The 72089-nt window shown below is 36.8% G+C and overlaps 1 protein-coding gene across 1 annotated transcript; it reads left to right on the top strand.

Moving 5' to 3' along the window:
• Positions 1-43802: 43802 nt before the first annotated feature.
• LOC128132300 (conserved oligomeric Golgi complex subunit 3-like) lies at positions 43803-44493 on the top strand. Its single transcript, XM_052768817.1, has 5 exons — positions 43803-43835; positions 43886-43918; positions 44012-44158; positions 44269-44385; positions 44476-44493. The coding sequence occupies exons 1-5, from the start codon at positions 43803-43805 to the stop codon at positions 44491-44493; spliced, it is 348 nt and encodes a 115-aa protein (XP_052624777.1).
• The last annotated feature ends 27596 nt before the right edge of the window (positions 44494-72089 follow it).

Genomic DNA, 72089 nt, shown 5'->3' with positions numbered 1-72089 from the left:
CGTATGTGCATAATGATTATACCATGAGTTCACAACCCAAGCCTAATGACCGAGGGTGCCCTCTTCTATGTCTATCGCTAACATAGGGAAATATGGTAAAATGTTCTCAAGCGAATCGTGTGAGTGAGGAGTTGTCTACCTCTTAATAGCGCTATCTATAATAGCCATAGGCTCAAATGAGTTAATGAGTTGTGTGAACTGATTCTAGGGACTTAAACGCGATAAGGCCTCATAAATTAACAATAGCATACACATACACAGCAACATATAACAACCAAGTTTGATACAAGTCAAATTAAATACAACGAACATAAATTGTTTAGGACATGCTTTTCCACCCCAAAACATAAAAATCGAAAATAAGGGGAGTCATGAATACTCACAATACATTGAGATGATGCAAATTATGCCTTGATCTAAGTTCCACTTGTACCACTACCGATTCCTACAATAATGGTATTCGCTAGTGAGTCTCTAATCGAAATCTAACACTAGTATACATACTACTACAATAAAATTATGCCAATATTGTGTCAAACTTTAATATTGATAAGTTACAAACATTTTTCTATGGAAATTAAATTTCAAAGAATCAATTGTTATATAACAATTTAATTGGAAAATTCTCTTTATTGAAATGTTAATATTTAACATTTTAATAGGTGTTCCAATAATTAAATATTCAAAAACTAAATCAATTTAGTTCTAAACTTTCCCAAACTTTTCATTTCAGTTTTAATTGAAGTCAAAGACCTTAAGATAAATTTACTTGAATTTTTGATTTGTCTAACTATTTTTCACCATTTAATTCCTTCTATAGTCATAAAATCATGGAAAAATAGTAAATTATCATGAAAAATTATTATAATTTTTCTGATTTTTGTGTATTTATTCTAAACAAATAGAAATAAATAGATAACAATTTCAAAAATTCACCAAACTTCTTTTACAAGTGTTATTACACATACGGAAGCCGGGAAAAATATAAAAATGAATTTCTAAACTGTTTAACCCAATTTTATGATTTTTATGCATTTAAGTGTATTAAATGTTGGGAAAATAGAAGAAAAATAGCATACAGAATAGAAAAACCATCAACACTTTTATGTGGCATCCTAATATATTATAAGAGTTTTTGGTAAATTGTCATAAATTTTGGATGAGTAAAACTATTTTTCCGGTTTTTAATCCTTTATAAACATAAAAATAATGGACAAATAGATACACATTTTGAAAATTTCCCAAAATATTTTTCTGAGTCTTAAAAATAAGTTAGAAGCTGTGAAAAATATGAAATAAGATTTTCACATTCTCTAAAGTGGTTTTATGATTTATTGGAGCTAAATAAAAAGAAAATTAACAACCATAGTAAACAGTAACAAAAATCGATGAAACTTCATGCGAGATGTTTATTAACTTAAAGAGTCATCCACAAATATTTCCATAATTTATTTACAAGTGTAAGTATTTTATATGCTTTAACACTCTATTTTTTTTTTATTTTCATGTAAAAATAAAGAAAATATATGTTGAGCTGATAATTTCCAGAATGTATCTTCATACAATTTAATATCAATGAAAAATCATTTTCTTATTTTTGATGTCAAAAAACATGCGTAAATGCTCAATAAATTATAGAGAAAACTTGATACTTGTGATTTTGGTAAAGATTATTGATGTTACTTATAGAATTTTTGCAACATGTTCGAAAGACTTTTGAATCAAGATTTTTTTGTACCTGCTCAAATTTATTTTTACTAGATTTTTAGTGAAGAATAAGACCTTTGAACATGCAATACAAAACTTGTATTCACAAAAAGGTGCTATTTGAGCAACAATTTTGTAAAAATTGCTAAAAATCGAAATATTGGAATTTTCCAGTGAGGTCAGATGGGTTTTAAAGCTAGCTCACAATACTATATTTCAGAAAAAGAATCACAAATTTTGGTTAAGAAATGAGTGAGATATGACAGTTTAAATTCAGGTAAATAAATCTAGCAGATTGCATGCATGATGATTGGTTAGAAAATTGAGTTTTCATCATTTTTTTGAGTAAATCTTTTGAAATATTTTAAAGATATCATGATAAACTTATATTCTATTCATGTTTCCAGAGATCAAAAGATTAAAACTTATCAAAAGGTATACATGCATTTATGAACAAAATTTTGTTTCTAAAAAACTCTTAACTTGAGTTTGACACTAAGATCATGAACATGCAACCTTCTTTATCATACATTCATGGTGTTAAAACATATCCATGATGTTATAAAAACAATTTTAACAAAAAGAAAACAAGTTTGAAGAAGATGAAGAAGGAGAAGAAGGAGAAAGTATAAGAAAATAGAAAAACTTGAATGAAAAGTGAAGTAGAATGAAAGAAAATTCAGGATTACCTTCAAGATTACTTCACATGATGAATATTTAGAGTTTAAGGTGTGTTATTGGAGCCATTTTTCTTTAAAAATTGGTGGTAAGGGTGAGGGGAAGAGAGAAAATGTGACGGTGATGAAGAGTGTGAGAGAAAATAAGGAGGTGAAGTGTGGAGAGGTGAGAAATGATTCAAATTTTGGGGAAGAGAGATAATGGGAGAGAGAGGACGAATTTTAGGGGGGAAGAGGCTACCTCTCTCTTGTTTCTTTTATAAAAATTCAAATCTTTTATAAAAATATCCAACTTTTTATAAAATGTGCACCTTAACCTAGTTTTTATGCATAAAACTCTTGATTTTTCACTTATAAATCAATGGTAAATGTTAATAACTAAATCTTTATTTTTCATTGATTGTATTTCATAATAATTATTATGATAAGATAATATTATAAGGTTCATAATTATTTCTATAGGATTTTTAAGGTTAAATTTTATAAATATGAGTTTTTAGGGCTTTTAGGGCTTTTAGGGTTTTTCGGATTTTGCTAAACTTTAGATATCAAGGTAAATTGAATCTTTGAGACTTCAAATTATTTTTGTGTTTCCTAACTCTTATTCAAGTTAGAAATAATGTTTGTAATTTATTTTTATTGGTTTATTGGCATTCTATGTAGTGATTCCGAGATCTAAACGAAATTGAGTAATTAAGTATACTAGTCCTAGTCTTCAACTTTGACTTAAGTTTCTATGAGACTTTTACCTGATTTCTACTACTAGGTGAAGTTCATGATGTGTGTATATGATTCAAGAAAAGGTGTTAGAGTCAAAGAGCGACCCGAATATGGATAGTCACGATAGTTAAGTAGTTGTAGAATTCACATATCAATGTGAAATCTAAATACACTATACATTGTTTCTAATTGTTTCCATGTTTCTATTAGATTATAACTTAGCTTCTAGTTACTAAGTCTAGTATGTGTCGTGCCTATACGTGCAACTAAGTTTATAAATTTTAGAACCGACTTGAATTTTGACGGTTGTCACACTCATGGCTACCAAAATCGGCATCTAAGTTTATAAATTTTAGAACCCTCTCTCAAGTCTTCCATTGTTGGTGGTGTTGTGTAAAGCATTTGAGGCATCACACTTGGGGTGCTAGGCTCTTAAAGGTCCAAGGAATCAAGCTACAAGAAAAGGTACATCATTCAACTAGATTTTTGTATTCTATATACTCCATAATATGATAATTAGGATGATGCCTTGGAAAATTGATAGTTTGCACATATAATAGAAAAAACATAGATCCAAAGTATCTAGGGTTGCATGTACACCATAGGAGTGTTAGAATTCTCAAAACCCTTTAGATCATTGTTTGCTTAGATCTCTTCTTTAGGGAGTTTGTGGCCATTTCCATCTTCCGTTTTGAGCTTTTGAGTTGTTTGAGCATGCCATGAAGTTGAAACTTCAGATCTAGGCAGTATGAGGTCCCTTGGGCCTAAGGATTCAAGATTTATTAAGCTATTGCCAAAGTTTTATGCATTAAGCCCTCCATAGAGCTTTATTTTGGCACTTTGAGCCCTAGGTGTCATGCATGGATGTAAAGCTTGCAGCTTTATGTGGTAGTTCAGCCTTGGGAGGCTAGATATAGAGTTTGGGGCTTTAGTTCTGCTTAAAATTGTCTGAAAGAGAAATGAACTTAAGGGACTCGACGAGTGGATGAGCCAACTCGATGGGACAGTTATGGTTCTCCCCTGTAGTCTGGACGCGTGCAAAATCGACGGTTGATGAGACGACTCGACGAGTTGAGTTTGAGTTTTCCCGATTTTATGAGAAAAGGAGGAACTCGACGAGTCGCATAGGTGCACTCGATGATTTGGGTCAACATGGATTGTTGACTCGAGTGTTGACTTCCGTTGACTTTTAGGGTTTGGTCAAGTGATAGATATGGAGACCATGGAGGGGTAAAACGGTCTTTCACACTTTCCGGGTGTTAGAAAAGGGATTAGCCTAACATCTTTAATTTGATTATTATAAAGTGTTAATTAGAGATGATTGTGATGTGTAGGCAGAGTCTAGACTGATCGTTGAGTGCAGACATATTTGCTTTGCTTACGAGGTGAATCTTCTCACTATACTTTCGTGAGTGGTAATATTGTCTGACCGGAGGGTCTTATATGCTTATACTGAGTGATGTGATATCATGCATCTGTCTTAGTGATTTATTTTGTATATTATTCTATGCTTTATTGGTTAGGACCGGATGGTCCAACCCAGGTTATGAGACCGGAGGGACCTCACTGAGACACATGGACCGGAGGGTCCTTATCGATACATAGCCATGAGAGGATAATTATTTATGTGTCGTATTTTGGGGAACTCACTAAGCTCCATGCTTACCATGTTGTGTGATATGTGTTTCAGGTACTTCTTAGGATGGCATGAAGGTGCTGACTTAGTTGTACACACACCAGTTAGAGATCATGATTTTGAGGATTCTTGGATTTTATCAAACATTGTTGACTTGTGTTTTGAAAAATTATACATTTTGTGATTTTGGGAAATTTGATATTGAGTTTATGTGATTTTAAAAATGAAAATTTTATTTGAAAAATTTACGGTGTTACAAGTTGGTATCAAAGCCTTGGTTTGAGGGATTCGGATGTGCCCTCGGGTATGTCTGGACTCAAATTGAGAATTTGAGAAAATTTTATAAAAAGAAATGATTTTTCTAAAACGGGCAAGAGTTTAAAGCGAAAACGAGATGGAGTAGTGTGTACAATCAACTAGAGCCCGAGCGGTGATTTCCCAAAACACCATTACTTTTTAAAATTATGAGATATTAGAGCTGCATGTTAGAGAATAGACTAGGTAATTCAGGAATTTAGAGCTAGATTTGCCTGATTCATGATGTCTTAGCCTAGGGGATGCTATTGATTGGTATTATCTGCTATTTGCTCGATGTATGTGCTGAGTAGGAGTACCTAGCAGGAATAGTTTAGAGAGAGATTTGAGTAGAAGAGTAATCTAGGAGAGATACCTAGATGTGCATTTGAGGAACCTACTGAGAGAGTAGTTAGATACTCACGAGAGGTGGGATTGCTTGAGTTCGGTGATGGCTTTTGAGTTATGGATAGAGCAAGTGGAGTTGTATGCTAGAGTGGTTTTATGTGTTGGTGGAGGTTATTTGATGCCGAATGTTGCTTACTCATGAATGATGGGAGTCGACTACTAAGTGAATATGATGATATTCAGGAGGTAGATAGCTGGCATCATGGAGAGTTCTTCAGCAGATGATGGCAGAGAAGTGTGAGAACCTAGGAGAGCCTAGGGAGTAATTTTTAGCCATTGAGTGCGCTATTTAGAGGTGAGCATTCGATGGGGAGCGAGCATGTGTAATGGGGTTGGTTGATCGAGAAGGTTGAGCAGCTACTTAGGAAATATGGGACAATTTGTAGGTAAAGTATGGGTAGATGTGGAAGGAAGTATGGGCCCGTACTACTGAAAGCATAGGACCCATAATCGAAACATGGAGAATTCGATAGGTTCTAAGTAGCAGATTGAGGGGGAGATAACATGATTCAGGTACCGTGATGCATATCAGAGAGTGCTTCCGTCTTTACTAGTTATCCCATTGAGGTTGCTCAGACTGCGAGTGGATATGATAGTTTATGGGGCCAGAGGGCCATGTCGGTCGAGCTTCAACGGAGTGTAACTTGTGAGGAAAATTGAGTTTAGATCCTGAGGGGTCTGACTGGCGAGCTGCCAGTTGGAGTCGCATGACTCAAGGATAAGTGAAGATAATGCCTTGTGGAGGATTGCGGTATGGGTTGAGTGATCAGATGATGGTTGAAATGTCACTTTTTGTGATGAGAATTACACTATTTCCGCTTCCCGTGTGGAGCGAAGGAGATAACGAGCTTCCAGTTTCATAGTTTGGAGGTAAACCCTGTAGGGTAGCATATAGTTGTGAAATTTTCAGCAGAGTATTTGTGGTATGTATCTTGTGAGGTAATTCCTATACCGTGAGAGAGAGTCATCAAAGGGGACTGAAATGGATGAGGCAAGGATATGCCTCAATTGAGTATAGTAAGGCATATATTAGCAGCCGTTCTAGGTAATCAAGAGGAGTATATCGGGGTGATGGCCCTCGTTATCTATTTTGTATAACGACTGTGAGAGTGAGGTCACTTGCTTCAATGATAATTCATGCGGTAGAAGGTTGGTAGAGGAATCGGAGATGAGGTGGGTATGCTAGTTCGTTATTTTCAGGATGAGAGTCGTAATTAATTCAGTACATTCTTGATGTCCGGTGGTGTGTCGGTATGAGATTTTGGGTGACTTAGAGGCAGTCGCATTGGGAAGATTCCGAGGTTTTCATCTGAGATACGGGATACTTGGAGTTATTTAGCCATTATCTGGGAGGACATCAAGTGTTGCGTATACATTCCACAAATCGAGAATGGTACATCTGGTGAGCCAATCTGATGTGTGGTCTGTTGGTACGAAAATGGATGTTGGTTCGAACCCTAAGTGGGGGAGAACTGGGTAATATGTGGGGGGATCCTCAATCTGACGTGGTACATAAGTTTGGGTTATGGGGAATCGGCTGTCCGAATATTTGAGGCCAGGGTCATGTGGTAGTTAAGTTAACGCACAGAGTGAGATGATGCATGCTACATATGCTCAGGAGAGAATGAGTGTCTTCACGACAGGTGGCCATTGTACAGGAATCCGATTATGGCCCGTGTTTCATTGGGTGTGACAATATTTGAGTTTTGAGACGGTTGGGTCGCTAAGATCAAGATTTGATTGCTGAGAGATAGATAGTTTGACGTATAGATTGTTATCAGTACTTTGGGAAGGGCAGCAGTTGATTTGTCAATCAACTTCAGAGTCGGTATGAGTAGTTCTGCATGGGGCTTTGGATTGTTGTCAACGTGTTCTTAGTCATTGACGATTCCTCTGTGCTTTAAATTCTGAGTTGGAGTACTTTAAAGTTTCGAGTTGTGTGAGTGGAAGATCAGTGGTCATGACAAGACATCATGAGATTTTGTGATGGTGTATCGAGGGATCCGAGTATGATGCCCTAAATTGTTTGATTACTACGTCACTTGGGTTGTCAAACGGCAATTGGAACATCAAGGGACTATATTTCTAAATGTGAGATCATTAGTTAATTGTAGCCAAACAGGGATTGTCCAAGGGTGTACATTGTACTGAGGGAAAGTGCCTAATCTACAAGAATTTTCATCAATATTAGTTGTGCACAATTTAGGTAGGTGTGTGCACCCATCTATGTTGGACCACGGGGCATGAGTTAGTGAACTTAGTATGGTGAGGATTGGATGAGGAGCTTATGGAGTGATAAGAGAGTGAGTGGATCTGGGTGGTAGTAACCACTTAGAACGGTTAGGTAAAAACCATGGGATGAGCCCATGGCGAGTGAGAAAGTGTTATAAGACTACAGAGAGCCGTAGCATACACAAGACAGTGAGAAAGAGTATCGTATGACAGCATCGATGCGTAGCATACACGAGTAAGTAAGATATTATTGTAAGACTATAGAGAACCATAGCATACACGCGTCAGTAAGAGAGTATTGTAAGACTACGGAGAGCCATAGCATACACGAGTTAGTGATGGGAGAGTATCGTATGACTGCAGGGAGCTATAGCATACATCAGGCAGTAAGAGAGAGCATCATATGATTGTGGGGAGCCGTAGCATACACGAGTCAGTAAGAGAGAGTATCGTAATACTACTGGGAGCCATAGCATTTATAAGTCAGTGAGGGAGAGTATCGTATGACTGCGAGGAGCCGTATCATACACGAGGCAGTGAGAGAGTATCATATGACTATGGGGAACCGTAACATTCGCGAGCCCATAAGAGAGAGTATCATAATACTGCGGGGAGTCGTAGCATTCACGAGTCAGTGAGAGGGTATCGTAAGACAATGGAGAGCCGTAGCATTTACCAGTCGGTAATAGAGAGAGTATCGTGGGACTACGGGGAGCCGTAGCACTCAGTAGTCAATGAGAGAGTGTCATAAGATTGTGGGGAGCCGTAGCACTCATCAGTCAGTGAGAGAGTGTTGTAAGACTGCGGGGAGCTGTAGTATTCACTAGCCAGAGTGTAATGCAAAGAGGTTCTTAAGCCTAGGTAGCCTTGCTAATTGAGTTTGTGGGAACCTGGTGGCCGGACCATGGGCAAGAATGGGGTCCCAGTGATGGTCGGGAACCATTATATTTTGAGTTAGGGAGGGGTATCACAAATCGGAAGGATCGAGGGGTAATGCATGCGTAGATTCGTGGAACATGGGTCATAAATTGAGTATCAGATTGGATACAAATGGTTCTAATTATGTATCGGACCAAACTCTGGTGTTTGAGTTTGGCTCTATCTGTGTGGAGGACAAGTAGGTTGGGATTCAAATTTTTTAGATGGATTTCATTCTGAGTGGGAATGTGTCCCATCTGATGTATTTGGACTTGTTTGAATCGGTTCGTTGGTTTGAGGAGGACCACGACATGCATGAATTAGCAAGTAGTAAATGACCGAGGTTGGAGGTGAGGTGCGACTTCAAATCGGTTGTAATAATCGCTTGTGGTAAAGCGAACTTCATGATTTTGTAGTTCAAGTGTGATTGATTGAGACAACTCGGTTTTATAGAACGATAGTGAAGTCATATGGCCGGATGTGCTAGGGTAGCCTTGAAGGTTCAACTTTTAGGTCAGGAGCTGAACTGGTACTCAGAGAGGGAAGGAACATTTGAAGGGAAGCTGAGGCTTGTGGTTATGGATATCAGAGGATATTTCTGACAGGGCATGGTCATTCTTCTTGTCTGATGGCAGAGTATTGAGATTCAGTCTTCAGATTGATTCTGATTACAGTGTCGGTGGTTGGTCCTTGGTGAGATGTGACCCCTTCGTTCCTTTTGAGTTACGGTCTAGATTGATCAGTTTGTCTGACATGAGTGATCAGCAGCCAATTATGGAGAGGGACTTGTCCCCATAAGTCGCAATGAAGATAATCAGAGTTGGAAGTGTTTTATTGGTCCGTGATTCAATGAGCGATTGACATGGTGATATTCCGCATGGCGGTTTGTCGGGGAGACAGACCACTACAATTTCCGAGTTCGGGAGGGTCAAAGCTGATACCGCCACGACAAAAGGGGTCCTTCCTTTTTCGGGATGAGGGTACCTGTTTGGTTTCAGATGTCATGGGAGAGGAGATCGTTGTTTGATACGAGACTTTCTGGTTGTGCTTCTCGGATTGTTGTTCCAACCTACATGTCGGTAAAGTGTGATTTCAAGGGCGAAATCTAATTTAAGTGGGGAAGAATTGTAACACCCCGATTTCCTGGATGCGGAACTTGAGAATTTTATTCACAATATAGGACCTACTCGACCAGTTGGTGTGTCCCAACGCGTCATGTGGGAGTTGAGAGGGCCACGTGATTTTTAGAGTCTACTCGACGAGTAGGAGCTGAGTGTGAAAACCCTAATTTCCATGGTTTGTGTCCTATTTAAAGGACCTTAAGCCTTCATTTCCGCCTCCATTATCACTTTAACACCCTGAGAGAAACCCTAAACGAGCTAGTATCATTTGAGAGATAGAGAGAGAGAGAGAGAGAGAGAGAGAGACTAAAAGTGTGGGATTTGGTGCATTCTTGGAAGGAGATAGAAGAGCATAAGGCTGGGAACAAGAAGAAGACTCTCGATCCGGTGTTCTTTCAGTGCTAGCTGCTTTTTGGAGGTAAAAAGCTATCACCTTGATCATTGTCTAGTTAGATCTCTTATTTAGGGAGTTTGTGGCCATTTCTGTCTTCATTTTTTAGCTTTTTAGTTGTTTTAGCATGCCATGAAGTTGAAACTTCATATATGGGCAGTTTGAGGTCCCTTGGGCCTAAAGATTCAAGCTATTGGCAATGTTTTATGCATTAAGCCCTCTATAGAGGTTTGTTTTTTTCACTTTGAGCCCTAGGTGCCATGTATGGACGTAAAGCTTGCACGTTTACGTGGTAGTACAACCTTGGGAGGCTAGATCTAGAGTTTAGAGCTTTAGTTCTACTTAAAATCGTCTGAATGAGAAATAGACTTAAGGGAATCGACGAGTCGGTTAGGGTTTTCCCTTGTAGTCTGGACGCATGCAAACTCAACGAGTTGATGAGACGACTTGGCGAGTTGAGTTGGAGTTTTCCCGATTTTCTGAGAACAGGAGGAACTAGATGAGTTGCATAGGTGCACTCGACGAGTTGGGTCAACATGGACAGTTGACTCGAGTGTTGACTTTTCTTTACTTTTAAGGTTTGGTCAAGTGATAGATATCGAGACCATGAAGGGGTAAAATGGTCTTTCACCCTTTAAGGGAGTTAGAAAAGGGATTAGCCTAACATATTTAGTCTTATTATTATAAATTTTTAATTAGAGATGATTGTGATGTGTAGGCGGAGTCTAGACTGATCGTTGAGTGCGAGACACCTTTGCTTTTCTAACGAGCTGAGTCTTCTCACTATACTTGCCTGAGTGGTAATACTGTGTGACCGAAGGGTATTATATGCTTATACTGAGTTATAATATCATGTATTTTTCTTAGTGATTTATGCTATATATTATTCTGTGCTTTATAGGTTAGGACCGGAGGTTCCAACCCGATTTGTGAGACCGGAGGGTCCTAACTGAGACACATGGACCGGAGGGTCCTTCTCGAGACATAGCCATGAGAGGCTAATTATTTGTGTGTGTTATTTTGGGGAACTCACTAAGCTTCATGCTTACCATGTTTTGTGATATGTGTTTCAGGTACTTCTCAGGATCACGAGAAGGCGCCGACTTGATTGTACACACACCAGTTAGAGATCATGTTTTTGAGGATTCTGGGATTTTATCAAACATTGTTGAGTTGTGTTTTGATAAATTATACATTTTGTGGTTTTGGTAAATGTGATATTGAGTTTATGTGATTTTAAAAATTAAAAATTTACGGTGTTATCGATTTGGTCAACAATAAAAACTATGGGCTGATTTCTGACAACTTTATCAATGGAGGGATTGTTTTGATCCTCTAGCAAAGATGAGGGACTCATCTGGACAAAGTGATAGATACAGTGGGAGTCCTCATCTTCATCAGATCAGAGGAAAAGTAAAACGAATAGAGCAGCAAATTGGGTGGCACTGGTGGTGGAGTGGAGTTTTGTGATGGTTATGTAATCACGAGGAGGGGAGGTAGAGGTGAGGCAGTCGCTTGCGACAGTGGAAGTGAAGGGAAAGGTCTTCGATGCTCGTCTAATTAAGAAAGGAGAATAAATAATAGGAGATGACAGCAAGTGGGGGATTTCATGGAATTTCTCAACAGATCGCAGAGACGGACGCCGACAGAAGGCTTTCGTCGGTGTTCTTCTTTCTTTTTTTGTTCTAATCGGAAGCAATACGAGAGGGAAGAGAACAGTGGAGAAGATCGGGGCACACAACAAGTAGAGGGTGTTTGGTTGTTGTTTATGTTCAATGGACAAATGCAAGGGAGAAGGGGTTGTGAACGTTGATATGAGGAGGTGGCGGGGTGTAACACCATGATTTTTGGCATGTATGCTTTCTCCCCTTCATTTATCAAGTTTTGTATTTTGGACCTTTAAGCTGGTACGAGGGGCGTACCACTTGTTACGCTTAACATACTAGGTAGTGTGGACCACGACAAGCGAGTGCATACATTGGGCATATGCTATGGTACAATGGGCGTACACGTAGCTTTTAGAAACCCTTATGTAGGGTGTTGCACCCTATATATTCATCCTTAACCTTTTATGGTTGACCTCATCTTTTGTCCCTCAACCTCCAGAAAATCCTTATCGTTCCCTTAGCATCCATTTGGCATCTTTGAGCTTTTGAAGTGAAATTTGTGCGTTTTGGGTCCATATTTGAAGAACCAATAAGAGAGTGAAGTTTATAGCTTGGTGGGAGATTTAAGATCCAGAACTCTCCATCACATTGCAAGCTTCTCAAGGTATAAAGTTCAAACCTTGACTTGTCAATGTCAAGTTTCCTTTATGGGTTGATTTGGTTCACTTTTCCCCCTTTCTTTCATGGATTTATGGTCTGGGTCAACTGTTGGATTAGGTGTCTAAGCCCATAACTATAATTGATATACACTTGACCCGAGAGTAACATGCTCCATTTGGGATGCATTCACCCGAACAATCTGATAGGATGGACATTTAAGAAAGAGGCAATTTATGATTTATTAATATATTATAAGTATAATATCTTAATTGAGAAATCATATTATTTAATTAGTATTGATCAAGAATTAATTTGGAATTGATTTAGTGATCAAAAGAGACTAACTAAATTAACGGGGACTAATTATGTAAATTAGTGATACATATGGTTTGGGCTATTGATCCATGATGGGCTAAGTTTATGTGAGAGTCCATGAAGAGTTATTCCACATCAGTTATGGATCATAAGACTAAGTGTAAGAATTAGGGTTACATATGACTCTTGGAATTCTAACACTATATATGAAACCCCTTAGACCCCAAAATCGGATACACTAGCTATATAGCAAGAGTATACTCGATTTTAGGGTGCTCCTAACCTCTCTCTCAAGTCCTCAAATTGTTGGTGGTGTTTTTTGAAGCATTTGAGGAATCACATTTGAGGTGTTAGGCTCATAAAGGCCATATTCAACAAGCTACAACAAGAGGTAGTCTTCTAACTAGTTTTTATGATTCATATATCAAGTTGTATGCTAGATATGCTTCATGCTTTGGAAAAATGTAATTTTCATGTTTAACTAGAGAAAACTTAGATCCAAAGCATTAGGGTTGTATGTGCACCATAGGGATGCTGTAGTGCTCAAAACTCATCAATGGTATCAGAGCCTACAGTAGTTTTTTGTTATATTGATGCATTGTTGTCTTTCAAAGCTGAAAACGTCACATTTCTGGCCTCTGACTGATGAACTTAACGAGTCCAATGATCTAACTCGACGAGTTCACCCACAAATTGGCAACTCGACGAGTCCAGTTCATGCACTCGACGAGTAGAACCTTCTGCTTGTAGATTTTCGAGCCTTTTGGCAAAAATTGGATTAGGATCATTACCACAAACTGTTTTGTATCATAAAATTCGATTTTTTATATGGTAGTGATTATCCTCATCCAATTAAAGGACAATTATCAAATCTTAAGATAATAAGTTGATTATTTGTATTATTTGATTTGAATTTCCTTACTTTGTGAGTTACATTATATCAACTTGGTAAAATAAATTATATGATAATTGAATAAGTTATAATTGATCTAAATGGTTCTAGAAGTGAGTTTCATAACTTGTCCTCAAGTTTTGAAATATGAAAATTCTCATTCATGAACATTAAACTCATAAGTTATGGAAACCAAAAGTTTTGAAGAGTTACAAAACTTTCCATCAAGTTTTGGAATTTTTAAAGTCTCACTTATGAAACATTTAATTCCAAACATTAGAATTTTAAAAGTTTAAAATTCGACCCTTATACTATAATAATATTAAAAGTTAATACATATATATATATATATATATATATATATATATATGTATAAGACAAGTCAGTCTTACCGTTAGTAAGCCTCATTCACGAAGTCGGTCTATAAGGAGGGGTATAAGGAAATTGCCTATAAAATGGCGATTGAATGGGTGTCCACTCTCACCCATCGCTTCCTTGACTGGTGGAGGGTCGTTGGCCGAACGGGTAGGATAGGACATTAATTCTCATTAAAAGTATAATGATAATTATAAAGTAACTAAATGTTTTTTATAAAATTCTCAATCTTAGTTACTTGAGAAAAATGTGAAAATGATGTTGTTCGATGAAATTGCACTTTGCACTTTGCCAAGTCATTAGTGGAGTGTTTGTAGTTAAGCGACACGCTAACTTGGACTAAAAAGGATGGCAAAGGGTAGTTTGATGTTTTTCATAGATCAATGCGTGTGTGGTTAACCGGCACATTGATTAGGTGATAAATGACATCGAGAGTACCAAGTATATTTGCATGGTTATTCACACCTTGTTTATGATCCTCGGTATCCCAGTCACAAACTTGAAGGGCATAATCGAGATTTAAACATGCCATTGAAAAGTTCAATGAATCTCAAAAGAATCTAGGAATTTCAGTTCATTTAAAAGTTAACAATAAATTTCGTTTTTCATGGTGGTAATTGGTTAATGGTCATTTACCTACCTTCAAATATTTTGCAATTGGATTACAACATCCCTCTTCCGAATTGTAAAATATTGTGTTGGGTCCTAGCCTTAATATTTCATTTGCATGTTATGTTAAGGATTCTTATCTAATCTAAACTTTGTCTTTCTTTTTCAGATGTCTTCCAACACCACTTCTGGCTCAAACCCTTCTAGCTCTTTCTCCCTCATGAGCTTGTGAGGGAGGTTCATCTTTGATGGTTTGAATTTCAATGATTGGATTCAGAACAACAGGATGGTCACACGCTACGAGGAAAAAGAATATTTCCTCGATAAAGAGCATCAGGAGATTGATGAAGCAACTGCTACTCCTGAAGAAGTTGTTGAATATAGGACTCATGAGAAGGATACCACGAAGGTGTCATGTATCATGTTAGGCACTATGACAACTGAACTTCAAAAGTCCTATAAGGACTATTACCCTTTCGAGATGCACAAAGACTTGATGGAAAGATACCATCAAAGTGCTAGACAGGAAAGGTATGAAATCATTGCCTCATGGATTGCAACAAAAATGAAGGATGGAGAGTCCATCACGACCCACTTGCTGAAATTTAATGTTAAGTTCGATGAAGAGTTGGCCATTGATATTATCCTACACTTTTTACCTACTTATTATGATCAGTTTCATATGCATTATCATATGAAAAAGAAGAAGGTCACTCTAAGCAAGCTTCAAGGCCTTCTAAGAACTGCTGAAAGTAGTTTAAAAGGCAAATCTGTTGTATCTACTCCTACTGCTACTGCCCCTGTTTTGGCAATGGACAAGGGAAACGGAAGAAGAGGAAGGCTACTGCTAAGAACCACAAGGGAAATTTCCATGATGGATCCTTTTCTAGTGGAACCAAAGGTGGTTCTACTACTCCCTCTACCAACCAAAAGGAAGCAGGGTATTTCCACTATCATGACAAAGGGCACTGGAAGCGAAGCTGCCCCAAATACTTGCAAGACATCAATGATGGGAAGATAAAGCCCACCCATGCAGATATTTACACTATTATGTCTAATAACTCATCACATGATAATTCTTGGGTCCTTAATACAGGTTGTCGTTCTCACATTTGTTTTTATTTGTAGGGACTAAAAAGAAGTGGGGATGTGGAGTACAAGAAGATAAACTTAATCATAGGGAATAGGAAGTGTCGCATGTCAGCAAGATTGGAGTTTATTATTTATTGCTCAGTAGTGGGTTAGAATTAGATTTCAATAATTGTTGCTACTCGTCCGATATGGTGAGAAACATTATTTCCTTTCATGGTTTGTATAAACAAGGTTTTAGATTTTCATTTGATAATGAAATTGGTTCTATTAATGCTTTTTTTATAATGGTATATTTTATTTTAAAGCATTGCCTTGTAAAGGTATATACAAAACTGTGATGGTTGCAGACAACTTATGAAATAGTGTATTGCACATCGATTCGTCAAAAGGTTTGGACAAGGCATGCTTATGGCATTGTCGTCTTGGACATGTCAACAAGAAGCGCATAGCCCAACTCCAAAAGGATGGAGTCTTGGATTCATTCAACTTAAAGTCAGATGAAACTTACAAATCTTGTTTACTGAGAAAGATGACCAAGTCACCCTTCACTGGTACTTGTGAAAGGGGTGAGCGCCTGTTGGATCTAATACACACCGATGTGTGTGGACCCTTCAGATCCGCCACAAGGGATGCTAACCGCTTTTATGTGACTTTTACTGATGATTACAGCAGATATGGCTATATCTAATTACTCAAGAATAAGTCAGAAACCTTTGAAAAGTTAAAGGAGTTTAAACAAAAAGTGGAGAATCAGATGGGCAGGAAGATAAAGATGCTCCAATCCGATCGAGGTGCTGAGTATCTTAGTATCGAGTTCCACGATTGTCTTAAGGAATGTGGAACTGTTTAACATTTCACGCCACCTAGGACACCACAGCTTAATGGTGTGGCTGAGAGGCACAATCGAACCTATTTAGACATGGTTCATTCCTTGATGAGTTGAGCTTGATTACCTATCTAATTCTGGGGGTATGCCTCAGAGACTTCCACATATATCCTTAATCTAGTCCCAACTAAGAAGGTTGCCAAAACACCTCATGAGATGTGGACAGGAAGGTTCCCTCGTTAGCATATATCAAGGTTTGGGGTCTCGAGGCTTTCGTAAGAAGAGAGACTCACGGAAAGCTCGAACCTCATAGTGAGCGATGTATTTTCATCGGCTACCCATAGAAGTCCTTTGGATATCTCTTCTATAGACCGAGTGAAAATGTTGTCTTCGTTGCGAGGAAAGCGGTTTTCTACGAAAGAGAACTCATGCCAAGAGGATAGTGGGAGACAAATTGACCTTGAAGAGCTTCAAGAGTTAAGTGATGAAGGAATCTCAAACACTAGCGGTCAACCCGAGGAGGAAACTCCTGTTGAACCAATTGACGAGTCCGTACCTCTGAGACGTTCCAGTTGAGTGAGTGTTCCACCGGTATTATATGGTTTTCATATAACAGCTGAAGGTGATACGTTTATCAGTGATAGTACATTGATAAATTTGGATGAACCTAATAACTACAAGGAAGCCATGGCAGGCCCTGAGTCTACAACATGGAAATAGGCTATGGACAACGAGATTCAGTCCATGTATGACAATCAAGTTTAGAACTTGGTTAACAATGTACCAGGTCGTAAGACAGTCGGGTGCAAATGGATCTTGAAGAAGACGACCGACATGGATGGCAAAGTACATAGATATAAGGCGTGACTGGTTGTGAAGGGCTTTACTCAAACTCATGGAGTTGACTATGATGAGACCTTCTCACCTGTAACACCGAAAATTTTCAAAAAAAAAATTCATTTAAAATCACATAATTCTCATAACATATTTCACAAAAATCTTATTTATTAAATTTACAATTAGCAGCTCCATAATTGTTTGGTTAATATCCAGGATCCTCAAAAACATAACTCTTTCCCGCGATCCTGAGAAAACCTAAAACACATAAAACAAAACACGGTAAGCACGAAGCTTAGTGACTTCCCCAAAATACCACACACATAGTTCATTAGCCACTCGAGGCTATATCACTGTAAGACCCTCCGGTCCATGTGTCTCAGTGGGACCCTCCAGCCCCATGGTTCGTTGGACCCACTGATACGGTGTGTAAAGCTCCGCATAGCATAAATCACAAAGATATAATGCACAACATGATTCACAAAACATAAGGCAGGATAACACGATACTCAATGTAAGCACATAAGACCCTCCGGTCACACATAAGCACCACTCTTGGTAAATTATAGTCAGAAGACTCACCTTGCAAGCAGCAATCAATTATCCTTGAACTCGAATCTCGAACTAGCCATTGCCTAACACATAGGGTAAATATCTCTAATTAATAATCAATTCTCGACTCTAAGTAACAAATGCTATTCTACTCTCTCCAACTCTCGAATTGGGTAAAAGACCATTTTACCCCTCCATGGTCTCCAATATTCATGTTGACCAAACCCTAAAGTCAACAGTCCATGTTTGACCCGACTCGTCCAATGCACTCTTGCGACTCGTCGAGTCCCCTCGTTTCCTCAGAAATCTCAAGAAAGTCGAGTTGAACTCATCGAGTTGACCCCCAACTTGCCGAGATATCCCACAATCAAACCCATCGGGACAAACCCTTTCGATCAGATTCATCATTCAGAAGATTTAAGGCATATCTATCACTCCAAACACTAGATCTACCATCCTAAGGGTCGATTTGTTGGATTAGTGTCTAAGTCGATAACTATTTTGGTATGTACTTAACCGATGGTGCATGGTCCTTTTGGGTTGCCTTCACCAAAGCAACTTGATAGGATGAATTATGGAGAGAGAGGATTAATTATGATTTATTAATATATTATGAGAATAATATATTAAAGGAGAATTCATATTGTTTAATTAATATTAGTCAATAATTAATTAAGAATTAACTTTGTGGCTAAAACATATTAATTAAACTTAAGGGACTAGAACTGTCAACTATGTGATAGTTTAATATTGGGCTAATGAACTCCATAGAGGATGGAGTGGACGAATTCTATGGGGAAACCCATCAGAAATCGTCCAAGGCCTCTAAGGAGGGAGTCCATGGGCTGCTTAGGGCCTAAGCAGTCGAATTAGGGTTTCCTTGTTAGCTAACCCTAATAGCCTCACTATTTGAGGACCCCTAGGGCACCAAAAACGTGGCCAACTGATTCCTTAGGGTTTGTACATGTTTTTGGGTGCCTCTTCTCTTCGCATTCTTCATCCTCTTGCTCTCGGTGTTTGTGAGCCATTAGAGGAGTGACACTTGTGACTCTAAGCTTTCTAAAGCCATTACAAGGAGGATTTGAGATTGTTATTGCTACATAACAATCAAGGTAAGATCTATACCCCATTCTTGTCTTAATATTGATTATCACATGTTAGATCTAGGGTTTAAAGTCTTGGATGAATTGCATGTACAATAGAGAAACCTAGATCCAAGCATTAGGTTTGCATGAGCACATAGGATGTTCTTATGGCTAAAACCCATCAGTGGTATCAGAGCCATGATTGGTTTCTATTGTATTGATGCCTTGTTTATTTTTTCAAGCCTTAAAATCATTTTTTTGTCCCTGACTGATGAACTCGGCGAGTTCGAGCGTCAGTTAGAGCAGACTTCGGGATTTCTTGCTGTTTTGCTTGAGGATACTTGCCTTAATTGCTTTGGGTCATTAATATCCGAATTTTATCATATATTTGAGTATATCCTTGACCAAACAAAAGATAATTACCATTTGATTGAATGATAATTTCCTTATATGATAATAATTGATTATTTGAATTAAATTGGCAAATTGTCTTGCAAGTAATATTGACTATGTCAAATTTTGATAATCATTAAATTAATTGTTTAAATTAAATTATTTGCTATTTGATACTTTGTGTTTAGAAAAGTTTCAAAACTTGCCCTCAAGTTTTTTGGAATTTAAATTTTTGATTAAAAAGGTTTGATTTGAAATATTTAAATTCTAAACCCTAATGATTTGAAATGTTTCAAAAGTTGCCCTGCCCTGAAGTTTTGGAATTTAAATTTTAATTAAAAAAGTTTAATTTTAAAAAAAAATGTTAAATTCTAAAACCCTAAGTTTTGAAAATGTTTAAATTGCACCCTTATGGTTTTATTAAATTAATTAAATGTATAATTAAAAGAGAGTTTATAAATCCATAGTGATATGGTTTACATTTAATTAAATTAAAAGTATAATTTATTAAATTAGATCAACTAGTATTTTAAAAGTGTAAAATTCACCCTTATACTATATATAACATTAAAAATCTAATATTATATATAACTTAAACTGCTAGTCTTACCGTTAGTAGGCCTCATTCACGAAGTTGATCTATAAGGGGGGTATAAGGTTATGGCCTATAAAATGGCCGTTTAATGGGTGTCCACTCTCACCCACCGCTTCCTTGATTGTTGGAGGGTCGTTTGTCGAACGAGTAGGATAGGGCAAACCCTTTCCATTAAAAGTATAATGAAGTATAAAGTAACTAGATGTTTTATACAAAATTCCCACTTTTAGTTACTTTTGGCAAAAGTGAATTTGATGCAATTCCATGAAATTACACTTTGTACCTTGCGAAGACGTTAGTGGAGCGTGTGTGGTTAACCGGCACACTAAATGGTTCTAAGCAAAGGTAGCAAAGGGTGACTTAATGTTTGTTATAGTTCGGTGGAGCGTGTGTGCTTAACCGGCACATCGAAAAGGTGACTATAACATTGGGGGCACCATGTAAGTTTGCATGGTTATTCACACCCTGTTTTGTGATCCTCGGCATCCCAGTCACAAATCGAGGGGCATATCGAGATTTAAACATGCCATTGAAAAGTTCAATGAATCTCAAAGGATCTAGGAGTTTTTCAATACATTTAAAACTTAATCTCTTTTTCCTTTTTCATGGGGGAAAATTAGTGAATCGTCATTCACTTACCTTCAAATGTTCTGCAATTTGGGTTACGACATCCCTCTCCCAAGTTGTGGAATATTGTGTTGGTTCCTAGCTTAATATCTCTTTTGGGTGATTTATTAAGGACTCAATCAATCAACTAACTTGAATTTTCTCCCGTTTTGTAGATGTCAAAGTATGACAACTATGGTCTTCCCAAATCCCGTGGAACAAGCTTTCCACATGAAGATGATATTCCACGATTCAATCGAGGAACACAAGATCATGTTTCACTTCCTCCATCTCCTCCTATTGTTCTCTCTAACCCACAAGTTCAAAGGCTTGAAAAGTTCAAGCTCACTCAAGCCCTTTTCGCAAGTAGACATGATGAAGGAAAGTCAGTGTGTGCACACGTCTTAGAGATGAAGTCACACATTGATAGGTTAAGAATGTTGGGATCCGTTGTCTATGAGGAGCTGACTGTTGACTGGGTTCTTCAGTCGCTTCCTGACTCATATAGTGCGTTCGTAAGAGGGTACTATATGATGAACCATGACATGACCCTCATCGATCTCACCTATATGTTTATTGTTGCTGAATCAGCAATGATTTGGCGGACTGGAAAAGCAAGGTTGATTGGTGGATCTGCCTTCCAGACCTCTATGGATATAGGCAATGGCAACGAAAGGCATGCCATGGTCGAAAAGTTTGATCATAAGAGAAATGCAAAGTGTGAAGTAGTTTCGTGTGCTGTTCCAAAAGATTCAATTTGCTTTTATTGCCAAGAGAAGGGGCATTGGAGACGAAGTTGCCCAGCATACCTGAGAGATCAATAGATGGGAGAGTCAAGACGTTTAGCTCTACTTCAGGTAAAATCCACTATCTAACTCCATTAAGTTCCTATTCATTGATTCTTAATACATAATGTGATAAGATTACATTAGAATGTTTTGCAGGATCAGTGAAAAAAGAGGAAGCTTGATGGAAGAGCAAGATGAGTTTGATCACGAAGAAATGGATCATGATCGCATGGATTCAAAGATCAGATTTTGAGCTTAGAAAGTTATGATAGAGTTGTTAGGAATATTTGGTTACATAGTTTTTCAGTTGATTTTGCATTGTAAGGACATGTTTTTCGCTGCTTTTATGAATAAAATAAATTTTTTGATTTATCTTATTTACATATATCCTTGCAATGAAATCGTTGTGAAAAATTGATGTTGATGTATTTCTATAAATGGATGTGATTCTTAGTTATGTTATTTATGGTAGTGTTAAAATTTTCTAACTAAGGAAAGATTCCCATCACCCAAGTTTTAATTGGACAGAAACTTGGAATCATATGATTTGAATCATGTGATGTATGCAAAATCTTGGTACTTAGGAGATTAAGACTAATTCCTTGATCACACAAGTATGTGAGTCAAGTGAAGGACTAAAGGAATAGAACACAATGTTGTGCACTAGTCAAGTCCACCAAAAATAACAATAAGACTATTCGTCATAATTACTAAAAGTCTAGTAAATGTGGTTATACTTACAAGATTAAGTGTAATTCTGAATCATTGAAAAAGTTTCAATGAATAGTAGAACGAATAAGAAGAATCAATGAAGGCAGAAAGATAAAAGTTTCTCCAATCTAAGAAGAAGGGAGAGTACTTTTGTATCAGATTTTATGATTGTCTTAATGATTAAGAACCATATCACAATTGATCCTCTAAGGAGATCTTAGTGCACTAGTATGGCTAAGAAGAGGAATCAGAAATTGTTGAAATGATTAAATAAAAAAGGATGAGTCATACTTCGTTCCAAACTCAAGTCTTAGAATCGTACTCCAATATTGTGAATTGAGTGACACACATTCATCAAATGTGAAGTAGAAAATTGTTTTCCTACTCTTACACATTTGAATTTAGTATGTTGTGATGTCTTGAAGAAGCCAAAGACCAACTAAGACCAAATGTGTGTAATGTTTTGTGTTGACATAGACACACACTAACTCTTGGATATTTGTTGATCAAGACATGTTCTTGATAAGATAATCTAATATGTCAAGAGGTCAGTGGGAGTCTGAAGATCTTGAAAGGATTCAAGAATTAATCAAGAGTAAACACTAGCGCACGACTTGAGCTTTGTAACCTATCGTGTTGACAAAATTCTATTTCTGTGTCATTCCAGTTGAGTGGTTATGCATATGAGTTCTATGAGTTCTCAATAGACTGCATAAGGCAAACACCTTGTTAAATGAAAGTACATTGACTGGCATAGGTGATGTGCTAGATAACTTGAAAGCAATGGTGGGACCCTTGATGGCAAGAAATTAAGAATGGACAAGTTCTATCCATAAGAGGTTGAATTTGCCACAAACATTATCTTTTGATTATGGTAATGGCAAATTCACATGGATAGGAACACATACACCATAAAATCTAAGTGTTATAAGGTTTCTCTCCTTCATGAAAATGATTGTGAGGAAACGCTTTCACTAAGAGAGAGTCTAAGGAGATAGCAACTATGTAAATTGCATTCTCGAATTCGATTATGATTACGGCATCCCTTTTTCATAGTTCGAATTGTGAGATTTGGCAATAAGTTCTAAATTAGTTTAGACACACATATAAGTTATCTAAGGAAAGGTGTATGATTTTGAGAAGCTTAGATACAGGCTTATCGAAGCATATCGTATTAGAAACAATCAACTTTGGAAGTCAATAAGTATTGATTCCTAGAAGTTTAGCTGGTTCCTAAATACGCGTCAAAGCTAGTGGGAGCATAAGGGTTATGTTGGAATGAATATAATCGTCATGTTAGTGGGAGCCTGATTATTGTTTAAGTATTGCAAGTTGGAAATATTAATTATAGAAAAACAAAAGTTTCACTTTGCAAGGTTGCAAGGGTTGAAGAAATGTTTTTGCTATAATTAAGGGAGAGAATATTATGCTTCATTTCAAATCTAAAGGCTTAGATTGTGGAATTTTAATAAATTTAGTCAAGGATACATAGTGTGTTCTCATATTTCAATTATGATTATGGCATCCCTCTTCATAGTTCGAATTATGAGAACGTGACACATAAAATATTATGGCAGAAGATTGATGAAGTATCATATCTTTATGTAAGACATTATGCATCGTTTCCCATACGCTTCGGGTATAGGATCGATTGCAAATGCTATAATATTTGACCAATCTAAAATTTTCCAAATGTCTAGCGCATTAAGAGCGAAAAAGGACTAGAATCGGTTTTGACTAAAATAATTAAACAACTATCAAAGGACGATCCAAAGCTCGCTGAAGATTGGTTGCTTGTGAGTAGTTGGAAGTATGGTATTGGATGGAGCATATCGACAATATTATGAATAGATAAGATTCTATTAAGAATGAGTTGTCATATGGCAAATATGGAAACCTTTCCATATTGGGAGTTGGATATTGAGAATCTATGTCTAGATTAGAAATTTTTATGCAAGAAGGATGTTCAAAGGAATGTACTTTGAGTGAGAGACATCATATCTATAGAATTGTTTCTGATAGAGATTGGCGAAGTCTTGATGATTTTGAGCTATGACTTTACGAAAGGATCATTGCATAAAATGTTAGAATCTAGCATATTCTATAAGTGGGAAGAATTTGATATTCTTATACTTATAATAAGGATTGGGAGTTGTGAAATGAGTATGATTGGAAATGTGTTCATTTGATCTATTTCACGAAGTAAGGACCATAAGTAAACATTGTGTGCATGCTAAGTGCATGGGACAATTGTAGTAATAATTCAAGTAAGAAGTTGATTACCCGAAACAACAAATAAGGAGTAATCAATATGGTGTTTAAATAAAATGTTTTATTTATACCCAAAGTTTGGGGCCATATGGGATTAGTATTATTTTTGTGTTTCACTTTGCATGTTTTGACTTCCAGAATAATTAAATTATTTCAGAATAATCAAATTATTCGAATGGTCCGCAGTCGTTCATATGTTGGAAGTAGATATGAATGAAGACTGTCATGAATTGGTTTGTAGATTGTCTAAAGTGTAGTAGACATAGCAAAGGCTTGCTACAACATTCGTGAGTGCTTATGAATATGATTTTGAGCATTGGATTAAACCCACGCTCACAAGAATCACTTCATGGATTTTATCACGAGTAATTGTGAGTCGATAATATTGTATATTCTTGAAACCGAAATGTGTGAGTTGTTATTTGCTGGTCGGTTACACATTGATGATAAGTAAATGCACCAGTAACTTAGTGTTATAAAACTTATTGTTGTGTGTGATTCGATAAGTGAATACAACCAAGCATTGAGTCGAAGTTTATACATTCCTTTTATCCAAAGTGGGATAAAAGTGATATATGTGGGCCCCTCAATGATTTAGTGATGACACCTAAGCACTTGGCCAAGCCGAGACTAAGTTGATGTGTTCACTTGTAGTCTGTTGTCAGTCATCATAAATCGGAAATCGAGAAACAACACATAGACTGAGAGAATGATTTAAATCCATGTCTCAGTCTATACGATATCTAGAATGGAGGAATATATCATCCCTTATCTAAAGGACACGCTTCTGATAAGATCAGAGTTGACAGCGGCTTTTGAAAGCTACGAATGCGGATCAGGATCTGAAGTCATATGCATAATAGTTATTAGACATATCCAAGTGGGTGACTATTGGATTAGTGTCTAAGTCCATAACTATTTTGGTATGTACTTGACCAATGGTCCATGGTCCTTTTGGGTTGCCTTCACCAAAGCAACTTGATAGGATGAATTATGGAGAGAGAGGATTAATTATGATTTATTACTATATTATGAGAATAATATATTAAAGGAGAAATCATATTGTTTAATTAATATTAGTCAATAATTAATTAAGAATTAATTTTGTGGCTAAAAGATATTAATTAAACTTAAGGGACTAGAACTGTCAATTGTGTGATAGTTGAATATTGGGCTAATGGACTCCATAGAGGATGGAGTGGACGAGTTCTATGGGGAAACCCATTAGAAATCGTCCAAGGCTTCTAAGGAGGGAGTCCATGGGCTTCTTAGGGCCTAAGCAGTCAAATTAGGGTTTCCTTGTTAGATAACCCTAATAGCCTCACTATCTAAGGACCCCTAGGGCACCAAAAACGTGGCCAACTGATTCCTTAGGGTTTGTACACGTTTTTGGGTTCCTCTTCTCTTCTCATTCTTCATCCTCTTGCTCTCGGTGTATGTGAGCCCTTAGAGGAGTGACACTTGTGACTCTAAGCTTTCTAAAGCCATTATAAGGAGGATTTGAGATTGTTATTACTACATAACAATCAAGGTAAGATCTAAACCCCATTCTTGTGTTTATATTGATTATCACATGTTAGATCTAGGGTTTAAAGTCTTGGATGAATTGCATATACAATAGAGAAACCTAGATCCAAGCATTAGGGTCTGCATGAGCACAAAGGATGTTCTTATGGCTAAAACCCATCACGATTGTCGCGTAAAGGTGCAAGTTTTACGTTCGAACATGGCATATAAGGCTCATAATGCCAATACATGCTCCAACAAGGCACCAAAACACAATAATTCTTTAAGTGACTGAATAAAGCTTGAGCCTTTTGACCCTCTGGACCTCACAAGGACCAGATCTGAAGTCTAGACCTAGAAAGGGACTTCATGTACTCATATCTTAACCAAAAAGGTGATAAAAAGCCCTATTCATTAAAACATCAGATCTAGTCACCACAAGGAGAAAAGTGGGATCTTTTTACCTTCTCCAGAAGCTCTTGGACGAAATAGCACTGATCCATTGGCCCCTTCTTGTTCCTCAATGACTCCTTCTCTCCTCTTCAAAAGAAATGTACCAAAAGACCCTAAAATTAGCTCCTTTCACACTCTCTAGCTCAAAAGGATGTTAGGGTTTACTCTTAGTGAAGGTGAGCCGCAAATAAGGCTATAAGTTCCCTTATATAAGCCCAAACCCCCGGGATATTAGGGTTTCTCTGCCCAGCACTGTCACACCCCAAAACCGGAACGGCGGAAACGTTCTGGGGTGGATGACGTCATGTCAAGTATCACAACACATGCATTATAGTAATCAAAGTACAACAACTATTGTATTAATAGTAATAGTTTTACATGGTTTACATAACAATACAACACAGTAATACAGGTAATAATATAAGAGCAGCTTGGCACAAAACCGTCTTCAATAGAAGCTCCTAGAATGTACCTGTCTAAAGCTGACCTGAGAATACAAGTTATTTGAAAAGCGAGTATCAACATTTTTACAAATGTTGGTGAGTTCATAAGTATTTAGTGTCATTTTATCCAAATAACTTTAATAAAAGTGGTAGTTTTAGAGTGTCCATTATGTTAGTGTCTTTTCCAGAAAATCCTATATTTTCTTTAATAAAAGCAGTCTTCTACCAAGACTGGACGGAGTTATGTGGTAAAAAGTAGTTTTCACTTAGTCGCTATCACTATCAAAATACAGAATTTGATTATTAAAGAAAGTAGGAGAAATCATGAAAAATAACATATGCCTCAGCAGTAAAGACTGCTGACTAAGGCAAGAGGAATCATAGACTCCAGGAGAGTATCGAAGAAATGACACGCCTGGATCAGTCTAACAAAGGGAGACACAGACCCCAGACGGTACCAAATGAAAGGTACGGCTAGCAAGGTCTAAAAACAGAGACTACAGACCCTAGACAGTATCAAATGAAAGACACAGCTAGTAAGGTCTAAAACAAGGAATACAAACCCCACACAGTATCAAATGAAAGATACAGCTAGCAAGGTCTAAAAACAGTGTGACTCTGAGAGTGGGTTTTCAGCATACAGTGTAAAATATAGTGTGAAATACCGTTACCTTAAGGCCATGAATTATAAGGTAACCTGGGATACTCGTAACCATACTAACTGACACTAAAGTACCTGACGCCCTGCAAGCGTCTATAAAATGTGACATTTGTCACCCCTTGGCTTGGTAGGCCATGGAGTGTAGCTAGCAGTCAAGGTGCGGGAGTGTCAATCCCGTATAGATTTATACACACAATGTCCGCTCTCCCTACAGGAGACTCTAGTTACCAACTAGACGACGGAGAAGGCCGTGTCTCGAAGATGCATCCCAAATAGTGGGTAGTGGGTTTCCAATATAAGTGCTGAACTAGAGGTAGAGACTCATAACTGAACTGACTAGAGTAAACCTATATGGCTATGCTCGTATACATAATATATAACTAACGAATCAAACGACCTTCGGACGGATATCCGATCCCACCAGATCACATCTCAACGAAGAAAAGGAAATAGGGCGAACAAACCTTCCTAAGTCCTTCAACCATTATTTATATGCATCTATACAAGCACAGGCATACATCTAACTACGTTTGAGTGTGTAACAAGGGGAAACATATCGTGAAGTATAAGCAAATCGTGATGTATAACCGAATCGTGAAGTATAAGCGTACAGTGTGGAATAACCGAATCGTGAAGTATAAGTGTACCATATATAAGTGTATCACAAAGTGGAAGTGACAACAAGTGAAGTAAGAGCGTCTAACAGGTATAAGCGACTACAAATATAAGCAAAATAGAGGCGATAACAAGTATAAACGCATCACGAAGTGAAAGCGTTATCAAGTAGGAGTTTCAAAACATGGAAGAAAACCTTTGATGAAAACCTTGGAAAAACCTTTATTCTTAAGAGAATCACAACTTGGTATTCTTTGGTAAAATCAGTTTGAAAACCTTTAGAAATTCTTTGGAAACCTTTCATAAACCAGTTTAAAATGAACTTTGATAAAACAGTATAAGTAAGAGTTTTGAACAAGGGAAAAACATTTTAGAAAACCATTTATAGTATCCTACTTGGTAAAAAAGTTTACAGTGTGGTAAATCCTTGTGCATGCGGGTTATCAATCACATGTGATTGATATGATAACTGGCATGTTTAACTTGTATTCCCCCCTATAAAACATGTAAAAACATTTAAAAGGTTCATTTAGGGGTATGAACTCACCTGGTGTAAGTGGATCCGACGAAGGTGACGGTTGGGTGCTCGGTGTCAAGTAAAGACTTGGACACACTTAGTGACCTATTTAACATATGATAACATATGTTCACATACAATTAGTACATTTAATACTAATTAAACAAGTATACGCACTCTAAGGAGTGGAAAACACTTTGGTTAAGTGTTTGGGGTGTCCCGAGTAACATTTAAGGGTGTGAATGGATTAGGAATGGAGTTTACTCTCCAAGAGTAAACTCTCCATATGGTGTTTATGGCCCTGGGACAACTCCCCATGAGTTCACAGCCGTAAACTCATGGTGAGGGGTTTCTAGGATGTTTAAACGCTTTATCTTGATAGTGGAATTTTGCTATGTCCAAATCTAAAAGGTATGAATGGATTTAAGGCTTTTAAAGGGACTAAATGGGAGTTTACGGCCTATAAACCACCCTTATGGGAGTTCACGGCCGTGAACTCCTACCCTCTTGATTTTATTGAAGTTTTAGCCCTTGATTCAATTCTAGTGATTTATAATGAAGGTATAAGGCCATTTGGGGAATTTAAACCACCATTTGACATGGTTTGGAGGTGTTTACGGCCTAGGCATGTGCTTGGGCCGTAAACTCCTTTTTACCCCTCATTTCTTAATGTTTAATTACTCCAAACCCAAAATAACAAGTCCCTATTTTATGTCTTAAGCCTAAGGGTGGTTTGGGAGTGTTTGGAACTTGATTTTACAAGTTTAGAGGATGTTTACGGCCTAAGCATGTGCTTGGGCCGTAAACCCTCTTTTATGTCCCAAAATTGATTGTTTTATGGTTCAAACACTCCTAGGCTAAATCCCCAATTGGTTTCTAAGCTTCAAGGGACAAATTTGGGTCATTTTGGCCTCTTTTTAGGGGTTTACGACCTAACGAGGTTCTTAGGCCGTAAACTCCTCTTCGACAGCTTATATGGTCGAATTTTGAGCTATAATCACAAGCCATGATGTTTAGAACAGGTTAGGGTAAGGAGACTTACATTTTGGAGGCAGAAATTCGCGGTTTTGAGTCAAAAACGAGCTTTATGAGAGAGAGTATAGAGAGAGTGTGTAAAAGGGGTGGAATGAAGTTCATTCCCCCTTATATATGGGTTGGTGTTAGAGCTCAGTGGAATTCTACCCGATACTTCCGTTACACGGGGCTTTTGGTCGCACCCGATTTAGTGGTCGTAATAAAATTTAACTTTTTCCAAATTAATATGGAAATGTAAAGTAAGTGTCTTTATTTCTTTTATCACGACGTTAACGACATATAATATAAATAAATAAAACATTTATTTATTTGGCGACCTCTAATTAACGGAACTTTTATAAAATGGAATATTCTGTTAACGGTAACGGGGTAATGTAACGGAATAAACTTTGGGTTGTCACAAGCACCTACTTGGCGAGTCAGCTCTCTGACTCATCGAATCCATTCATTAAATCCACACTGGCAACTCATACCTATTCGGCGATTCGGACTCACGACTCGTCGATTCACTCTATAAGTCTCAACGTTAAACACACATTAAAGTATCCGAAAGTCCGGATGTTACAATTCTCCCCCACTTGACTTGGATTTCGCCCACAAAATCGCTTCTCAACGTCATATAGATCGAACCCAACAAACCGAAAAGTACCACAGAAAGGATCTCATACCACACAACTAACTTCCTCCATAGACACCTGGAACCCAGCAGGAACTCCCAAACCCGGAAGAGGACATACCCTTCTGCCGCTATGATACCCCTTCTGACTCACCAGAATCTGAAAACTCTAGTGACCTGTCTCACTGCCTGTCCGCCATCTGAAGCTATCATCATGTTATTCACTCCTCGAATAACGAACCCTGAAAACTCATTGTCCCTCTGATTCAATCGTAGCGACTGATTGAAACAAATCAAAGCCTAAATACTCGCCACCGATCACTCGTACCAAACGTATTAAGCGCTCCATATCATACTCCAAGGAGCGAAAGGCTCACATTAAATCAGAGACCCATCCACTGTACTACAATAGAAATCCCATTTAAACAAAGAACTCTCAACACCCTACCCTCAAACACAAGAAAATGATCGTGCTTGCTTAGAGGCTTCCTCTAAAATCTAACAATCATAAGCCTCAGCTCCCTCCTATATATCCCTTTCAACACTGAGCACCCATTCAACTCTCGACCCCACAGTTGAACCTCCAAAGGTTACCCATAGCATGCCCCAAAATGTATCACTGACTTCCTTCTCACAACAACTATCTCGGCCCATTGTGACACACAAGTCACGAGTTCGCTTTACCCCAAGCAAATACTACAATCCCAACTGAAATCATCTAACACCCGACCTCTGTCGTCTACTACTCATTAGTTCCATGCATCTCACGGTCTTTCCCATAAAAACGAAATGACCCACTCAAGTCTAAGACATCATATGACACACAAAACCCTCAAAATGAAACCCATCTTTGAATCTGAAATCTCATTCGCCTACTCAATATACCACCAAAGCCAAACTCAAACTCGAGAGTCTAGTACGACACTGAATTGAAACCACTCATCCCAATGAAGCACTCAAATCATGACCAGTGACCCGCGACCCACGTATACATCACTTCTCCAATTCCTTTCGATTGTGATAACCACAACTTAATTCAGAATATAAAAATTCCCAACACATATGGAGACCCCGGTCTCGCCCCTGGTCCAACCACCAGGTTCCCGAAACTCAAAGAATAAGGCTACCCAAGCCTAAAAACTCTTATGCGTCATGCTCTGAATAGCGAATAATACGCTCCCCGTAGGCCTATGATACTCTCTTACTGACTCATGAATAATACGGTTCCCCGTAGTATCACAACACTTCCTCGCAGACTGGTGAACACTATGGCTCCCCGCAGTATCACAACACTCTCTTGCAGACTGGTGAACACTACGACTCCCCGTAGTATCACAACACTTCCTCGCAGACTGATGAACATTACGTCTCCCTGCAGTATCACAACACTTCCTCGCAGACTAGTGAACACTACGACTCCACGTAGTATCACAACACTCTCTCTCACTGACTCACCATGGGCTCACTCCATGGTTTTCCCCTGATAAGCGGAAGTGATTACTCCTACGCGGATCCACTCACCCTCTTATCCCCCATAATCTCCTCCTTGAGTCAACGCCCCACTGATTTCACTATTTAATACTCTACGGATCAACACAGATAGGTACACACACTCACCCAGGTTAAGCATCACCACTCCTGACGGCAACCGTCATGACCAACCCTTTTTCTCACTGCAATTCACATTCTTGGATAATCCCATTTGATGACAGTTAGTTGAAGGGCTGCTGCTGGAACCATATTCACTTGATACTTCACTTGCCATCTCATAACTCAAGTCTCAAAATAATCCGAAATTCAGGGCATTCTACTCGGATACCTCAATACATCATCACAGAACCTCACGATGGCTTGCCTCAACCACTGATCTCCTACTTACGACATCATAATAAGATACAACAATGCATCCTTTCAGAATCTCATAACTGATCTTCCTCTCACACAACTCGTAACTTCAAAATATTCCGACTCTCAATTGAAACACAGAGGAATCGTCAATGACTCAGAATACGTTCACGACCATCTGAAACTCCCTCCTCTATTGCTTAAAACCCATGCACGAATACACATATCGACCCTGAAGTTGGTTTCCCAATCAACTTCTACCCTTCCCAGAGTGCTTATAACAAGCCATACATTAAACCAAAAATTCTCAACCGCCGAAACTAACCTTACGAGCCACCCACCTTGAATTTACCATTACAACCTCGAAGAATTCCTAACCACCACAAGGTCTTTGACCAACGGTCACCTGCCGTGGAGACACTCATGCTTTCCTGAACACGTACAACATGCATTATCTCCTTCTGCACCTTGCCTCGACCATCAATAACCTTGGTCTCATGCATCCGTACCGTAGGTCACTATATCCAGCCCTCTAACCGCTCTTGAACAAATCTCTGATACTCTAAATAAAATACCCGGTTCTCCCCCACTCAGGGCTCGAATCATCACCATTTGACACACCAACAATCTATTCCATAGACTGTTCAACCAGGTACATCACACTTACTCTTGGAAAGTACGACATAACACTCGATGATCTTCCCGATAGAGACCAAGCAACTCCAAACATCCCAAATCTCAGATAAAATCCTCGAAAAACTTCATAACGTGTCATCCAAAATCTCACACTGATACACTACCGCACATCTCAACTATCCCGTAGTAGGCATGACTCATAGTCTGAAAATAATGAACTAGCACACTCCTCAACTTCGACTCCCCAACCAACGTCCTATCATGAGAATTATCATGAGAACTATTGGAAAGTATGACATAACACTCGATGATCTTCCCGATACAGACCAAGAAACTCCAAACATCCCGAATCTCAGATAAAATCCTCAAAAAACTTCATAACGTGTCATCCAAAATCTCACACTGATACACTACTGCACATCTCAACTGTCCCGTAGTAGCCATGACTCATAGTCTGAAAATAATGAACTAGCACACTCCTCAACTTCGACCCCCCAACCAACGTCCTATCATGAGAATTATCATGAGAGCAGAGACCTCACCCCCACACTCGATATCCATCATAGAAAATGAGAGCCACCACCCCCAAAATACTCCTCTTGATCACCCGACACTGCTGCCAACATATGCCCTGCTATACTCAAATAGGGTATATCCTTGTCCTTGACCATCTCAGTCCCCAATGATGACCCTCTCATTCTATAATATTACATTGCAGAAGACATAATGCCTATATACTCTGGTGAAAGATCGCAACCAATGCTAGCCCACAGGGTTTACCTCCAAGCTTGGAAAACGGAAGCTCAATATCTCTTCTGCTTCTCATAGGAAATGAAAATAGCACAACTCTGGCCACAGAAAGTGACATCTCCACTATCGGCCGATTACTCAACTCAGACCCTAGTCCTCCATAAAGCACCATCTCTACTCATCCCTGAGTCTTGCGACTCCAACTGACATCTCACCAAAAATCTCTCGGAATCTAACTCGATTTCCCTCTCAAGGTATGCTCCGTTGAAACTTGTTCAATATGGTCCTCTAGCCCCACACTCTATCACATATGATCTCAGTCTAATCAATCACAACGACATAACTGGTAAAACCAGAAGCGCTAACAGCCACGAGTCATGGTACTCGAACCATGTTATCTCCTCTCAATCTGCTATAAATCATGGTACCCGAACCATGTAAACACCCCTCGATCTGCTATGAATCATGGTACCCGAACCATGTTAACTCCTCTCAGTCTGCTATAAATCATGGTACCCGAACCATGTTATCTCCTCTCAATCTGCTACTTAGAACCTCTGGAATTCTCCTTGTTTCAAGTATGGGTCCTCTACTTTTAGTAGTACGGGCACATACTACCTGCCACATCTACCCTTACTTTCCACACAGATTGTCCCAGATTTCCTAAGTAGCTGCTCAACTTTCTCGATCACCAATCTCACTAAACGCGCTTACCTCCAGTGCATACACTTCCCTAAACAACGTACTCATAAGACTCAAATTACTCACTAGGCTCCCCTAGGTCCTCACACTTCTTTACCATCAACTGCTGAAGAACTCCTTATAATGCCAGCCATATACCTCCTGAATATCATCATATTCATTCGGTAGCTGAGTCCCATCATCAAGAGTCCTACAAAGCACAAAGAAAGCAGCATTCAAGCATCGAATAACCTTCATCGATACTAACACACCACTCGAGCATACAACTCCACTAGCTCTACTTACAACTCAAAGGCACCACTGAACTCAGGCTGTCTCACCTCTCATGGTATCTAATTACTCTTCTCAATAGGCTCCTCAAATTCTCATCTAGGTATCTCTCCCAGATTATCTCTCGACTAGAACTCCCTCACTAAATGACTCTTGCTAAATACTCTTACTCAACACATACTCAAGGCACATAAAAGATAGAAACAATCCCTAGGTTAAGGCATCACAAATCAGGCATTTCTAGCCCTAAGCATGAATTACCTGGCCTATCCCCTAGCATGCATAATGATATCTCATAACATCTCATCAATATTTCTTAAAGTAAACAATTTTTGGTACTTTAGGAAATCATCGTTCGGGTCTGGCTGATTGTACACACTGCTCCTTTTCTTTGTTCTCTTTGAAACTCTTACTCGTTTTAGAGAAAATCTTTTCTTTTGAAATTTTTTCTCAAATCCTCAGTTTGAGTCCATACATACCCAAAGGTGCATCTGAATCCCTCAACCCAAGGCTCTGATACCAACTTGTCACACCGAAAATTTTCAAAACAAAATTTTCATTTAAAATCACATAATTCTCATAACATATTTCAAAAAAATCTTATTTATTAAATATACAATTTGCAACTCCATAATTGTTTGGTAAAAATCCAGGATCCTCAAAAAACATAACTCTTTAACTGGTGTGTACAATCAAGTCGGTGCCTTCCCGCGATCCTGAGAAAACCTAAAACACATAACACGATAAGCATGAAGCTTAGTGAGTTCCCCAAAATACCACACAGATAGCTCATTAACCACTCGAGGCTATATCACTGTAAGACCCTCCGGTCCATGTGTCTCAGTGGGACCCTCTAGTCCCACGGTTCGTTGGACCCACTAATCCGGTGTGTAAAGCTCCGCATAGCATAAATCACAAAGATATAATGCACAACATGGTTCACAAAACATAAGGCAGGATAACATGATACTCAATGTAAGAACATAAGACCCTCTGGTCACACATAAGCACCACTCTAGGTAAAGTATAGTGAGAAGACTCACCTTGCAAGCAGCAATCAATTATCCTCGAACTCGAATCTCGAACTAGCCATTGCCTAACACATAGGGTAAATATATCTAATTAATACTCAATTCTCGACTCTAAGTAACAAATGTTACTCTACTCTCTCCAACTCTCAAATTGGGTAAAAGACCATTTTACCCCTCCATGGTCTCCAATACTCATGTTGAACAAAGCCTCAAGTCAATAGAAATCAAACTCGAGTCAACAGTCCATGTTTGAGCCGACTAGTCCAATGCACTCTTGTGACTCGTCGAGTCCCCTCGTTTCCTCAGAAGTCTCAAGAAAGTCGAGCTCAACTCATCGATTTGACCCCCAACTCGCCAAGTTATCGCACAATCAAACCCATCGGGACAAACCCTCACCGAATCGTCAAGTTAGGCAATGGACTCGGCGAGTACCTTCGATCAGATTCCTCATTCAGAAGATTTAAGGTAGATCTATCACTCCAAACACTAGATCTACCATCATAAGGGTCGATTGTCACATAAAGATGCAAGCTTTACGTTCGAACATTGCATATAAGGCTCATAATGGCAATACATGCTCCAATAAGGCACCAAAACACAATAACTCTTTAAGTGACTAAATAAAGCTTGAGCCTTTGGACCCTCTGGACCTCACAAGGTCCAGATCTGAAGTCTAGACCTAGCAAGGGACTTCATGTACTCATATCTCAACCAAAAAGGTGATAGAAATCCCTATTCATCAAAACATCAGATCTAATCACCACAAGGAGAAAATTGGGAACTTTTTACCTTCTCCAGAAGCTCTTGGACGAAATAACACTGATCCATTGGCCCCCTTCTTGTTCCTTGATGACTCCTTCTTTCCTCTTCAAAAGAAATGTACCAAAAGACCCTAAAATTAGCTCCTTTCACACTCTCTAGCTCAAAAGGACGTTAGGGTTTACTCTTAGTGAAGGTAAGCCGCAAATGAGGCTATAATTTCCCTTATATAGGCCCCAACCCCCGGTATATTAGGGTTTCTCTGCCCAACACCTACTTGGCGAGTTTGACTCGTCGAATCTACTCATTAAATCCACACTGGCAACTCGTCCCTACTCGGCGAGTCGGACTGACGACTCGTCGATTCACACTATAAGTCTCAAGGTTAAACACACATTAAGGTATCCAATAGTCCAGATGTTGCATCACCAGTAGTGAAGATTAAATCTGACACAACTGGCATTTTTGCTAGGAAATTCTATTCTCAAGGAACCATCATCTATTGTAAGACTTGTACTCTAAGTGAATACTACACTCTATGCTCGTTCAAATACATCTCATATCTTTAACTAAGGGTTGGAAACTCTAGAAATCCCGGTTCAAGTTCCTTATGGACTAGGACTCTCTTATTGGACCCAATTCATAAATTTCTAAGATTTTGAGGCATTTGGGTCTAAATGATTCATCCTAACCCTAATGGGCCTTGTTGGTCCATAAATGACTTAATTAACCTTAATGGGCCATAAATCCATTCCTTTTTACCATGTTGGGCCGTGAATCAACTTAAGAGCCTAATGGGCCGAAAAATTATTATTTGGGCTTCATGATTTTGAGCCAAGACAAGTAATGGCCCAAATTAACCCACATCCTACCTCCTAGCCCAAATCTCGGCCCGCACATATAAAAAAAGATGGATAAGGATTAAACACATGCTTGACAACACATGTTTAACCCTTATGTATCAAATATAAATCTCATGTTTCTATGAGAGTATTACCCCACAAACAACAAAGTCTAGTCCTTTTCTCTCTTTTATTCTAACTCTCGGCCAATCCCCTCCCCTCACCCCACTCATTTTCATGTTTCAACTCCTTCCAAAACCTCTCAAGAACTCCTTCACTACTCTCTAAATTTTTAAGACTATAGGGTGTTTCAAGGGAAATTCTTCATCAAGAACTCATTTATTTTGGTAAGATCTTACAAACCCAAGTGTGTTACTTAATCTTTGAACACCTTTACTCCCCTTATACTCTTTTTTTCGTAAATAATGTTCTTAGAACATCTTAGAGGTCAAGATCTATTCAAGGAAAGCTTGCTAGAGCCGAATCTTTTCCATTTCTTCTTCAAACCGAGAACAAACAACTCAAGGTGAGCTTCATACCCCTCTTTTTTCAGTTTTCATATGTTTTATGGGGGAGAATACAAGAAAATGTGTAGATCTATGTGTATATGTATGCTATGTGTGAATTTATGCATGTATGTGTGTGATTTTATGTGTTTTTGTGACAAATATATAACCAAAAGGGGTGTTAATTCGAGATCTATGACATGAGAAAGGAAAAAAAACATAATCTAAGTTATTTTACACTAAACAAGTCAAGAAAAATAACTTATAAGGTTAGGAGGAATATATTCTAACATAAAACCCATTTTAGGGCTTAAATTGTCAAAAATACAAAACATGGGTTAAAAACTGTCAAGTCACGGTTTCTTGATGGTCAAAAAGGTTAAAACAGTTTCTATAATCATTTTTCTGAATATTAGAATTTTCAGAGGACTTGAAATGCAAAAATTTAGCTTCATGGGCTAAATATGGGCTTTTCGGCCTAATAAACCCATGATTGCGAAATTTTGAAGTTTTAAGGGGCTGAATTGTAACATTCTGCAAAACAGGGGATAAGAAGTGAAATAAAACTATTTCAAAGGTCAAAAATGCTTTTCAATTCCAAAGAGGATCAAAAATGTAAACTTTTTAGATTTTGGGCCAAAACTGTAAAAGTTGCGAAAAATGGGGTTTTAACCAAGAAATACCATTATGGAAGGGCTAAAGCTGTTAACAAAATAAATTTTGGGTTAATGTCTTTTCAACAAGTTTATGATACAAAAGTGTCAAGAAAATGTTTTAAGAACTAAAAATGAAATTCTTTTATATAAATGACTAAAAGTGTCATTTTTATAAAAGAAAGGTAGTGAAAAGGTCAAATTCTACTTTTAAACAAATTAATTCATTAAGGCAAAATACAAGATACCTGACTGACGACAAAACAGAAAACGAATACACCTTCAATACCAAAAATCGTTATAAACAAATTGATTCGGTCTCGAATCAATACATAACAACAATCATCAAATCAAAACACTTAAATAGATACGTGATGACTACAATGAGTAAATCTACAAACTTTGGGCTTATGAGTTTCCAATCATGCTTGTTGGGCCTTGCAAGCCCACCAACATGATCTTTGCGTCCAAAGGGATACCGCTTAAATGTCATTGGGCCTTCAATGACCCAATATTTTATAAAAGGATTTTCAATAGCTTTTATGTGCTAGTGGGCCAAAGTGTCCCATTACAAAAGCTAGTAAGGTCACAGTAATCAAGTGCGAGTTGGACCATCGTGTCTTTCGCATCCACGACAGCCTAAGGTACTTACGATAGTAGTGGGACATAATGCCCCCTTCTCTTTGTTTGCTAAGGCTTACGGGATTTGAAAGTAGACGAAATTAGGACAATATACAATGTGGATTAATCAATATTCATTCATTAAGACAATACAAAAATCAGTAATCACGAATACATTTCAACATCGGAAAACATCGGGTTTTCCTAGGAATTCAATACTACTCGCTCGAAATTTTATAACTATAATACAAAATACCCTTCATATATATATATATATATATATATATATATATATATATATATATATATATATATATATATATATATATATATGTTTCTGAAATCATTCATTCATCAACTTATGGATCTTCACACTTTGATAAACAAAAGTCTTTTCAGAAAATATCGGATTTTCTGGGTTTTACAAACTACACAAATCATTTTATCACAACATTGCTTATGAGCTCACCAACATTTCATATGTTGACGTTTTTACAAAATAACTCATATTCTCTGGTAACAGGTAAGCGGAAGAGTAATATGAAGTAATGTTAGGATGTTATGTTTGTTGGATTAGTGTCTAAGTCCATAACTATTTTGGTATGTACTTGACCCGATGGTGCATGGTCCTTGTGGCTTGCCTTCACCAAATCAACTTGATAGGATGAATTATGGAGAGAAAGGATTAAATATGATTTATTAATATATTATGAGAATAATATATTAAAGGAGAAATCATATTGTTTAATTAATATTAGTCAAGAATTAATAAGAATTAATTTTGTGACTAAAAGAGATTAATTAAAATTTAGGGACTGGAATTGTAATTATAAGATAATTGCAATTTGGGCTATGGATTGCCTTATATTAAGGAGTGGACGAATTCTATGGGAAAAAACCATTAGAAATCGTCCAAGGCCTTTAAGGAAAGGAGTCCATGGGTTGCTTAGGGCTTAAGCATCCAAATTAGGGTTTCCTTGTTAGATAACCCTAATAGCCTCACTATATATAGAACCCTTATGCCCCAAAAACGTGATGAACTTATTTTCTTGGGTTTCCACACGTTTTGGGCAGCCTCCTTCTCTTCTCTTCTTCATCCTCATGCTCTTGGTGTTTGTGAACCATTAGAGGAGTGACATTTGTGACTCTAAGCTTTCTAAAGTCATTACAAGGAGGATTTGAGATTGTTATTGCTACATAACAATCAAGGTATGATCTAAACCCTAATTTTATGTTATATTGATCATCATATGCTAGATCTAGGGTTTATAGTCTTGGATAAATTGCATGTACAATAGAGAAACCTAGATCCAAGCATTAGGGTTTGTATGAGCACATAGGATGTTCTTATAGCCAAAACCCATCAGTGGTATCAGAGCCTTGATTGGTTTCTATTGTATTGATGCCTTGTATGTTTGTTCAAGTTGAAAAAATTCGATTTTTGTGAAACTGCCTGATGAACTCGGCGAGTCCCATAATGGACTCGGCGAGTCCATTGGGGTACTCGGTGAGTCCCAGCGTCAAAAAGAGCAAATATAGGGATTTTTTGTTGTTTATCTTTGAGATACTTGCCTTTATCATATTAGATCAATATAAATCCGATTTTATGATATATATGAGTATATTCTTGATCTAATTGAAGATATTTATCAATTAATAAAATATTTATTTCCTTATATGATAATTCATTAATTATTTTGATTAAATTGGTAAATTGTTTTGCAAGAAATTATTAAATAAATCAAATATGGATAATTATGTGATTAAATGTTAATTTAGATTATTTGTTATTTGATCCCCTAGTGTTTTGAAAGGTTTCAAAACTTGCCCTCAACTTTTGGAATTTAAATTTTGATTAAAAGTTTAATTTTGATGTATATTTAAATTCTAAACCCTAATGTTTTGAAATGTTTCAAAAACTTGCCCTCAAATTTTGGAATTTAAAAGTTGATTAAAAGTTTAATTTAGGAATGTTAAATTTTAAAACCCTAATATTGTTTTGGAAAGTTCAAATCACACCCTTATGGTTTTATTAATAAAAGAGGTTTAATAAATCCATAAAGTTTTGGTTTACAATTTAATTGAATTAAAAGTATAATTGTTAAATTTGACCACCTAGTATTTTAAAAGTGTAAAATACACCCTATACTATATATAACATTAAAAGTCTAACATTATATATATGTATGAGTAAAAGTCAGTCTTACCGTTAGTAGGCCTCATTCACGAAGTTGGTCTATAAGGGGTGTTTAAAGAAATTGCCTATAACACTACTAGAAAAACAGCCTTTTACGACGCTCATTGCGTGTCCTAAAAGGCTCAGACGACGTGCAAATGCGCGTCAAGGAAGGCCCTGTCATAAAGAGAGACGACGCGCTTTTGCGCGTCGTCTATAGACGACGCGCATTTACGACACGCATTTATGACGCGCAATTACGACGCGCGTTTACGACACACAATGCGTATCAAGGAAGGCCCTGTCATAAAGGAAGACGACACGCATTCACGTGTCGTAACCTTACGACGGGCGTGTTAATGACACGCAATGCGTATCAAGAAAGCCCCTGTCAAGAAAGGCCATGTCATAAATGAAGATGACACACATTTTTGCGTATCGTAAATTTAAATGTTTAAAAAAAATTAATTTATATATTTATTAATTTTTAAATTAAATTTGCATTTAATTTCTCATAATATAAATAAAATACCATATACAAAAAATACAATCCATTGTATAATATAAAATAAAATTTCATACTCAAAAAATAAAATAAATTGCACAAATTATAATGTCATACAAAGAATCATTCAAATGTTAAACAAAAATAATACATTGCTAACATGGGTTATACATTCCTATAAAACTAACAAAGAAAAACACAACACCTCTCCCACAATCACAACATCATTTATAGAAAAAGGGTTGTCAATTACTTTCATTAAGACTTTCATTCAATCAAAAAAATATTAAATAAAAGGGTGAAAAAAATAACTTACTTTTGATAAGTTGATCTCCCTTAGAGCAAATACAGCTAATTCAAAATTGTAAATGCAGTGACATATTTAAAATTGTAGCGAGTACTTATGTGGGTGATAATCAACATTAAAATTGTAAATGCAGTGACATATTTAATATACAAATTATAAATTCGAAAGTCATTTCCATTATGTCTCCAAGTTTGTGTATTCATTTTATATAAATTATAAATTCAAAATCTCTCATAAATGATAAGATTTATGTATTACATAAAAATCAGGTCAACCTTAATGTTAGAATTATAGAAAGGTGAGTAGCACGGTTATGTAAGTACCATAGTATAATAGAATGTGCAAATCCAAATGTCTATTTCTGAATATAATTTACATTGTCAACCTGTAATAATGTAAAATAATAGATTCAATGGAAGATATTTTGCCCTCGATTGTAATAACAATAGTAAGGGCAAAATGGTCATTTTTTGCAGTCATGTTATGTCTGTTCATCAATGGAAATAAATAGTACTAAGAACTAACCTGGTTAATCCATACATCAACAAGACATAATCCAAACACATTTTATATAAATTTTATTTAATATAAATTTTATAAAGTATAATACAACAAACAAAAACAAATACCTGTATAGTACTATTGATCAGTTGTGGCCCATCAGAAGGAGAACACTGTCAATACCAACAACTCTAACCATCAATGCAATGTTCATTTTTTAATACTTGTTATTAAATACAAACACATTGAATTAAAATATACCTAAATTAAAACATCAAGGACAGGTAGTATCGAAATCATTTAGAAGAAAGATCGAAAACCTTCAGATATTTTATGCACTTAAATTAACTATGATTCAAACCTCTGTGATAGGGGTATCCAAAAAAAAAGATACTCGGTCCAAAACACATAATATAATATTGTTTTGTGAAATTTGAGATTTAAAGCAACTAAGATTTAAAATGAAAATGATTAAAAGCTAGTAAGATTTATAATGAAAATGATAATAAAAATCAAAGAAAAATTAAACCAGCAGCCAATTAGAAGATGCATGGACCATTGTATTTGGAACCCAACGGATCTACATAAACAAAACTACAATTTTCTTATTTCTGGAACATAATATCAGACACCATAATAATTTTAGGAAGTAATAAAAAAGAAAGACTATATATGGAACAGAGGATACAACTTGCTTTGCATTAGTAACTACATCTAAAACACTTTTCTAATCGTCCTTTTCAAATATGGTTTTCCTGAGAAATTCAAAAAGTTTAAATTTTTTTAAAACAAATATATTAGTTATCAGATACTATTACTTACCAATCAGTCTGAAAATTTTCTTTCCTCAATCTCATCAAAGTAGCAACACTTAGCCTCGGTATTATATCATTATGTTTATCAAAAAACAAGAATTGAAATTGATACCAATAAAAATAATATATAAATATATAAATATATAAATCAACCTGCATACAAACGGTTGTGACAAAATCAGAGCAGCTATCAGCAAGATCTCTAGAAACACAAGGTGGTGTTCCATATCCAACAGCTGTAACAATGTTAGGGCTAAAACCTAATTCATCGCATGTCTTTTTTCGAATCATAATGGATAGCATTGAAGCAATTGTACCTCCAAATGAATGGCCCACTAGCGTTAACCTAAATCCGTATAACAAATTATTAGTTATTATTTAAAAAATAAAAAGAAAAAGAAAAATGAAAAAGAAAATTAAGAAATTGAGCACCTGATGTTTGTGAAGGCAGTCATTAATGGTTCCCATTTCATGAGTGAGAAACCAACAAGCAGCTTCACAAGTTCCAAAATGAGTGGAATACCCTTCAAAATTAACTTCAACAAAGATTTGTCCTTTATCCTGATTAAGACAATTAAGACAGAAATTAAGCTGATTCAAAAGAGAAAACAAGTCCAATATATTGATTTTTTTATCAATAAGAACAAACACTAATTTAATTAACTGAGTCAAATTGTTTTCTTTTCTGTTAAGCAATTGAAAAAAAAAAGGATCAACGAATGGAACATACTAATTTAAGGCAGACATTAATGGTTCCCATTATTTTTTAATTCAATTACTTTTGTTTTCTTCCATTCTTCAGGAAGTTGTTGAGGTTTGGTCTTTATCCATCCAAGTAAGTGAATTTAATTGCTTCAGATTTGTTTCTATGTTTAATATACCGTTATTTTAAGGTGTTTGATTGTTTCATTTTATTTATTTTCTATAGAAAGCAAGCAAACTTGTTGCAAAAATATCACAAATGGATGGACAACTTTTTCTCATCAAGCATCTTCTTATATTAAGAGAACAGATTGCACCTTCTGACATAGAATTCTTAGTCACACACAAGGAACTGGATTTCTCCCAATTGTTGGTTAGTATTTACTTCAACTTCTCCTTTTTCAAAAAAATAATAATAAATAAATACAATAATCTCTTAGAAGAATCTGAAAGTTTGTATTCATTTGTATGTGATCACTTCAGGAGCATCTGAGACGAATTCTTAGAGGTCAAACCTCATTATTTGATTGGTCAAGGTCAACTTCTTTGGCTAGGACACTGTCGCCTCGAGTTTTGGAAAGTCAAATTCATGCAAAGAAGGTATACAGTTAGGAATTCATGGTTTGTTGCCCATTTTTTTGTTTTGATTTAATTATATTGGTTTTTGTATTTTTGTATTATTAAATGTAGGAACTTGAGAAAATCTGAAAGCCACATGTGAAAGTTTATCATGTCAGTCACTAAGCTAGTAGTAGACCCCATGCTTTCCTTTGTTACAAAGGTTAGTTATTTATCTTCTCTCTTTTTCAGCAAAATAAATAAGGGGACTACCTGAATAAACATTTATTTATTTTTTTGTGTTTCTTGAAGGTGACAGCTGTTAGGGTGGCATTGTTATCAGGTGATCAAAATCAGAAGTTAGAGTAAGCTATGGGAAAATCACTCAAGGAGCACGCGTTTGCTTCACCAGATAAGGTTGCTGAAATCGTGCAGAAGGTATGTGCTTATAAATCCATTATTTTTTAAACCAATTACTATTATTATTATTTTTTTTTAAATTTATATTGTTTTGGTACAGGTGAATGCAGGCATGCAGAATGAGTTGCCAAGAGTGATGGAGAAAATGAAGCTTTATCTACAAAATCCATCGACACGTACAATACTTTTCAAACCAATCAAGTAAGATTTTTAATCTACAATCTCTCAAATATTTTAAAATTTCTAGCTTTTAGATGTTTGATAAAAATGGTCAATGTGAAGTCAATGTTTGGAATGAGGGAATTAAATAATTTGATGACAAAAATCATACCTTGTCATCATTTAATCCAGCATCCTCAAATGCCGAAAAAGTATCAGCGGACAACACTTCCGCCCACTTCAAAAATAAAATCAAGATCCATTATCATAATCAAAAACCATTAGCAATTTAGCATAAAGAATAAAAGTATATAAGATAGATACCTTATAACTGTAGTATCCAGCAACATAACCACCTGCAAAAATATGGCTAAAACCACAAAGGAACCTGTCTTCCTCAAGCAGGGGAAGTACTTGAGTTTTTTCACTCACTTTTCTCTCAACATCATAGATCGACTTGGACCCACCAGGTACATACTTGCTATGAAGCTCCAGGTCAACCGTTGCAAATTTAAGCTAACAAGTAACAACAACTAATTTATTTATTTACTAATTTCTATTATTATTTTATTTAATAAATGAATTATTATGAATATGAATCTCACCTGACGGAGGCTAAGGGTGCTAGCACAGAAAGTTCTAGCAGCAAGAAGCTTTTAATATATCTCTTCAGGGAGAGTCTCCCCAGTTTCATAATGTTTTGCAATACTCATCAACGTATCCCTGTAGTGTCTCATATATTAAGTTTTTTATTTTCTGGGTCCAAAAAATGATTTGATTCTATATTATATAGGTACCTACCTGTGTTAGCACCAATTTTCCATGAACTGAGAAGGTAATTCAACAACATCCCACTCTATGCCACGAATGTCAGCAACAAGCCCTTCATCTGGTTTTGTTAGCATGTGCTGAAGTGCATTACCAAACTCATGGAACACAGTCTCCACCTAAATTAATAACCAAAAATATATGCCCAAACTCACTTTAATAATCCGATTAATTAAGAGCTTCCAACCAAAATATAAACAACATAAGTTTGCACACGTTACATTACATCATATTTTCATCATCTCATTTTGCTATGCATATATGGATGGATGGATGTACGTCAAGAAATGTAATAAGGCTTGGCTTGTCTCCAACAGGTGGCATTTAATTACAAGATGCGATGCAGAACAGTGCGATTGGAAATGAAAAACGTCAAAATAAGTCAAAATTAAACTAAAAATCAAGGCCTATGTTTCTTAAATTGGATATTCAAACAACATTTAGTAGACTCAATTGAATGTATGGAACATCAATTTCATCAATTGAGGAAGAATTGCAAGATGCGATGCAGACCAGGTGTGATTGGAAAAGGAAAAAGTCAAAATAAGTCAAAATTAGACTAAAAATTTAAGGCGTATGTTTCTGAAGAACGCACCGCCTCTACCGATTCATCTACGCTTCACCTGGACGAAGCGTATGTCTCAAATCCAACCACAGAGGCAGCGCCTCTAGTTCCGCCATGGTCCGCTTCGCCTTAAGGCGCGCCTCATGGCGTATGCTTCTGACGAGTTTGAAAACGATGTGTGCGACAGATCAAAGCAAAAAAGAAAACGTAAAGTACTCTAATAAAAGAAGGAAAAAAGATACAGAACAAGATAAGAACAAGTGTGGTGTGGACTTACAAGTAAGGCTGTAGAGGGGTGAATAGGAGACTGAGATCGATCCCGAGCGATGACAGAAGTTCAGCTACCCAGGAAGATGCTAATACCGGAGAAGAACTCTTTTATGAAGTTCAGCATCACAAGCGATTACAAGAAAGGCGCGGGTGTTTAAGCCCTTTAGGGTTTATGAGATGGTGCGGGTGTTTAAGATCTTTAAGGTTTATGTTTTCCTGTGTGTACCAAAGATTTTGCAAGAAATGCGAGGTGAGTGACCGAAATCCTCAACCTCTGTGCACACAGCAGGTTCATCCGACTCCAGCGTATTAGCGACCGATTGTTATTACGATTTAAGTGAGATATGCTAAGCCATGGGAGATCTTTATGAAATTGCAGGTTGGGTTTTAGGTTAGAGAGAGAGAAAGGAAGACGAAGACCCTACGCTTCTTTCTTGATAATTGGAAGCGGAGGGGGTTTTAATTTTTCACGGCGGGGTTTAGTTTTCGGGATTTCATTTCCCGCTTAAAACGCGTGTTTTATTAAAAGAATATAAGGCGATAGTGTTACATGACACACATTTTATAATGGGCGTCCTCTGCATTTCTTTTTTTTCCTTTTCTGACACTAATTTCAGGGCACGCATAAATGCGCGCCCTCTATCCTTCAAATTTTAGAAGAGAAGACATTATTTTTGCGGCGCACGCTTTTGCGTATCGTGAATCACTGCGTGTCATTGTTTGCGCGTCATTAAAGGGCTGTTTTCTAGTAGTGTAAAATGGTAATTGAATGAGTATCCACTCTTACCCACCGCACTCTTGACTAGTGGAGGGTCGTTAGCCGAACGGGAAGGATAGGACAAAACCTTCCATTATAAGTATAATGAAGTACAAAAGTAACTAAATGTTTTACAAATTCCCAATCTTAGTTACTTAGGCAAAAGTGAATTGATGCAATTCCATGAAATTACACTTTGTGCCCTTGCGAAGATGTTAGCGGAGCGTGTGTAGTTAACCGGCACACTAAATGGTTCTGAGCAAAGGTAGCAAAGGGTGACTCAATGTTTGTCATAGTTCGGTGGAGCGTGTGTGGTTTACCGGCACATCGAATAGGTGACTGTAACATGTGAGGGCACCATGTAAGTTTGCATGGTTATTCACACCCGCTTTGTGATCCTCGGCATCCCAGTCGCAAACTAGAGGGGCATATCGAGATTTAAACATGCCATTGAAATGTTCAATGAATCTCAAAGGATCTAGGAGTTTTCATAAATTTAAAACTTAAATTTCTTTTTCGTTTTTCGTGGTGGAAATTAGTGAATCGTCATTCACTTACCTTCAAATATTCTGCAACTAGATTACGACATCCCCTTTCTAGGTTGTAGCATATTGTGTTGGGTCCTAGCCTTAGTATCTCATTTGGGTGATTTACTAAGGACTCAATCAATCAACTAACTTGAATTCGTTTTCTCCCATTTTGTAGATGTCAAAGTATGACAACTATGGTCTTCCCAAATCCCGTGGAACAAGCATTCCGCATGAAGATGATATTCCACGATTCGATCGAGGAACAAGAGATCATGCTTCACTTCCTCCACCTCCTCCAATTATTCTCCCTAACCCACAAGTTCGAAGGCTTGAAAGGTTCAAGCTCACTCAAGCCCTTTTGGCAAGTAAACATAAAGAAGGAAAGTCGGTGTGTGCACACGTCCTAGGGATAAAGTCACACATTGATAGGTTAAGAATGTTGGGATTTGTTGCCTATGAGGAGATGGCTGTTGATTCGGTTCTTTAGTCACTTCCTGACTCATATAGTGAGTTCATAAGAGAGTACTATATGATGAACTACGATGTGACCCTTATAGATCTCACCTATATGCTTATTGTTGCTGAATCAGCAATGGTTTGGCGCAATAGAAAAGCAAAGTTGATTGGTGAATCTGCCTTCAAGACCTCTATGGATATAGACAATGGCAACGAAAGACATGCTATGATCAAAAATTTTGATCATAAGAGAGAGGCAATGTCTGAAGTAGTTCCATGTCCTGTTCCAAAAAGAGTCAATTTGCTTTTATTGTCAAGAGAAGGGGCATTTGAGACAAAGCTGCCCTATTTACCTAAGAGATCTAAGAGATGGGAGAGTCAAAACGTATGGCTCTACTTTAGGTAAAATCCATTGACTAACTCTTTTAAGCTCCCATTCTAGATTCTTAATACATAATGTGATAAGATTACAATTGATGTTTTATAGGATCGAAGAAAAGAGAGGAAGCTTAAGGGAAGAAGTGAGCAGAATCTAACCGTGAAGAAATGGATTTCGATCGCATTACTTGAAGATTAGATTCTTGAGCTACTACTTAGAGTTAGAATTAGATTGCTAAGAAAGATGCATTAGCATAGTTTTTCAAAAAAAATTGCAAGGACAAATTTTTCCGCAATAAAATAAATTTTGATTTTTATATTAATTATTTATCCTTGCTATGGCGTATATGAAAAATTGATGTTTGAATGTTTCTGTTATTAGCAATAATGGATTTGATTCTTAATTATATTAATTATGGAAATGTCGAAAATTTACCAAATAAGGAAAGTTTCTCATCGCCCAAGTTTCAATTGGACAGAAACTTGGAATCATGCAACTTGGTTGCACGATGAATGAGAAATTTCATATTTGGAAATTAGACTAATTCATTCACAAAGTGTCAAGTGAAGGACTAGGAGATCGAGTACACAAAGTTGCGTGTTGATCAAGTCCACCATAAGAGTAACAAAGATATTCGTCATGATTTACTAAAGGTTTAGTAAATATGATTATACTTATAAGATTAAGTGTAATTCTGAATTGATTGAAAATGTTTAAATCAATAGCAGAACGAATAAGAAGAATCAAGTAGGCAGAAAGATAAAAGTTTCTCCATTCTGAGAAGAAGGGAGAGTACATTTTATGCTTTATGATAGGCCTTAATGATTAAGAACCATATCTCAATTGATCCTCTAAGTGAGTCTTAGTACAATTGTATGTCTAAGAAGAGGAATCAAGAATTGAAGAAATGGTTAAATCGAGAAGTGAATCATACTTCGTTCCAAACAAGTCTTAGAGTTAAGATTGTGACAATGAGTGACAAGTATTAAGAAGGTTTATAACATTCATCAAATGAGGAAAGTTGTGATGTCTTGGATAAGACAAAGACCAACTAGGACCTATTTATGAAGTGTTTTGATAAAAACTACACTAACTCTTGAATATTTGTTTGTCAAGAAATGTTTATTGACAAGAGAATCTTATATGTCGAGGAGTCAGTGGGAGTCTTAATGGTCTTAAAAGGTTTCAAGAACAAATCAAAATAAACCTTATCGATCATCACTAGCACACGAGTTGAGGTTTACAACCTATCGTCTTGACACTATTTTGTTTATGTGCCATTCCAATTGAGTTAATTGTGCATGTGATTTCTATGAGTTCTCATTTGAACGCATAAAAGGCAGGCACCTTGATCAATGGAAAGTACATTGATAGGAAAGGGTGAGCTGCTTAACTACTTGGAAGACATGGTGGGCAGCTGTATTACCATAAGGCAAGAAGTCAAGATTAAGAAAGTTCGGTCCATATGAGTTTGAATTTGTCGTAAACTTTGGTTTTGACAAATTCACATGGATAGGAACACATTCACCATTAAAATCTAAGTGTCATAAGATTCTCTCCTTCATGAAAATGACTGTGAGGAAATGCTTTCACTAAGATATATTTTAAAAAGATAGTGACTGTGAAAATTGGATTCTGAATTCGATTATGGTTACGGTATCCCTTTCCATGATTCAAATTGTGAGATTTGGCAATTAGTCTGAATTGTTTAGACACACATATGAGCTATCTAAGGGAAAGGTGTATAAGCTTAGATAAAGGATTATCAAAGCATTAGGTATTAGAAACATGAACTTAAGAAATTCAATAAGTATTGTTTTTCTGGAAGTTAAGTTGGTTTCTGAATACATGTCAAAGCTAGTGGGAGCATAAGTGTTATGTTTATAATAATTATCATGATAGTGGGAGCATAAATGTTATGATTGCATGATTATTATGGAAAGTATTGCAAGTTAGCAATATTAATTATAGAAAAACAAAAGTCATACTTTGCAAAGTCGTAAAGGTTGAATAGTTGTTTTGCTATAATTAAGGGAGAGAATATTATGCTTCATTTCAAATCTAAAGGCTTAGGTTGTGGAATCTGAATAATTTAGTCAAGGAAACATGGTGTGTTCTCAAATTTCGATTATGATTACGGCATTCCTTTTCATAGTTCGAATTTTGAGAACGTAGCACATAAAATATTACGGCTGAAGATTGATAAAGTATCAAATCTTTATGTAAGACATTATGCATCGTGTCCCATACGCTTCGGGTATATGATCGATTGCAAATGCTATAATATTTGGCCATTCTAAAATTTTCCAAATGTCTAGCACATTTGGAGGGAAAAAGGACAAGAATCGGTTTTGACTAAGATAATTAAACAACTATCAAAGGACAATCCAAAGTTCACCAAGGATTGGTCGCTTGTGAGTAGTTGGAAGTATAGTATTAGATGAACCATATCGACATTATTATGAATAGATAAGATTCTATTGATAATGAGTTGTCATATGGTAAATATGGAAACGTGTCGATATTGGGAATTGAATATTGAAAATCTATGTCTAGATTAGAAACTTTTATGCAAAAGGATGTTCAAAGGAATGTGCTTTGAGTGAGAGACATCATATCTAAGGAATTGTATTGTAACAATCTCCGATAGAGGACTTTGTAATATCATTGGCAATAGTCATTGTGGCTTTTGTGCTATGGCATTGCGAAAGGATCATTGCATAAAATGTTAGAATCTAGCATATTCCATAAATGGCAAGAATTTGATATTATTTCACTTATGGAAAAGGATTAGGAGTTGTGAAATGAGTATGATTGGAAATGTGTTCATTTAATCTATTTCACAAAGTAAGAACCATAGGTAAACATTGTGTGCATGCTAGGAGCATGGGACAAGTGTAGTAATAATTCAAGTAAGAAGTTGATTACCCGAAACAACAAATAATGAGTAATCGGTATGGTGATAAATAAAAGATGTTTTATTTATGCTCAAAGGTTTGAGGCCATATGAATATGATTTGAGCATTGGATTAAACCCACGCTCACTTGGATCACTCCATGAATTGTATCACGAATGATTGGTGAGACGATAACATCTTATATTCTTGAAACTGAGAATGTGTGAGTTGTATCTTGCAAATCGGTTGCACATTGATAATATGTAAACGCACCAGTAACTTGGTGTCATAAAATATATTGTTGTGTGTGATTCGGTGAGTGAGTGCAAGCGAGCATTGAATCAAAGGTTATCCGTTCCTTTTATCCAAAGTAGGATAAAAGCGATATCTTTTGGCCCCTCGATGATTTAGTGATGACAAACGTAAATGATTGGCCAGGCTAGGGCTAATTTGATTTGTTCAATTAGTCAGTCATCATAAATCGGAAGTCGAGAAATAGTACAAAGAGAATCATTAGAAATCATGTCTCATACGATATCTAGAATGGAGGAATATATGATACCTTTTCTAAAGGACACGCGTATCTGATAGGATCAGAGTTGACAGCGGCTTTGGAAAGCTACGATTGCAAATCAGGATCTGAAGTCATACGCAAAATAGTTATTAGACTTATCCAAGTGGGAGACTGTTGGATTAGTGTCTAAATCCATAACTATTTTGGTATGTACTTGACCCGATGGTGCATGGTCCTTTTGGGTTGCCTTCACCAAAGCAACTTGATAGGATGAATTATGGAGAGAAAGGATTAAATATGATTTATTAATATATTATGAGAATAATATATTAAAGGAGAAATCATATTGTTTAATTAATATTAGTCAAGAATTAATAAGAATTAATTTTGTGACTAAAGAGATTAATTAAACTTAAGGGACTGGAATTGTAATTATACGATAATTGCAATTTGGGCTATGGATTGCCTTATATTAAGGAGTGGACGAATTCTATGGGAAAAACCCATTAGAAATCGTCCAAGGCCTTTAAGGAAAGGAGTCCATGGGTTGCTTAGGGCTTAAGCATCCAAATTAGGGTTTCCTTGTTAGATAACCCTAATAGCCTCACTATATATAGAACCCTTATGCCCCAAAAACGTGGTGAGCTTGTTTTCTAGGGTTTCCACACGTTTTGGGCAGCCTCCTTCTCTTCTCTTCTTCATCCTCTTGCTCTTGCTGTTTGTGAACCATTAAAGGAGTGACATTTGTGACTCTAAGCTTTCTAAAGTCATTACAAGGAGGATTTGAGATTCTTATTGCTACATAACAATCAAGGTATGATCTAAACCCTAATTATATGTTATATTAATCATCATATGCTAGATCCAGGGTTTATAGCCTTGGATAAATTGCATGTACAATAGAGAAACCTAGATCCAAGCATTAGGGTTTGTATGAGCACATAGGATGTTCTTATAGCCAAAACCCATCAATGTTGTTAAAAGCACTCAAACAATTTATGTTATGAATATGAAATGTTAAAACAATGTACTTGATGTGAGCAATCCCAGTTGTAATATATTGATGCATGGTCACGTTTATGTTATGATTCATGTATATTCATTGTGATAGTATTCAATTAAAGTCACGCGAGCCCTCGGACGTTTTCGTCGTCTGGTTCGGGGGTGTGATAGGTTGGTGTCAGAGCATTGTTTATAGTGAACTAGCATATCTAATCATGCAGGATATGCAATTATAAATACAATGGGACTAAACAACTCTGAACATAATAATTAAAATACATACCTTTGTGTGCATTTTAGAATAATAACACAACAAGAACAGTAAAAATATTTGGAGGATTTGAACATCACTATTAAACCCGGGCAATTATGTAGTCGTATTGGGGGTGAATGTAGCCTGATCAACTACATTCATTCAAAATATGACCAACATGTGTTCGGGAGTAATTGTGATGGACAATGAATCAAAAACATACCATTTAATTACCCAAAGAACTTATAGAACAAAACCTAAACAAAACTAAATTACTATAGGAGTAATTGGTATGATATTTGTTTCTAGTGTTTTACCCCTTCGTGCAATGCACTATAGATGAGTATTATTAGCTAGGAAACCCCTATCTCCGTAGTCAGGGAATAGTAGGGTGGCTCTACCCAGAGGAAGACCCAGAAGGAGACTCAGAGAAAGAACCAAAGGAGGAACATGAAGTAGAACTCGCAGATGGACCCACCGAGTCAATATTGGATCTCGAAGAGGAAGAGCTCGAGAGAAATGATGATGATGACTTGGATGCAGAATCTGATGTCATCAATCCTCCATGTAGGGCCAGAGTACCGACTTATCGTGTGGGCCCCGGTGCCCTATTCCCCTTGGGCGCACGGTATTTGGAGATAGAGTCACCAGCAGGGAATACGACCACACCACGGTAGGAACTAAGGTCTCTTCGATCTTAGTCATAGAGGACCAGCTGACCGGGCCCTCCCAGTCATGGTCCAGCGCACCTGAGGTATTGATAACCAAGCTCAGCACACCCCAAATCGAACGGAACAATTGTGGTTTGCTATTGAGAGAGATGAGAAGCAAACACAGGAAGTGAACGGAGACTCTCGAGCGAGACAGTTAGTTTGGGAAGTACGACTACGAGATACCGAACAACAAGTGGCTCACCTCCGAGGTGCATCCACTTCATCAGCACCACCACCAGACACTTTCTGCCACAATTAGGATCAGCCTTTTCTTTTTCCCCCTACTATCCGATGTGACTCTCTTTCGGGTACTAATATTGTACTTAGCAATGGAACAATTATATGCTAACTTTATTTTAAATTACTACATAAATTCAATTATATGCACAACCGAACCCTCAAAAACCGCTAGATACTTAAGGATCTCGAAACCAAAACAATCCATATACTCTAAGGATAGACATAACGATCGTGCCAAATCTGCGATTACCTACTACTGAAAATACATCATAGGAATGTAGATGGAAGCAGTGAGAATTATACGACAAGATGCAAAATTTATAGAGTACAACCAGGAATGATGGCCATTACTTGTGATCTGGCTTATTAACGTGCAGCAGGAAAATGCCATCCCGCAAGAATAACAACCACACCCGCGAGGCACCGCTCCTATAAATGGACTCTCTTGCAGTCCAAGTTGTTGTAACAGCAGCACTAACTGCTGCTATAGCACAAATCAATGCAAACAACACCAATGGAGGCAGGAATAGCATTGACAACTCCAGCCGAAGGAACGAACATGGAAACCAACAAGTGAGAGCTTATCAAGGAACTCCAAACCCCAAGCTTAAGAGCGGGAAGCGGAAGTTTGGAAGTAAGAAAAAGGGGCAGCCCACTCAAGGGTTCTCAAAGAAGCAACATGTAGTTGTTGTTCATGCGACCATGACCCTTATTACACCAACAACCACGAGACCATATGCTGGAAGCCTTCCAAAATGCAACCAGTGCAATTTCCATCATAATGGAGCCTGCCGGGAGATGCATTGTAAGAAATGCAACCGAAAGAATCACACCACCAAATACTATAGAACTTATCCATGCCAAAATCATCAGCCAAATGAAAACAATAACAATCACAACAACCCTAACAAAAACACCAACGATGAGACCAGTCACATCCGCTGTGTGGATGTGGAGGAACCAGTCACTTTTGGCGCAATTGCCCCAAGGCTATCAATCAAGGAGCAGAAGGATCAGAAATGGTCCTGACCTTGGGTCAAGGCGAAGCAAACCAAGACCCGACAGTTGTTACTGAAGCTAAACGAAGCTTTCACGGTGGAGACGGCTAATGGGAAAACTGAATCAACCTGCGATATTTATATAGGGTACACCTTAGCACTAAACAAACATTCGTTTCAAATAAATTTAATGCCAGTAAATATTAGGAGTTTTGATGTGAAAATCGACATGGTTGGGGTAAGCCCCCACCGTGCTGATACTATGTGTCGCGAGAGGGTCGTTTGCCTTCACCTTCTCAATCAGGAAACTCTAATAATCCATGGTGATAAACCTCGCGCCAATCCTCTTCCTATATCGTGCATCAAGGCATAGAAGTGCCTGCACCAGAAGAACTACGTTTTCCTCACTCTTGTTGTGGACAAGACCAAGCAAGAAGTAAGCATACAGGGTATTCTAGCAGCATGCGATTTTCCGAATGTATTTCCTGAAAAAAAAACTTCCGGGAAGACCCCAAGAGACAGGTCAATTTTCGAATCGACCTCATACCAAGAACCACATCAATTGCCAATTCACCCTATAGGTTAGCTCCCGCCGAAAATTCAGAAGTTATCCAGTCAATTAAGAAAATTTTGAGCAAAGGATCCATCGGACCAAGCTTCTCATCCTGGAGAGCTCCGGTCTTGTCCTTCAAGAAGACGGATCCTTCAGAAGGTATATCGATATTAGGAAATTGAATAAGCTCCCTATCAAAAATCGATACCCACTCCCTCGGACTGACGATATATTTGACCAGCTCCAAGGAGCTAGTTACTTCTCTGAAATAGATCTAAGAACCGGTTATCATCAACTTCGAGTCCGAGAAGACGACATTCCAAAAACTGCCTTCTGAACTCGTCGCGACCATTTCAAATTCATTGTGATACCCTTTGGTCTAATGAATACTCCCACGGTATTCATGGACCCTACGAACCGAGTTATCCCAACCATTCCTAGTCAACCTTTTCATGATTTTCATCAATAACATACTCGTCTGTTCACGAAGCAAGAACAAAACTCTGTCAACACCTACGACCGACCTTGAAAGCATCAAAGCTGGAGAATATCACAAAGAAAGTGCTACACGGATGGATAAAACTCTAGGAGTCGAAGGATGAAGCTTATTATTATAAGAGTTGAGTTGGGCGTTATCTGGGTGATCGTCGATAGGTTAACCCAATCTGCCCATTTCCCGCTAATACAGAAATCGAACAAGACGGAATAATTAGCTTGGATCTATATCAAGGAGATCGTGAGACTCCATGAAATATCGATATATACTATCTCGGATCTAGATAACAGAATTTCTTCAAGACATTGACAGTCACTTCAGAGGGCTATGAGAACATAGCTAGATATAAGTGTTGCTTACCACCTTCACACCCATAGACAAAGCGAACGGACCATTCAACCACTCGAAGTCATGCTCCGAGCCTGAGTGCTTGAATTCAGCAAGTCATGGGATACCCGGTTGCCCTTGATTGAATTCTCACGCAATGACAGTTATCGCACGAGCATCAAGGATGCTCCTTTCAAGACTTTTCATGGTCGAGAATGCAGATCACTCGCCAGTACTCTCACGGGACCAGAAACCATTCGCGAAAAGCCAGAGAATATAATCCCAAATCAAAGCTTGACTTCAAGCATCGTGAGACCGACAAAAGAGTTACGCTAACAAGCAGTGTAAGCCATTAGAAGGTCAAGTCGGGGATCGCGTATTATTAAAGGAATCTCCTCGGAAAGGAGTGATCCACTTCGGGTAACGGGGAAAAACTGAACCCGCGATACATCGGACTGTTCAAGATTCTTGCCCGAATTGGGCCAATAGCTTATAAGCTACAGCTACCTTCAGAGCTCAACAATGTACACCCCGTGTCCCACATCTCAAATTTGAAAAAAAGTGCTTATTAGATGAAACTCCCGTCATACCTTTAAAATAGATCGAAGTAAATGAGAATCTCCTGTTCACCGAAAAACAAGTCGAAATCATGGGTAAAGAAGTGAAACATGCGAAGCAGAGTCGCATTTCGATTGTGAAAGTTCGATGGAACGCCAAGCGTGAATTGGAATTCACATGTGAACGCAATGACCAGATGAAACAGAAGTACCCCCACCTATTCCCTCATTCATGATCCTACCTTTTGAAAGGATTTCGGGACGAAATTCCCTCTAACGGGGGGATGATGTCACAACTGGCAATTTTTCTAGGAAATTCTATTCTCATGGAACCATCATCTATTGTAAGACTTGTACTCTAAGTGAATACTACACTCTATGCTTGTTCAAATACATCTCATATGTTCAACTAAGGGTTGGAAACTCTAGAAATCCCGGTTCAAGTTCCTTATGGACTAGGACTCTCTTATTGGACCCAATTCATAAATTTCTAACATTTTGGGGATTTTGGTCTAAATGATTCATCCTAACCCTAATGGGCCTTGTTGGTCCATAAATGACTTAATTAACCTTAATGGGCTATAAATCCATTCCTTTTTACCATGTTGGGCCGTGAATCAACTTAAGAGCCCAATGGGCCGAAAAATAATTATCTGGGCTTCATGATATCGAGCCAAGACAAGTAATGGCCCAAATTAATCCACATCCTACCTCCTAGCCCAAATCTCAGCCCACACACATATATAAAAAGATGGATAAGGATTAAACACATGCTTGACAACACATGTTTAACCCTCATGTATCAAAGATAAATCTCATGTTTCTAGGAGAGTATTACCCCACAAAGAACAAAGACTAGTCCTTTTCTCTCTTTTATTCTAACTCTCGGCCAATCCCCTCCCCTCACCCCACTCATTTTCAAGTTACAACTCCTTCCAAAACCTCTCAAGAACTCCTTCACTACTCTCTAAATTTTCGAGACTATAGGGTGTTTCAAGGGAAATTCTTCATCAAGAACTCATTTATTTTGGTAAGATCTTACAAACCCAAGTGTGTTACTTCATCTTTGAACACCTTTACTCCCCTTACACTCTTGTTTTCGTAAATAATGTTCTTAGAACATCTTAGAGCTCAAGATCTATTCAAGGAAGGCTTGCTAGAGCCGAATCTTTTCCATTTCTTCTTCAAACCGAGAACAAAAAACTCAATGTGAGCTTCATACCCCTTTTTTTTCAGTTTTCATATGTTTTATGGGGGGATAATAAAAGAAAATGTGTAGATCTATGTGTATATGTATGCTATGTGTGATTTTATGCATGTATGTGTGTGATTTTATGTGTTTTTGTGACAAATATGTAACCAAAAGGGGTGTTAATTCGAGATCTATGGCATGAGAAAGGAAACAAACATAATCTAAGTTATTTTACACTAAAAAAAGTCAAGAAAAATAACTTATAAGGTTAGGAGGAATATATTGTAACATAAAACCCATTTTAGGGCTTAAATTGTCAAAAATACAAAACTTGGGTTAAAAACTGTCAAGTCACGGTTTCTTGAGGGTCAAAAAGGTCAAAACAGTTTCTATAATCATTTTTCTAAATATTAGAATTTTCGGAGGACTTGAAATGCAAAAATTTAGCTTAATGGGCTAAATATGGGCTTTTCAGCCCAATAAGCCCATAATTGCGAAATTTTGAAGTTTTAAGGGGCTGAATTGTAACATTCTGCAAAACAGGGGATAAGAAGTGAAATAAAACTATTTCAAAGGTCAAAAATGCTTTTAAATTCCAAAAAGGATCAAAAATGTAAACTTTTTAGATATTTGGCCAAAACTGTAAAAGTTGCGAAAAATGGGGTTTAACCGAGAAATACCATTCTGGAAGGGCTTAAGCTGTTAACAAAATAAATTTTGGGTTAAAATGTCTTTTCAACAAGTTTATGATACAAAATTGTCAAGAAAATGTTTTAAGGACTAAAAATGAAATTCTTTTATATAAAGGACTAAAATTGTCATTTTTATAAAAGAAAGGTAGTGAAAAAGGTCAAATTCTACTTTTAAACAAATTAATTCATTAAGGCAAAATACAAGATACCCTACTAACGACAAAACGGAAAACGAATACACCTTCAGTACCAAAAATCGTTATAAACGAATTGATTCGGTCTCGAATCAATACAAACACAACAATCATCAAATCAAAACACTTAAATACATATGTGATGAGTACAATGAGTAAATCTATAAACTTTGGGCTTATGAGTTTCAAATCATGCTTGTTGGGCCTTGCAAGCCCACCAACATGATCTTTTGGCCCAAAGGGATACTGCTTATATGTTATTGGGCCTTCAATGACCCAATATTTTATAAAAGGACTTTCAATAGCTTTTATGTCCTAGTGGGCCAAAGTGTCCCGTTAGAAAAGCTAGTAAGGTCACAGTAATCAAGTGCGAGTTGGACCATCGTGTCTTTCGCATCCACGACAGCCTAAGGTACTTACGATAGTAGTGGGACATAATGCTCCCCTTCTCTTCGTTCTCTAAGGCTTACGGGATTTCAAAGTAGACGAAATTAGGACGATATTCAATGTGGATTAATCAATATTCATTCATTAAGACAACACAAAAATCAGTAATCACAAATACATTTCAACATCGGAAAACATCGGGTTTTCTGGGGAATTCAATACTACTCGCTCGAAATTTTATAACTATAATACAATATACCCTTCATATATATATGTTTTTGAAATCATTCATGCATCAACTTATGGATCTTCACACTTTGATAAACAAAAGTCTTTTCAGAAAATATCGGATTTTCTGGATTTTACAAACTACACAAATCATTTTATCACAACATTACTGATGAACTCACCAACATTTCATATGTTGACGTTTTTCCAAAATAACTTGTATTCTCAGGTAACAGGTAAGCGGAAGAGTAATATGAAGTAATGTTAGGATGTTATGTTGTTAAAAGCAATCAAACAATTTATGTTATGAATGTGAACTGTTAAAACAATGTACTTGATGTGAACAATCCTAGTTGTAATATATTGATGCATGGTGACGTTTATGTTATGATTCATGTATATTCATTGTGATGGTATTTAATTAAAGTCACACGAGCCCTCGGATGTTTCTGTCGTCTGGTTCGGAGGTGTGACAAAATCTATAAGGATAATGCTAGCCATAGCTGTATTTCATAATTATGAAATATGGAAAATGGTTGTTAAAACTACTTTTCTTAATGGGAAGTTGGCTGAAGATGTTTACATGAATCAGCTAGAGGGTTTTGTCAATGTAAAGTACCCTAATAGAATGTGCAAGGTTGAGAAATCCATTTATGGATTGAAACAAGCATCTCATAGATGGAATCTTTGTTTGATGAGAAAGTCAAAGAGTTTGGATTTTTGAGAAGCGAGGATGAGTCATGTGTATATGTCAAAGCTAGTGGGAGTATAGTTTGCTTTATGGTGTTGTATGTGGATGACATACTTCTCATAGGAAATGAAATCCCAACCTTGTAGGAGGTTAAGTCCTATCTTGGGAAGTGTTTCGCTATGAAGGACCTCGGGGAAGCTGCTTATATTCTAGGGATAAGGATATTGAGAAACAGGAGTAAAAGACTAATAGGACTTAGTCAAAGTACCTACTTGGAAAAGGTGTTGAAGCGTTTCAACATAGAGAATTCGAAGAAAGGTGACTTACCTATCTAAAGCAATACCAAGCTGAGTAAGACTCAGAGTCAGAGTACAGAGGCTGAGATAGAAGAGATGAGTCGAGTACCATATGCTTCTGTAGTTGGCTCGATCATGTATGTTGTGACTTTTACTCGCCCTGATGTGGCCTTTTCTTTGAGCATAGCCAACAGATATCAAAGGAATCCTGGTAAAGCTCACTGGACTGCGGTAAAGAACATTCTTAAGTACGTGCGTAGGACTAAGGACTGGGTCCTTACCCTCGGAGGGAGTGATGACTTAAGAGTGACAGGGTATAGTGACGCCAACTTTCAGACCGACATAGATAATTTCCGCTCTCAGACGGGTTGGGTATTTACCCCGAATGGAGGAGCAATAACTTGGAAAAGTTCCAAACAGGAGACTGTAGTTGATTCAATGTGCGAATCAGAGTACATAGCCGCAAGCGAAGCGTGGAAGGAGGCGCTATGGCTGAAGAACTTCATCGGAGACCTTGGAGTTGTACCAACTGTAAAGGAGCCTATGGAGATTTTCTTTGACAGTGAGAGTGTGGTTGCCTTAACTAAGGAATCAAGGGATCATGACAGATCCAGGCACATCAATAGAAAATATCACTTCATAAGACATCGGATAGAAAAAGGACTCCTCGTAGTAAAGAGGGTATCGTCAGAGGAGAACCCAACAGATCCCTTACGAAGGGACTGAGTAGGATTAAGCACTTGCAGCATGCGAGGAGCATTGGGTTGAAGGAGGATATCAATTTTAATGATTAGATAGCTGTTTAGAAACTTGTAATAGATAAAATGTAATTCACATTTGATGATTAAATTAAAAGGAGTTTTATTTGTGAGTAAGGTTACTATCTTGTGTCAATTGTGTACTATTGTGTCATTTTGCATGTTTTGACTTCCAGAATAATAAGATTATTCAAACTATCCACAATCGATCATACTCAAAAGGTAGTTATTGAGGCAATACTGTCATGAATTTGGCTTGTAGATTGTCTAAAGTGTTTACACATAGAAAAAGTTTGCTACAAAATTCATGAGTACTCCTGAAATAAGATTTGACTATTAGACAAAACCCACGCTCACATGAATCACTTCATGGAATTTATCACGAGTGATTGTGAGACGATAATATCATATAGTCTTCAAACCAAGATGTATGAGTTGTTGAATATGAGTTGGTTGTACATTGATAGTGCGAAAACGCATTAGTAGCATGATGTTATAAAACATGCTATTATGTATGATTTAATGAGTAATTAGTACATGCATATAAGTCGAGGTTTATCTGTTCCTTTTAATCCTTAGAGGATTAAAAGCGATATCTTGGGCCCCTCGATTATTTTGTTTTGACTTATGTGATGGGCCCGGTTAAGACTAAATTGATGTGTTCAATTAAGTTCTATGTCAAACAAATCGGAAATCAGGAAACAAACTGCCGGACAATAAGTATGACTATGTTCCATGTATTTGTCCGCATGATATCTTGAAGAACAGAGGATTAAATGATCCCTTATCTAAATGGAGTGGCAGAGTTCAACAACAGCTTTTAAGAGTTACGATTGCTAGTCAGTTTTAAGTCGTACTTGCAGTTATAGTTATTAGACTTATCCAAGTGGGAGACTGTTGGATTAGGAGTCTAAGCCCATAACTATAATTGGTATGTACTTGACCCGAGAGTAGCATGGTCCATTTGGGTTGCATTCACCAGAACAATCTGATAGGATGGACATTTGAGAAAGAGGTTATTTATGATTTATTAATATATTATAAGTATAATATATTAATTGAGAAATAATATTATTTAATTAGTATTGATCAAGAATAAATTTGGAATTGATTTAGTGATCAAAAGAGACTAATTAAATTAACGAGACTGATTATGTAAATTAGTGATACATATGGTTTGGGTTATTGATCAATGATGGGTTAAGCTTATGTGAGAGTCCATGAAGAGTTAGTCCACATGAGTTATGGATCATAAGCCTAATTGTAAGAATTAGGGTTACATATGACTCTTGAAATTCTAACACACTATATGTAACCCCTTAGACCCCAAAATCGGATACACTAGCCATATAGCAAGAGTATAGCCGATTTTAGGGTGCTCCTAACCTCTCTCTCAAGTCCTCCAATTGTTGGTGGTGTTTTGTGAAGCATTTGAGGTATCACACTTGAGGTGCTAAGCTCTTAAAGGCCAAATTCAACAAGCTACAACAAGAGGTAATCTTCTAACTCGTTTTTATGATTCATATATCAAGTTGTATACTAGATAGGATTCATGCTTTGGAAAAATGTAATTTGCATGTATAACTAGAGAAAACTTAGATCCAAAGCATTAGGGTTGGATGTGTACAATAGGGATGTTATATTGCTGAAAACCCATCATCGACTTGATGGGATCATTTCTCTAGATCTGACCTTGTTAGAGGTTTCCTTGGCATAAAGGTGCCAACTTTATAGGGTTTTGGTCATCTTTCATGCATTAAGCCATTCATTAAGTCATTACTAAGCTAAATAGCTTCATGTAGCCATGCATGAACGTAAAGTTAGCAACTTTACGTGTCATTTTAGCTCATGGAAGCTAGATCTACGTTTTGGGACCTTATCTTAAGATATTAAGTGCTTAATGGGACTTTTGGCTTAACGGAGGAGTATGTTGGGCATACAAGCCAGTACGCGCAGCGTACAAGCCCCAATGCATGTACGCTTAGCGTACATCTGAGCACGCCCCGCGTAGTTAGTCTATGGACTTTGCAGTTTTGGTCTTAGATGCTTGGGCCCGGCCTCTTTTGGCCATCTGAGTGTTGATGTTTTGGGTTAAGTGAAGGAGTGGGCCTTGGGGAAAAGCCCAAGATGGAGTTGGGCCCAATTTAGAAAATTGGGACAATAATGGGCTTTGGATGGTTATTTTATGGTTCGGCCTTTTGGATCAAGATTTGGAGATGGGTATTAGCCCAATTGAGGAATAAGGGGTAAAGTAGTCGGTTACCCTAATTTTGGATTATCAGCTTAGATTGTAATCCAAGTATTGATTGGATGATTTTATGTTGTGATAGTGCGGGTATTTTAGGGAGCTAGCAGTCGGAGACTTCCAGTGTGATTTCAGCAGTGTAAGGTGAGTGTTCCTCACTGTACTTGTTGGGTCGAAGGCACCAAGGACGACCCTTTTGGATTGTTATCGTGATTATTGCATGGTTGAGTATCGTATTGATCTGTTAGATCTGTATCATGGTAGATAGGATCATGTTATGCTTAGTGATCAGTAAGATCCGTCTGACATTTGGTAAAAAAAAAACATTCATTTATTTAAATAGATTGCTAACACATTTCTCGTCCAATCTTGTTTATTAGAGATAATTTTTTCAAAGTTATTATTGGAATTAGGCCTTGATCCGGGGCAAGATCTGCGAAAATATTGTTTATTAGAGATAATTGTTTCCAAGTTATTATTGGAATTGGGCCTTCATCCACGGCAAGGTCTGCGCAAATAGACACATTGTCCTTAACGATCTCTTGGGCCATTTTTTTCGAACGCTTTTGTGCGTTCGTTAGTTTCTTAAACCTGAACCAATATTTGCATGGTGGGACACGAATAAAGGTAAATGTTTTTTTTTTTTTTTTTTTTTTTTTTTTTTTTTACAATAAATCAATATATAATATCAATGATTACTTTATTGCAATGTTATATTGTTTTAATACTATGGAAGTAGAAAAGTATTATTTTTTCACTAGTTAAAAAATACACCTGAGTACATTTTTAGTTTCATTTTGAGGAAAAATTACAGCGATATGTTTTATATTGGTTGTTTTTTTTCTAGAGAACGTTTTCTTTATTTTCTAATATCTTTTTTTTTTTGTGTGTGTGAATTTTAACAACATAATCTTTTCGAATTATTTTTTTACGTCATGACAAATTAGATATAATAAATGTTGTTTTTACGTTATTACAAATTATATATAATAATTATTTTGGATTAAATTATTTTTGTATCATTAAAAATTAAGATGATCATACACATAATATTTTTGAATCATAAATATATTTAATGTTTTAATTTTGGATCTTAACATTCTATTAAAAACTTATTGATACTTCTTTTGGATCATTAGACTTTAGGGTCACAATATTTTGGAGCATACGATGATATTTTCGATCAAAACTTAAGAATCGTACTCATTTTGGATTTATAATCTTATAATTAAAAAAAGACAATAGAATTTTGCATCACGACTCTGATACATAATAAAGTTTAGTTTTATGGGATTACATATTCAAAACACACCTTCGATTCTAATTCAGATTTTCATAGTGCATTAAAAATTACTACACAAATTAAAAAAAAAAAAAAAAAAAAAAAAAAAAAAAAAAAAAAAAAAAAAAACCAACTCAAATGGATTATGAAAATCTAACTTTAGATGAGAATTTTTACTTGTGATGTTGGACCTTAGGTACTTTCTTCGCAATCTTGTTTTCTACCACCAAAAAATCCCTAATGATCATATAAATATTCCAAAAATTTGAACCTAACTAAAATCAAGAATTACAAAAAGTAAACAAATAAATAAATAAAACTAATTCCATCAAAGCTATAAGCAAATCAGTAAAATGTTCACCTTTCTTTTGAGCCCTTGTAGCACACTTCACTTTAAGATTTGGAAAGTGGTCATCATCAACTCACCGGAAAAATAGTGTCACCTTTGTCACATCACCTTCACCACCAACCCACTAAATTTAGGAAATGGTCATCACTCCACACTTATCTTTTTTTTTTTTTTTATGATTAAATTTGATAAAAACATAATTTAAAACGTAATAAAATATTTTATATTAATTAAAACCACATTACATAATTTAAAACATAGAAAAGTAAACCTATATTACTAAAAAAAATATAAAGACACATAGAAATGAAAACTAAAATACTAAAAAAAAAACATAAAAATAACTTAAAAGATTAAACCTAAATTATTAAAAAAACATAGAATAAAATGTAGTTGCGATATTGGTCGAGAACTTCTTGTTGAATTTTCAAAAACACCCTTCAATTTTCTGGGTTAAGATTCGGTTGTGGCACCGTGTTTATAATTTGAAGATTGGTGAGTATCAATTGTCGCCGACGTTGTTCCTCCCTTAAATCAATTTTTTTTTCTAAAAAATTTAGAGATTTGTCAATTTTTACCGCCGTTGGTTGATTTTCCGTTAGAAGACGCCCTCTTTCTTGTTGTATCCCTTCCCGGTGGTCGACGAAGTTGGACGTCCGGTGGACCCTCCCCCTCGGTGGCGTCGAACTCATCATTGCGGTCGAGGTTCACACCAATGTCCGACTCAGATGTTCTCGGCCTTTTGTTGAAACCGGTGGTAGATCTCGAATTCGTCGTTTCCGGATAAATGACTCATTTTGGACCATTGCGACAAACTTCCCACGCTTTTTGGTTGGCAAACGGTTTACCATTGTTGGGAATTTTGTATTGGTACAACATGGTTGATAAAATGTTGAAATGGTTACTACCACTTCGATGCATATTTTTAAGATTGTCAAATACGCTGTTAAATTTGGTGCATGCCGCTCGAAGGTCACACCATTTTGCATTGACCGAGTCCTATGTCCGGCTCGTTTGTCTTCCTAATAACACGTGGAAGTGGTCTAAAACACGATTCCAAAAGCTTTGACCCGTTTGCGCGTTGCCGACATCCCCGTCTTGTGATATGAAAATCCAAGCTTTAGCTAAAGTTGCCTCCTCCTCCTCGGTCCATTACGTATTTTTCTCTTTTGTTGGATCTTTTGATTTTTTTTTGCCTTCTATGACTTGGTTGTGTTTCTTGAACCCTTTCGTCGTCATCGTCATTGTCGAGGTTTACGGGTTAAGATTGAGATAATGGAACTTGAGATGGTTGTGAAGTTTGTTGACTTGGGGAAGTTTGGGGTTGAAATTGCGGAGAATGTTGTTGTTGAAAAACTTGAAATTTGGGTTGAACAAATTGTGGTGGTTGTTGTTGTTGTTGGTAGTAGTGTCGGTGATATGAAAGATTGATGAATAGAGGTTGTTGTTGAACGGGAGATGATAACAATTGCATGTAGCCAATATTCGCTAACGGATCATTTGGAATGTTTGGGGTGGGTGGGTTACTTTGGTTTGGATCCATGAGGAAAGAAATTTTTTTTTGGTGAAGTGTTCGTGTTGAAAGATGGTTTGTGTGTTTGAAATGATAAAAAAAGGTTGATATATATAGAGAAAGTGTGTATGGTAATTAATTGAATAATTAATTTTTTTTACCAATGGATAGATCAACAATGATAAAAATAGAATAACCAATCACCTCGTTCGTCTTCTTCAGTCTCCAGCCCCACGCCACCACCAACCCACCGGAGCCGGGGGCGGTGTTCATGCGTGGAGAGAGGCTCCACGTACGCAACTCACGCGTGGAGCTCCTTCCACTCCAGGCAACCTTATTAGCACTTTTGTTTATGAATAATGTTGACCTTTTGTATTCATCAAGCATTTGTGTTGAGTCTCAACTATGGATTCTATATTTATAAAAACATTTTCCAACCATATAATCCATAAAACTTATATTGGATCGACACCGAACCATAATATCATAAACCATTGACAAAAAAGAACTCCTTACGAATAAATGAACTAATCAAAGTATAGCATTTTACTTGATTACATATTCAAATTACAATTCAGGGCCTAATTCATATTGCATAGTGTATCCAATTTTAATGCATGAATATTAAAAAAATATCATCTAAAATGAATTATGTGATAAGTTTTATAATTTATAAAATTAAAATGTGAATGCGGAAATTTACACTTAACACTTAAGGGCACATGAAACCTATAAATGATCTATGTCTTCACAAATAATAGCAACATTCTATGAATATCAAGAAATCTAAAGAAACCCTATTGAATCGAAAATTCAAGAGTAGGGTTTACATAACTTTGATTTATTATAGCAAGTAAATCTTTTGATCCTTTTCATTTGTTCCTTGGAAAGTTAGCACCAAAACCTTAGTGCCTATAATGGTTTGTGCCCAAACCCTAGCAACAAGAAGGCAAGATGAGAGATGATGAGAGGAGAGAAATTCTGACAATCCTTTTGGTAGAAGTGATCGACCAAAACAGGCTATCCAAGGGGTCCTATTCATAGTTGATTGGAAAACCCTAGAAACCATAATTTGAAATACAATAATAATATTTCAAAATTCAAGCGACTATCCAATATCCTCATCTTCAGGAGGCTTCCAAAAACCCTAATTAGGGGCACCCAAAAACATCCCCCTATGGAAGGTTCTGGAACCCTTCGTTTGTTCAACTATTAAACAATTACAACTTAAGTCCTTACACCTTTAATTAATTTTAATTAACCCAAAATTAAATCTAAATTAATTTTAATTAATTATCATTATTTCCAATTAATATACTAATCATATAATATATATTAATAAATAATTTCTAGTTAATTTATTATTCACATAATAAACTAACAAATTATTCTCTTTCTCCATAGGTCAATCTACTCGGTTATTAATTATGATGTCAACCTAAAAAATAATTTTCTTTTAATTATAAGTATATACCAATTTAGATATGAGCTTAGACACCTTAATCCAACATTATGCAAATTTAACTTTAGATATGTTTTTCCTTTTATAATGGATCTTTAAAACCTTATTCGTAATCTTTTGTTCTTACACTTAAAAATATCTAATAATCTTATAAAAATTCCAACAATTTCAACGTACAAGAATCACCTAAAACTAATTCCATCAAAGATATAAGCAAATTCGGAAAATGATTACCGTTCTCTTATAGCGCATTATAGAAAGCACACCAACATAAACACACTTTAAAGTTTTTAGTTATTTTATTTTTAGATAATCTTGACATTTTTCATTTATAAAATGCAGAGTTTCAAGTATAAAATCTATATGTATGATTTTCTAACCAAAAGTAAACAAATAACATAATAGTATTTATCATTATAATACAGTTTCAAGTATAAAATCTATATGTATGATTTTCTAACCAAAAGTAAACAAATAACATAATAGTATTTATCATTATAATACTTGATAAAAGTAACAATATAACAAGGCAATGTTTAAAATTTACTATAGTTATCAACATATTAAGATTATTGTATCAGCACCAGACAATAAAAATGAAAAAAGAAGAAGAAAAGTTTACCATGTGAGGTTATGTGTTCGTCGACCACAAACCATAAAAGAGATGGAAGGTCGAGCCCCTGTCCGGTGGCTATCAACTCGATGAGGCAAAAGTCAAGAGAGAGTAAACATGTTTGCTTATCAACTGACTATCCTTCACGATAATCTTCCAGCGGTGTTAGTGTAAGGAGAACAAGAAAAAGAAATCCAGGGAAAAAGGATACGGGAGATTTATGAAATTGAAGTAAAAACCTAGGAAAAAATCAATTGCTTTGTAACGCCCCGATTCTCAGGTATTGCTTAAATAAGAATTATTGGGTTAAGCTCTACTCGACGAGTTGGTTGACCTACTCGTCGAGTAGCAGTTGGATGAGATCGCGTTTTAAGTGACCTACTCGACGAGTCCATGTTGGGACTCGGCGAGTAGGAGCTGGCAGTGGAAACCCTAAATCCCAGGGTTTGCACCTCTATTTAAAGGAGCCTTAGCCTCATTTGGCCTCTTTATAGTATTTGAGAGCCCCTTAAAACCCTAATTCGTGTGCGTGTGTGCCTTGGTGTGGTGTTTGAATCTTGGAGAAGAGAATCTCAGAGGAAGAAAGCTAAGAGTGCAAAGGAAATTGAAGCAAGGAAGGAATGGGAAGCAGGAATTACCTCAGCTAGCATCCTTTGGAGGTATCAAAGTGCCATCCTTACTTCCCTTTTTCCCTTTTGTTGGGTTTTTAGGGCTTTTTATGGATTTTCAAGTTGGTATGATGAGCTATGGGCTAGATCTGAAGTTATAACTTCAGATCTAGACCCTCCTTGGATTCTAGAAGCATAAAGTCACAGTCTTGGTTGTGATTAAGGCCCCTATTGAGCATGAAGTTCCATTTAGAACTTAAAATAGACATTTAGAGCCTTTATAGCCATGCATGCACATAAAGTTTGCAACTTTACGTGATAAGCATGCCCCAAAAGCTTGGATCTATTAGTTAGAGTCGTTGCATGGCTCAAAATATGTCAGTATGGAAAAGAAGGACTGAATGGACTCGGCGAGTCACATGAAGATGGCCGTGAAATCGACGAGTGGGATGAACAACTCGGCGAGTCCGATGAAGATTGCCATAAACTCGACGAGTTGAAGAACAACTCGGTGATTCGGATGAGTTTTCTCTTGGATATGTATGAGTGTGCATCTGTCGAGTTGCAAGGAGGGAACTCGACGGGTGGCCTTATAGTTTGATCGAGAATCAAAGGAACTCGACGAGTCACTCCGATGACTCGGGGAGCTGGAATGTACTTCAGGGAACTCGGCGAGTAGCCAAGGGTACTCGGCGAGTTAAGGTCAACATGGACTGTTGACCTTGACTGAGGACTTTGACTTTGACCAGGGATTTACTAGTGGGTTATGGAGTACCTTATAAGGTTAAGGACTTATGAGTATGTTGTACTATGACGATAGGTGGTGGATCCTGTGTCACGTGATCCGAGAGTTGGAGTTTTCCTTTCGAGTCGACATCTGCGAGGTCGGTACTCTAGTTACAGGAGAATTGTATGATTGATGATCAGTGTGACAGATATGTTTGATGTTTGTATATGCCTATATGTGATAGTATGCGCACATGGTTTTTTGCTGGTGGTTGGGTTGAGGCGGTCCTGCTTTGTGATGAAGGCCAATATACCCTATGTGCGGTCCAGGGAGACTGTAGGCCCACGTGGCGGACTAGTCATGCCGAAGGCTCGAGATAGATTCAGACGCACTGTAGGCCCGGTAGGGCGGTCCAGTAAGGCCGATGGCCCAGTATGCATGATGATTGATTGATTATTACTGATATGGTATTGTTAGTGTGGTATTGGTATTTTAGGGGTAGCTCACTAAGCCTCGGGCTTATAGTTTTCAGTTTATTGTTTCAGGTACGTCAGGAGATCATGGAAAGGCGAAGGCGTGACCATACCGCTCCTCATCCTTATGTTATGGTTTTTGGGACACTCTGATGGAAAATGATTTCAAAACATTTTGTAAACAATACTATTTGGTTTTTATTTATGATTGAAAAAGTTTAAATTTGGCGTTAAATTTATGGATGTTACATGCCTTAGTAATCAATTAAAGAAATCATACTCGCACTCACAAAATAGTAGGGGATTATATAAGTTTACCTGATTGATGATTCATTGAGTTGAAATTTCGAGAAATAACCCCAAATGATTCTTAACAAAAACTTCATGACTGACTGTGATCTTTTGTTTAAGACACTAGTTTAGAGTAGGAACAAAAAAAATAATGCTTAAAACAAGAAATTTACAACAAGAGGGAGGGATTAGAGAGAAAATCATAATGGAAGAAGAATAACTAACAGTGTTGGGAGCATAATTCACATCTCAAACCTTTAGATTCAAAATTTGAATATAATACCCTGAGATACTTTAACTTTACGAGGAATAGTATAAAAAAGTTGATAGTATTGTCAACAATGCCACCGTGAATACTAAAAAGATAAATAAAAAAAGTGAATAATCTCAGCCATAAATTTAAACAAATGAATGGACGAGATTTGCTCTTACGGTCTTACTGGTTTTTGAGTCCTCGTCCGATCCTACTTATATATATATATATATATATATATATATATATATATATATATATATATATATATATATATATATATATATATATATATACTAGGCAAGTGTTAAGGTCGTCCTAAGGACGGCTAGGTGAAGTATTGTCGATATGGATTATATGAAGGTGACATTTAGCTGAAAATTTCATTGTTAATGATGCTAAAATATATAAAAGTGTGTTGTTTAGGACATGATTTATAGTTATAAAAGGTCAAATAGTTTTGTCCTTTTTTTCAAAGGGTAAATGAAGTAAGAAAAAGTATTTGAGAAGAAAAGTAATAGAGAATATAAGATAAGGGGATATTAGCTTGTGTAAACGAAAAGAAATATGGTTACTCC

This window comes from Lactuca sativa, chromosome 2, assembly GCF_002870075.4.
Source record: "Lactuca sativa cultivar Salinas chromosome 2, Lsat_Salinas_v11, whole genome shotgun sequence".
Lineage (NCBI taxonomy): Eukaryota > Viridiplantae > Streptophyta > Magnoliopsida > Asterales > Asteraceae > Lactuca > Lactuca sativa.
This window is presented reverse-complemented; position numbering and strand designations above follow the sequence as displayed.

What these genes read in the sequence shown, in the direction of transcription:
- LOC128132300 (XM_052768817.1), top strand. Translation starts at nt 43,803, where the DNA reads ATGGAACATACTAATTTAAGGCAGACATTAATG. An exon ending in ATTTAAGGCAGACATTAATG is followed by an intron (nt 43,836 to 43,885) that starts GTTCCCATTATT and finishes TCCATTCTTCAG; the next exon opens with GAAGTTGTTGAGGTTTGGTC. An exon ending in TTTGGTCTTTATCCATCCAA is followed by an intron (nt 43,919 to 44,011) that starts GTAAGTGAATTT and finishes TATTTTCTATAG; the next exon opens with AAAGCAAGCAAACTTGTTGC.